We start from the raw sequence: 72,089 nt of genomic DNA, 5'->3' as shown, positions 1-72,089 counted from the left end.
GCCGCCACCTGTCATGCACAGAGCAGGGCGGATAGGGAGGTTGTGATTCCACCCTCAGTCATGCTCAGGGTAGGGCCGATTGGGGGGTTGGGGCACCATCCCCTGTCACACTCAAGGCAGGGTCGATGGGGAGGTTGCGGCGCCACCCCGTCATGCACAGAGCAGGGCCAATCAGGGGGTTGGGGCATTTCCCCCTGTCACGCACAGAGCAGGGCCCATCAGGGGGTTGGGGCGCAGCCCCCTGTCATGCACAGAGCAGGGCCCATCAGGGGGTTGGGGCGCCGCACTCTGTCACACGCAGAGCCTCAGAGCGATCAGGGGGTTTGGGCGCTGCCCCCTGTCACGCTGATCCCGGTGCCAGGAGGCCTCGCGGCTCCGATGATCCCGGTGCTGGGAGGCATATTACCCTTTTACTATATAGGATAGAGGCCTGGTGCATGGGTGGGTGCCAGCTGGTTTGCCCTGAAGGGTGTCCTGGATCAGGGTGGGGGTCCCCACTGGGGTGCCTGGCCAGCTTGGGTGAGGGGATGATGGCTGTTTGCAGCTGGTCACACACTCCTTCAGGGTGGGGGTCCCCACTGGGGTGCCTGGCCAGTCTGGGTGAGGAGCTGAGGGCTGTTTTCAGGCTGGGGGTGACTGAAGCTCCCAACCATTCCTTTTTTTCTTTCTTTTTTTTTTTTTTATTCTGGACCAGCTTTAGCTTTGAAGCTTGGCTCCAGCTCTTAGGCCTCCGCTGCTGAAAGTAGGTTTCTGGCCTTTGCTTACAATGTTGCAATCCTGCTGGCTGAAGCCCAGCAGGTTTCTGGGGTTTTGTTTAGCTTCTATGTTTTTTACATAGTTGCTTGCAGCTCAGAGGCCTGCAGTGGCAGGCGGGGAATGTTGGAGTCCTCCGTCACTGAAGCAAGCAAGCCTCATGTTAGTTTCAAGCTGCCTGGCTGCCGGCTGCCATCTTGGCTGAGAGTTAATTTGCATATCTCCCTGATTAGCCAATGGGAAGGGTAGCGGTCGTATGCCAATTACCATGTTTTTCTTTTATTAGATAGGATGTAGACAAATGAGCCTCAATTTATTCCCATACTTTGCTTTCATGCAGAGAGGAGATACAATTCTTTTCTCCTTGTAATTGGAGGAGAAAATGTGAGATAAATGCCAGAAATGCTTTTAAGATCTCATACTTTATGGTTGACCCTGTGATGGTGCTCAGAAGAGGCACATGGAGGAAAGAAGTGTTTTATTTAACTGAATCAGATAATCTGAAGAATGACTATTAGCCCAAGGTTCATTGTGGAATTTTGACTCAGAACTTTGTCCATTTCTTGAATAATTCATTTATTAACATTTAATCAAATAGTTCAAGCAGCAGTGCTAAAATGCTGAAATAAAAAAAGAGTTCTTATTCTTATGAAGGTTATAATTCATTAGGGAAGATGAAGTATCTTTATATAATCTCTTTGATACCTGATCAAAGTTTAGTAGGTACAAAAATTCCAAGTAGGCAACCACTGATAAAGAAGAGGTCAGAACATATTTCAGAAACCTTTTATTATTCTTCCATTATGTTTTCTTTGAGGGCAAATGAAATAAATCTCAGATGGGCTTCTGGAGAACCCCTTATATTCATGATCTATCCTCTCGTCTCTGCCTTCCTTCTCCCTGTCTCCACCATCATTCCCTCAATATTTTCTCTTCTCTTACCCTCCTCTCAAAGGTCCAGATCTCTTAGAGCAGTGGTTCTCAACCTTCAAATGCTGCGACCCTTTAATACAGTCCCTCATGTTGTGGTGACCCCCAACCATAAAATTATTTTCGTTGCTACTTCACAACTGTAATTTTGCTACTGTTATGAATCGTAATGTAAATATCTGATATGCAGGATGTATTTTCATTGTTACAAATTGAACATAATTAAAGCATAGTGATTAATCACAAAAACAATATGTAATTATATATGTGTTTTCTTTTTTTTTTTATTGCTTAAAGTATTACAAAGGGTATTACATATGTGTCCATTTTATCCCCCCGCCCTAGACAGTCCCCTAGCCTCCCCTATCCCCCAATGTCTTATGTCCACAGGTTATGCTTATATGCATGCATACAAGTCCTTTAGTTGATCTCTTACCCCCCTACCTCCTGCCCCCCAACCCTCCCCGGCCTTCCTGCTGCAGTTTGACAATCTGTTTGAGGCAGCTCTGTCTCTGTATCTATTATTGTTCAAAAGTTTTTATAATGATCTCTATTATCCATGAATGAGTGAGATCATGTGGTATTTTTCCTTCATTGACTGGCTTATTGCACTTAGCATAATGCTCTCCAGTTCCATCCATGACGTTGCAAATGGTAAGAGTTCCTTCCTTTTTAGAGCAGCATAGTATTCCATCGTGTAGATGTACCACGGTTTTCTAATCCATTCATCTACTGATGGGCACTTAGGCTGTTTCCAGATCTTAGCTATGGTGAATTGTGCTGCTATGAACATAGGGGTGCATATATCCTTTCTGATTGGTGTTTCTGGTTTCTTGGGATATATTCCTAGAAGTGGGATCACAGGGTCAAATGGGAGTTCCATTTTCAGTTTTGTAAGGAAACTCCATACTGTCTTCCATAGTGGCTGCACCAGTCTGCATTCCCACCAGCAGTGCACAAGTGTTCCTTTTTCTCCACATCCTCTCCAGCACTTGTCGTTTGTTGATTTGTTGATGATAGCCAGTCTGACAGGTGTGAGATGGTACCTCATTGTTGTTTTGATTTGCATCTCTCGGATGATTAGTGACTTTGAGCATGTTTTCATATGTCTCTTGGCTTTCTGAATGTCCTCTTTTGAAAGGTGTCTATTTAGGTCTTTGCCCATTTTTTGATTGGATTGTTTATCTTCCTTTTGTTAAGTTGTATGAGTTCCCTATAAATTTTGGAGATTAGGCCCTTATCAGATATGACATTGGCAAATATGTTTTCCCACACAGTGGGTTTTCTCATTGTTTTGTTGATGGTTTCTTTTGCTGTGCAGAAGCTTTTTATTTTGATGTAGTCCCATTTGTTCATTTTCTCTTTCGTTTCAAGTGCCCTAGGAGCTGTATCAGTGAAGAAATTGCTTCGGCATATGTCTGAGATTTTGTTGCCTTTGGATTCTTCTAGAATTTTTATGGTTTCCTGTCGTACATTTAAGTCCTTTATCCATTTTGAGTTTATTTTTGTGTATGGTGTAAGTTGGTGGTCTAGTTTCATTTTATTGCATATATCTGTACAATTTTCCCAACACCATTTATTGAAGAGACTATCTTGGCTCCATTGTATGTTCTTGCCTCCTTTGTCAAATATTAATTGAGCATATAGGTTCGGGCCGATTTCTGGGCTCTCTATTCTATTCCATTGATGTATATGCCTATTCTTGTGCCAGTACCAGGCAGTTTTGAGAACAGTGGTTTTGTAATACAACTTGATATCTGGTATTGAGATCCCACCTACTTTGGTCATTTTCAGGATTGCTGTAGCTATTCGGGGTCTTTTTTTATTCCAGATGAATTTTTGGAGAGTTCGTTCTAGATCTCTGAAGTATGCCGTTGGTATTTTAATGGGAAGTGCGTTGAATTTATAGATTGCTTTGGTAGTATGGACATTTTAATGATGTTGATTCTACCAATCCATGAACACGGTATGTTCTTCCATCTGTTTATGTCTTCCTCTATATCTTTTTTCAACGTCCTGTAGTTTTCTGAGTAGAGGTCTTTTACCTCTTTAGTTAAGTTTATTCCTAGGTAGCTTAATTTTTTTGGTGTGATGGTAAACGGGATTGTTTTTATAATCTCTCTTTCTGAAAGTTCACTATTGGTGTATAGAAATGCCTCGGATTTCTTGGGGTTAATTTTGTATCCTGCTACATTGCCAAATTCATGTATTAAGTCCAGTAGCTTTTTGATGGAGTCTCTAGGGTTTTGTATGTATAATATCATGTCGTCTGCAAATAAGGACAGTTTTACTTCCTCTTTTCCAATTTGGATGCCTTTTATTTCTTCTTCTTGCCGAATTGCAATGGCTAACACTTCCAGTACTATGTTGAACAGGAGTGGTGAGAGGGGGCATCCCTGTCTTGTTCCTGATCTTAGGGGAAATGGTGTTAGTTTTTGTCCATTGAGTATGATGTTGGCTGTGGGCCTGTCATATATGGCTTTTATTATGTTGAGGTATGATCCTTCTACTCCCACCTTGCTGAGAGTTTTTATCAAAAATGGGTGTTGAATTTTGTCAAATGCTTTTTCTGCATTAATTGATATGACCATGTGGTTTTTATCTCTCAGTTTGTTTATGTGATGTATCACGTTTATTGATTTGCGGATATTGTACCATCCTTGCATCCCTGGGATAAATCCTACTTGGTCATGGTGTATGATCTTTCTGATGTACTGCTGGATCCGATTTGCTAAGATTTTGTTAAGGATTTTGGCATCTATGTTCATGAGGGATATTGGCCTGTAATTCTCTTTCATTGTGTTGTCTTTACCTGGTTTTGGTATTAGGGTGATGCTGGCTTCATAGAATGAGCTTGGAAGTGTTCCTTCCTCTTGAATTTTTTGTAGTAGTCTGAGGAGGATAGGTTTTAGTTCTTCCTTGAATGTTTGGTAAAACTCCCCTGTGAAGCCGTCTGGTCCTGGGCTTTTGTTTGCTGGAAGCTTTTTGATGACTGCTTCCATTTCTTCCGTAGTTATTGGCCTGTTGAGATTTTTAGATTCTTCCTGATTGAGTTTTGGAATGTTGCATTTTTCTAGGAATTTGTCCATTTCCTCCAGGTTGTCTAGTTTGTTGGAGTAGAGCTGTCCATAGTATTTTTTAACAATCATTTGTATTTCTGTGGGGTCTGTTGTTATTTCGCCTCTATCGTTTCTGATTTTGTTTATTTGGGTCCTCTCTCTTTGCTTCTTGGTGAGTCTGGCTAGAGGTTTGTCAATCTTGTTTATCCTTTCAAAGAACCAGCTCTTGGTTTCATTGATTTTCTGTATTGTTTTTTTGGTCTCTATGTCATTTATTTCTGCTCTAATCTTTATTATCTCCTTCCTTCTGCTCACTCTCGGGTTTTCTTGTTGCCCTCTTTCTAATTCTTTGAGTTGTAGAGTTAGATGATTTACTACCATTTTTTCTTGTTTTTTGAGATAGGCCTGTAGAGCTATAAACTTCCCTCTCAGGACTGCTTTCATTGTGTCCCATAGGTTTTGGATTGTTGTGTTTTCATTGTCATTAGTTTCCAGGATGTTTCGAATTTCTTCTTTGATTTCATTGGTAACCCAATCAATATTTAATAGCATGCTATTCAGCTTCCAGGTGTTTGAGTATTTTGGGTTGTTTTTATTGTAGTTTATTTCTAATATTATGCCATCGTGGTCTGCGAAGACGCTTTTTATGATTTCAATTTTCTTGAATTTGGGGATACTTTGCTTGTGACCCAATATATGGTCTATTTTTGAATATGTCTTATGAGCATTTGAGTAGAATGTATATTCCCTGGCTTTGGGGTGAAGTGTTCTGAAGATGTCTATTAAGTCCATCTGATCTAGTGAGTCATTTAGGATTGCTGTATCTTTGCTGATTGTTTGTCTAGAGGATTTATCCAGTGCTGTCAGTGGTGTATTAAAGTCCCCTACTATGACTGTATTGTTGTCGATCTCTCCTTTGATATCGTCCAGGAGTTTTTTTATGAATTTGGGTGCTCCTGCATTGGGTGCATATATGTTTACCAGGGTTATATCTTCTTGTTGTATTGATCCCTTTAGTATTATGAAGTGGCCTTCCTTATCTCTTGTTATGGCCTTCACTTTGAGGTCTATTTTGTCCGATATAAGTATTGCTACCCCAGCTTTCTTTTCCTTTCCATTTGCCTGAAAGATATTTTTCCATCCTTTCACTTTCAGTCTGTGTGAGTCCCTTCTAATGAGGTGGGTTTCTTGTAGACAGCAGATGTATGGGTCATGTTTTTTTATCCATTCAGCCACTCGGTGTCTTTTGTTTGGAGCATTTAGTCCGTTTACGTTTAAAGTTATTATTGAAAGGTACTTGTTTGTAGGCATTTCTGTTTTTGTGTGGCTGTTTTCTTTCTGAGCTTTTTATTTCTTATTTTTATACCAGTCCCTTTAGCATTCCTTGCATTGCTGGCTTGGTGGTGATAAACTCCCTTAGCCTTTTTTTGTCTGTGAAGCTTCTTATTTCCCCTTCAAGTTTGAATGATAGCCTTGCTGGATAGAGTATTCTTGGATTCAGTCCTTTGCTTTGCATCACTTTGTAAATTTCCGTCCATTCTTTTCTGGCCTGATGTGTTTCTGTTGAGAAATCATTTGACAATCTAATGGGAGATCCCTTGTATGTAACTTTCCGTCTCTCTCTTGCAGCCTGTAAGATTCTCTCTTTGTCCTGAACATTTGCCATGGTAATTATGATGTGTCTTGGTGTGGGTCTTTTCGGGTTCACCTTGTTTGGGACTCTCTGGGCTTGTGTGACTTTTTTCTTCCCCACCTCAGGGAAGTTTTCTGATATTATTTCTTCTAATAGGTTTTCTAATACTTGTTCATCCTTCTGTTGTTCTGGTACCCCTATTATTCGTATGTTGTTTCGTTTCATGTTGTCCCAAAGCTCCCTTAGGCTCTCCTCCTGTCTTTTCATTTTTTTCTCCAATTGCAGTACATTTTGGGTGTGTTTTGCTTCCTTGTCTTCTAATTCACTAATTCGGTCCTCTGCTTCTCCTAGTCTACTGTTGGTACTTTCAATGGAGTTTTTCATTGCAGCTATATCACTCTTCATTTCTTCTTGGGTCTTACTTAGGTTGTTGATTTTTTCATCTGTTTCTTCTTGCTTCTTGCAGAGGTTTTCAATTTTTTCCTCCATCCAGTTTATGCACTCTAGGACCCTTATTCTGAATTCTTTTTCTGTCATGTTGCATGCCTCTGTATTACTTAGCTGCTTTTCTGGAGAGTCCTCCTTCTCTTTCCTTTGGGGGTTTCTTTGTCTACCCATGTTTGATCTCACTGACATATCTAGACGTTGAGTCGTTCAGTGGCTGCTCCCTTGGTGGCAGTGACTCCTCGGTCTGTGGTTGCTCTTCGGGCGGTTGCGGTAGCAGCTGCTCTTCAGTTGACAGCAGCTCCTCTGGTGGGTGCTGTTCACAGCTGTGGTGGCTCTTCTGGCTGGTGGGGCGAGATTTCACGTACAGCTGCTGTTCCTCAGCAGAGGGTGTGGTGCTCAGGAGGTTGCTGTTGCTTGGATCTGCTGCGTTGATTTAAAGGCACAAAATACAACACAACAAGGCACCACGTACCAGGCACTATACACAAATATATTCACGATATTAATAACCCCAAATAAAGGTGACCACCTGAATTAAGAGAATTAGGGGATAAGGAAGAAGGAAGAGAAAAAGATAAAAGAGAAAAAAGAAAAGAAAAGTAGGGACCAAAAAAAGGAGTGCAAAAATGAAATTGGGAAAAAGGAGGGGGGAAAATAAAAGCGAGAAAAGAAAAGAAAAGAAAGAGAAAAAAAAGAGCGAAAAGAGAGAATGAAGTGGAAGAGGGGAAGAGACTTTTTTATATGAGGAGAATACTCCTATAGAACAGCCATTAATCCCAACAAATTCCAGCAACAGCTCCCTGGAGATGAATGCAAACTAGAAACAACCAATAATATAACGAAGAAAATAGAATGGAGAACACTAATCCCAAAATAAAATAAAGAGAAAATAAAATGGCACTTTAAAAAAAATGGTAAAATGGTAGCAGTAATAATACTGGTTAAAAATAAGAAGGTAGTAATTAAAAGGGTAAAATCAGGTGATGGATAAAAGAAGAAAAAAAAGAAAAAAAAGAAAAAAAATTGGTTTCTTAGTTAAAAGGTGAAAAAAGAAAAAAAAATTGCAGTAGTGAAGGTCCTTCGGTTCTTCTATTCTTCAGTGTGGCTCGCCTTAGACCTGCCAGGTATTCAGGAGAGTGTTGGTTTTCCCTGCGATACACTGTTCCTCTGTGTTGTAAACCACAGTCCTTATTTTAAAGCAGGCTGCTTTTGTTTCCCAGACTGCCTTATTTTGTGTTTAGCAAAGAGTCAGTTTGTGGGTCAGCCTCTGGGTGGCAGTGTTCTGGGGTTGGCCTCTGAGGCTATAGGGCCTCTCTGTCCAGTGGAAGTTCACTGCCCAGAGCTGGCTGCGTAATAGTTACCAGCGCTGTGTTGTTGCTGGGATTCTATATGTGTTTTCTGATGGTCTCAGGCGACCCCTGTGAAAGGGTCGTTCGACCTCCAAAGGGGTTGTGCCCACAGGTTGAGAACCGCTGTCTTAGAGAAAGGTGCCAACGAATCCTGGTGTTCTGATGGTCACTTCTCCATTCCCTGGGCAAGTTATCACGATGGATTATGGGATTTATTATTCTAAGGGGAAGCTTTAAATCCTTAATTAGCTTTGCTATGAAGCATCTACAAAACAAAGCTTTTTCTTGTGAACATTGAATGTTTTGAGGTTTTTTTGTAGCAAAACTTCAATATATTCTTAAACTTGAGAATCTTCTTTTATTTACACTATCTTGCTAGCGTTAAACAGAAAAATCCCATTTTCTCACATAAATAAATTTAATAAAAGCTTTTAAGAGGAAACCCAAGAGAATGAATAAAATATTGGAGCAAACTATATATCTGATGCTTAAGAAATGCTACATAAGAGAAAGATGGATGGGTGGAATTGGGTGAAGAGTTCAGATGTGAATGATTTTATTATGAATCTTATAAATAAAACTAAAAACTAAATATTTGTATTTCTTGTAAAGAAAAAAAAAACCTTTTGCGGCAAAGGAAAAGTCGATAAGAATGAAGACTAGAAAGAGAGGTTGAGGAGAATATTAGATAGAAAAAATTAGAAATTCTGGATTATTGTATTGAAGAGACAAATGGATAAAAAAAAATAAGGGATGCATGTTTATTAGACAAAGTGATGTGAATTTATAATGGCTTTTAAATGCAATTTGTAATAAATGAAGGTAATGGAGTTTTAGCTGGATACAAAACTGCCCATCTACAGACTACCATTCTTAGTCAACTTTGCAAGAAAATGGGGGTATGCAATTACATTTTTCCCAGTAAAAGGTGAGTGAAATTAATATGGGAAATGTTTAGGTAACCAGCTATGACATTTTTTAAATGTAAACCTGCCTAAGCTACAGTTCTCAATTATTTAATCAAACACTAATCTAGGTAGTGCTGTAAAGGGATTTCTCAGATATAAGTAAATCCCTAACCAATTAACTTTAAGTAAGGAAGATTATCTTGGATAATTTGTGTGGTCTGACAATCACTTTGACGGCCTTAAAGCAGAGCTAGACTTTCTAGATGATATAGATAGATAGATGATAGATAGATAGATGATAGATAGATAGATAGATAGATAGATAGATAGATAGATAGATAGATATAGATACATAATAGATAGAAGAATAAATAGTCATGATAGCTTTTCAGATCTTTGAGACATCCTGAAGTCACAGTAACCAATTGAATTGGGTTAGGCACTCAAGTATTAAATTTCAGTCTTGTGTACTGTTCTGTCTTATAAGAAGCATATACCCTACTACAATGCATTGTCTATTGCCTACCTGCTAATGGATCATCCAGCCTGCTCTTTTGAAACTTCAATTAGAACCACTGACATGTTAAGAAATAAAATGTGGATGATGTGTAATATGGTAAAGCAATAATTTCCTTAGATAGACCTTTGGGTGTTAACTCTGTTCTTTTAGCCTAAAGTGGAATAAAGAACAGTGAGTCTCTAGGCTGCTCTGCCTAAAGGGTTTCTTACTCATTATTCCACACAGAACTTGGGGCTCACCTCCATAAGAAGCAGAGACATTGATGGTCACATTCTCTCATATACCCTTTATGACCTCTTGTATCTTCTGTGCTGGTTTAGTAATAAACAACAGTAAACATGAAACTAATCAAAAACACTTAAGAAAACTGAACTTGTTATTTTTACCAGGGACAGCTTGTGGATTTTGTACAGACTCATGCTGCTACATTTTGTCTCTAAAAAGAAAGATAGAGTAGATGTTTTTCATTGTTATAGCTCAGATCTTGGTTCAGTATCAGTCACATTGCATGCAACATTAAATATTTATTAAATAATTTATGAATTAATATGGGCATATTCTTCTTCTTTCCAATAGCTTATTGCCAATTCCCATAAGATGCCCTATTGGCATATCAAAATTAATGTTTCTAAATTTTTATTTTTTATTAATCCCTAAGCATCTATGTCTTCTTTATGATTTGTTATCCCATTAAATGGCAACAGAATTCCCAATAGCTCAACTGGAATCACAGGAGTCCTCCCTTCCCTCTGCTAAGCCACCTGTTTCATTTAGTCACTAATTTAATCAACTGAGGCTCATCTGAAGAGAAATCTCTCTGTCTAATCTTCCATCTATATAAATTTTATCCAGTTCATTCTGGAATTCATAATGGGTATATCAATGGTCTCTTGACAAGTAAGTAAATTAAATTCAGAATTGCTATCTTCCTAAAGAATGCTAAATGTTGCCGAAACCGGTTTGGCTCAGTGGATAGAGCGTCGGCTTGCGGACTGAAGGGTCCCAGGTTCGATTCTGGTCGAGGGCATGTACCTGGGTTGCGGGCACATCCCCAGTAGGAGATGTGCAGGAGGCAGCTGGTCGATGTTTCTCTCTCATCGATGTTTCTAACTCTCTATCTCTCTCCCTTCCTCTCTGTAAAAAATCAATAAAATATATTTTAAAAAAAAAGGAATGCTAAATGTTTTTCACTATAAATCACTAGTACCGTCTTCTATTGCTCTTGTTTTTTAGGAAAAAACAAACAAACCATCTTGAATCCCAAACCTTTACATAATAGACTATATCTTCTAAGAAACCTTAGTTAAAATTGCACCTAATTAGCAACACTTGTCACTGCCTTTTCCAAATTCCCATTAAAATCTCTATAACCATTTAATAATCCATAATCAAACCCAAAACTATATATGAGATCCAACCTATTAGTAACGTTTAGGAACATTTCTACTAATGACAACTATGATGAATCTGGATTTTAAAAAACAGTAAGTAACCAAAGAAAAATGCCAATCAGGTAAGCATACAACATTTACAAATGAAATGGAATTACTATTACTTGGAGGGCTATAATAAGTGGATGTACCTCTTCTTCATGTCTGGTCTTTGGCTAAAAAAGAAAAGAAAATGGTTAAATGTATATAAAAATAGATAACATTCTAATAGTGTATATATTGTACTTTGAGTGACCCAGGATCTTTTATCCTCATGCCATCATCACTAACCCCACTGATATCTCTAAATAACCATCAGGAAATGGTAAATATAAAATGCACCTAGAGAAGACATAGGGCAGTGAATGAAGGAGGGTTGGATGAGTTGACGTGGGAGTAAGTCACTTCTTCAAAGATTTGGTATACACAATTATTATTCTACTAGAGGCCCAGTGTACAAAATTCATGCATGGGCAGGGGGGTCCCTCAGCCCGGCCTGCACCCTCTCCAATCTGGGACCCCTTGCGGGATGTCTGACTACCCTCTCACAATCTGGGACTACTGGCTCCTAACTGCTCATCTGCCTGCCTGCCTGATTGCCCCTAACCGCTTCTGCCTGTCAGCCTGATTGCCCCCTAACCACTCCTCTGCTGGCCTGATTGATGCCTAACTGCTCCCCTGCTGGCCTGATTACCAACTGCCCTCCCCTGCCAGCCCGATCACCCCTAACTGCCCTCCCTTGCCAGCCTAAGTGCCCCCAACTGCCCTGCCCTGAAGGTCTGGTCACCCCCAACTGCCCTCCCCTACCAGCCATCTTGTGGTGATGTCATGTGAGGGTGTCACGTGATGCCACCTAGGCTTTTGTTTTGTTTTGTTTTTAACCTAAGCTTTTATTATATAGGATAGATTGGGGCAAAAGTCAGAGTAGTCCAAATAAAGTGGTATTATATAGTTTTCTTATTCTTTCTCTAAAGTTTCACAGTGTCAAGGGATAATGGTGAGAGTGAGGAAACAAATAATAGCCAACACTTTGGAAAACTATGTGACAAGTGTCATTCTAAACTGTTTATGCACATTAACTCAGTTAACTCTCACAACCAATAAAGTAGAAGTTATTATTAGTTTTATTTTGAAGTGAGAAGATTTGAGTCATTCAAGGAGGTGACATTACCAAGTTCAAATAGCTAATAAATAGTAGAGCCTGGGACTCAAGTCTGGTTTCAAAGCTATACTCTTTTTTTTTTAATTGATTTCAGAGAGGAAGGGAGAGGAAGAGAGAGATAGAAACATCAATGATGACATCACCATTGATTGGCTACCTCCTGCACACCTTCTACTGGGGATTGAGCACACAACCTGGGCATGTGCCCTTGACGGGAATCCAACCCAGAACCCTTCAGTTTGCAGGCCGACACTCTATCCACTGAGCCAAACCAGCTAGGGCTCAAAGCTATACTCTTAATTACAGTATACAATTAGGATAATCTTGGTCCAAGAGCATTCACTAGACACGAGAGATCAATCTGGGAATTGTGCATTTTGAATAATGACTGAGAGAAAGTGGAATATATATACAGTGACTGGAACACCAGAAAGACTGGACAACCAGAACGACCATTTGCTATGATACCCACTGCAGCCAGCCAAATGGCCTGATTGGGGGTGGGTCCAGCCAGCCAACCTCCCGTGGACCATCTCCCCAGCCATTCCTGACCACAATCAGCCCCTCCACTCCAATCAGGGGAGGGGCCAGCCAGCCAACCTCCTATGTCCCCTTCCCCCTGATGGCTCAGCCCCGATCGGCCTCCGGGATGGGCCGGCCAGATCCCACCTGTGCACAAATTCATGCACTAGGCCTCTAGTAGATATGCATTTTGCAATAAGCAAAGCAACCAGAAAACTATATTGATATCTGATAATGATATATAATATTGAAGACTTAGAGTAGGATCACATAGCTTTCTGAAGGTTATGTTTAAAGACTTAGGAATTATTCAGAAATCTATTAGCATCCTCAATAATATGACTGAAACCCACCATGAGAGAGAAACACCATTAAAATAGAATTTTAGGGGAAATAGGCAGGTTTAGGGAATGTTTAAAATTGGAAAAAACACAGAGCTACAGAGCAGAGGATACATTTCCATAAGACAGGGGAAAGGCAAGAGTTATATTTACACAAGATAAGGGAACTGGGAGTAACAAAAGGTCTATATAAAATAATGAAGCAGGAAAAAAGCGCATAGGGAATGGGAGAACAATGAAGGAGGAAGGCCTCACCTGTCCCATGTGATGTTTGACTTTTGAGCTTAGGAGTTTCTATAGTGACCAAATCAAAGGTAATATTGACCAGTCAGAAGGGATATCAGGATACAGGAACTGCAGTCTTTATAAACCATGGTAACAGGACTCAGTGGGACTCTTTCCCCCTCCCTACATGGGAGTCTGTGCTGTGAGATTCTTTCCCCTTCCCCACATGGGAGTCTGTACTTATTCGTCAATAAACCTCCACATTTTCTACACCATCTTCTGTCCATAGATTCATTCTACAAGTCTGACAGACAAAGAATCTGGGAACCATCCTGCCCAGGGGAACACTTCATGTGCCAGTCCAAAAATCCTGTATCACCATGAAGAGGTTATACACTGAAATGAAAAAATAACAGTATGATATTTGTGTGGGATGTATGATATTCTTACTTTCTGAAAAGAAAGTCACAAAAGAGTATAAATATCAGGCAGTATTAACATGATTAACATGAAAAATATTGAATGACTGGTTTGGAGGTAAAATGTATTTCTTACAGATTGTTTAAGAATGAATGAAAATAATCAGTGAGCAGCTGGTACATATGGAAGAAACAAATACCTAAGTTGAGAATTATATATGCTGCTATGGAAACAGAAAATTTGGTATAGAAGCCATAATCAAAAACATGATTTGCCCAGCCAGTGTGGCTCAGTGGTTGAGTGTCGACCTATGAACCAGGAGGTCATAGTTCAATTCCCAGTCAGGCCACATGCCCAGGTTGAGGGCTCAATCTCCAGTTGGAGGCATTCAGGAATCAGGCAATCAATGATTCTTCCTCACTTTTGATGTTTCCTATCTCTTTCTCCCTCTCCCTTCCTCCCCGAAATCAATAACAATATATTTTTAAAAACATGGTTAAAGAAAACTATAATGAAATGAATAGCATCAAAGTATGGAGAATGAAAAGACTCATTGCAGCTCACCTAAAAACCATTAAAAGATACCCTTTCCAAGCTATGCCCTAACGCAGAAAATTCGCTTAATGAACAGAAGCATTAAAAGATTCCTAACCAGTTTAGCTCAGTGGATAGAGCTTCAGCCTGTGTACAGAAGGATCCCAGGTTGGATTCCAGTCAAGGGCATGTACCTTGGTTGTGGGCACATCCCCAGTAGGGGGTGTGCAGGAGGCAGCTGATCGATGTTTCTCTCTCATCGATGTTTCTTACTCTCTATCCCTCTCCCTTCCTCTTTGTAAAATCAATAAAATATATTTTTTAAAGAAGCATTAAAAGAAACTATGAAACTGCCACTGAATGAAAGATGGTATTAACATGTTTTATATATTAAATATATATATATATGATTTTATCACTCCCTATTTAATATCTTACAGCCAAGATTTTTCACTTGAATTATCCTATATAATTAGGAGGTAATATGCAAATTGACAGTCACACCCTCACACAAGATGGCCACCCCCATGTGGTCACAAGATGGCCGCACCCGTGTCATCACAAAATGGCCAGCAGGGGAGGGCAGTTGGGGGTGACTGGGCCTGCAGGGGAGGGAGAGCAGTTGGGAGCGACCGGGCTGGCAGGGGAGGGCAGTTGGGGCCCATCAGGCCGGCAGGGGAGCAGTTAGGTGTCAATCAGGCTGGCAGGGGAGCTAACCGGTTAGGGGGTGATCAGGCTGGCAGGCAGAGTGGTTAGGCGCAATCAGGCAGGCAAGCAAGTGGTTAGGAGCCAGCAGTCACAGATTGTGAGAGGGATGTCCCAGATTGGAGAGAGTATAGGCTGGGCTGAGGGACACCCCCCCCCCCCATGTACAAATTTTGTGCACCGGGCCTCTAGTTTAAAATATTTTCTTATTTATTAAATTCACATTTACAAAAATAATTTCTAAAGCCTCAGGGTATTATTTATTTAGTGAATCATCAAATTTTCTTTAATATAAGCAAGGAAATAAGACATTCGTATAGTTACATTTTAGCATATATTCATTCGTCTATCTGTGGAATAAGTTGAAATTGATTGTTCATATGGTGTGTGCATTCTTTTTTTTTTTTTAAATATATTTTATTGATTTTTTTACAGAGAGGAAGGGAGAGGGATAGAGAGTTAGAAACATCGATCAGCTGCCTCCTGCACACCCCCTACTGGGGATGTGCCCGCAACCAAGGTACATGCCCTTGACTGGAATCGAACCTGGGACCTTTCAGTCCGCAGGCCGATGCTCTATCCACTGAGCCAAACCGATCAGGGCAGGTGTGTGCATTCTTATCAATTTTAACATTACTCCTGAATGTATTTAAAGTGAAAAAACTGTTTAACAAAGTGGTTGTATTATTATCCCATTTTCTTGTGAAAAATGAATATATAGTATATGGATAATGAAAGTCATAATATAATAGTATTTTTGATGTTGTTGTTTTGTTGCTTAAGGGCAAGTAGTTTCAGAACACAGGCTGAGGACAAATGTTTGTATTTATCTTGGTACTATGAGTTCTGTAATAATTGGTATAAAAGACATTTTTGCTACTCCCAGTTCCCTTATCTTTTGTAAATGTAACTGTTGCCTCTCCCTTATCTTATGTAAATGTAGCCTCTGCTCTGTAGCCCTGTGTTTTTCCATGGACCCTAAATTTTTAAAATTTCCTAAACCTGCCTATTTCACCCCTAAAAATTCCTATTTCATTACCATTGAACCTACTTGCCTCTCTATCTCCAGCTTCATCCATTTTCTCAAACTCTTCCAAAATTAATATCCTTGAAATTTTCGATGATTGTCATTTTTTATGCTCAAAAAGTTTCAATACATCCTCAATAACTAACAAAAACCGTCATCCCAAGTTCTCTAATCTGATGTTGCCCAGATTTCCTTCCTTATTCCCTCACAGTTGTCTTTCTCGAAACTGAAGCACTTTTGTTGTTCAGGAACTAAGATTTATTTTTGTCAGGTTTTGTCCTCTTTATTATCTCATCATGAGATATTTTATCCCATTCTACCTCTAATAGTCCTCTTTTTTCTTTAAGACTAGTAATTATCATAGTGTGGGAGGTTGGTGAGAAAGAAACTTTTATAAATTTCAGATCTATCTGTGTGGATTTCAGATAGCATTTGACTCACCCAGCTTTGATTTTCTCATGAGTAATATAAAAAGGATGTCTGTCTACCTCCCTGAGCACATATCTCTCTTACAAGGGTAGTGTCCAGCATAAAGCAATGACTCAGCGAATGTGAGGCCTTGTTACTTCATCTAAATGCTTTATTTTAAACTCATTAGTTTTAATTTGCATTATGCTTATGTGTATAGAAGTGCTGCTTTTGTCTACTGGCTGTCACCAATTGTTACTTACTGTTTATTGTCATAGTGCTTGCTCACATCATCTTTCTCATATGTCGAAAATAAATGAATAAAATAATGACCGAATCTGTTTGTCTGCTTACTAGTAAAGAAATGTTGCCTCACAAGGTTTTCTGCTTCTAAGGAGTGGTTAGCTAATTCACACAGTGGAATAATGCATAAGCTTAATAAAATACAAAGAAGGTAGTGCAAGGTGAATGCTCAGACACAGTCTATCTCTAAGATTCTTAGATAAGAAAAGAGATCTAGCTACAGTTAAACAAAATGAAGCACAGAACAATTATTGACTGGCTTTAGAAAACCACAGTATTATGAGTGCTCTGAGGTCATCTAAGTGAGGTAAATTGCATACCTTTAGGTGGGAGTTATGTTGACATTATCTTTTCAAACATGACACTTGCTTAATAATGCCTAATTTAAAAAAAAAAAAACCTCTTGTTTAGTGGTAATTAGAAAAAATTGGAAATTCTGAAATTTAATTTTGCAGTGAGCTAGCTGTGTGACTCTAATAATATTCCTTAAATTCTCTGTTTTTTGTTTTGTAGTGAAATTTCTGCTTGGACTAAACAACCTTAGAATCTGAAGTTTATGAGAGCCGTGAGGAAACTCTTCAATATATAAAATATTTAATAGACAAAAAAAAATCTGTATTACTTTAGAACTGTAGAAATTTAGAAGTACATAAATAGTCAGCAAAAGATGTAACCGAATTCCTGTCAAGCAAGCTCTGGTGTGTTTTCTCATCAGCCTAAATTAAACCACAATTGTACCCCAAACAGCCTTCTATGTCTGTGGTCTCCTGCCAATATGCAGCTGGATCTCTCTTCTGCAGCTGTCTGATGCTCCGAAGAGACAAGTGAATACTGTTGTCAAATTAAAAGTGTAGACAATGATATCATTAAAGCAGAATTGGACACATTGCAATGGCCCTAGAAGAGCATATTTAACAAATGAACCTAGACAACAGCTAAAAGATAAACTTCTGATTTTGCACAAGTACAATTTCCAAAATATAAAAAGTTGACATTTTCATTTAATAGTACATAATTCCATTTTAGTTCTGTACATTAGCTTTGCCATTATTAGACAGTTTTATTAGGAAACACTTTGCAAATTCAGTTTAATAAAAATATTTCTGACCGTGAAGTCACAAAATCTGGAATTTTAGTTCTTCCCTTAAGCTGCTGTGTTATATAACCTTATTTTGACTTGATTTCTTTAAGTGCAAATGAAGACCATTTTAACCAAGGCTTTTCTAAAGCCCTATGGATCTCTGCTTTTATAAATATTCCATATTCTCTTGACTATATGTCCAAAAATACTTTTTTCGCCTTGCATGCATTACAAAAAGGTGTATATTATTGTTTTGCATATATTGTGAATTAGTGGAGGTTAATTTGAGATTATCAATGGAAACAGCTTGGTAAGCACAGACAAGTTCAATATTTCAGGAAAGTGGAATTAGAAACTGAAACAGGTGAAAGATTGGAATGTTTCACTGCAGGTGTCAGGCAGGAGCAATGCAGATATTATTTACTTCCACGCTGGCGTCAGGGGAACAAATGAAGCATTTTTATGTTTGTCACAAGTGCATTTGAACTGTATACTCACCTCAGATATTTAAATGGAAACTTGGCAACACCAACAATTGTTAATAGCAAAAATATGGGAACTGGCAGCAACGATTTAGCAGGTGGGCACCAGTACAAAGAAGGGCATCACTGGCACTTAGCATTCGGATGAGTAGGCCTGTGAACTGTGGCTGTCTAAACAGCCTGTTAGGTTGTCTGTTGCACCTCAGACTAATCTGAAGGTTATATTTAGAGAAACAATGAAGCAAGAGGGTGGCAGGTGGTCAGAACGGGCAGCAGAAGTAGTTTGGTTTCTACTTGGAATGATGCATAAACAGGCACAAAATTGTAATTGGAGCCCGTGCTGCAGGTGCTAATTATTCTTTCAGTGGCACCAACAGAGGCCAGGGAAAGGAATCTGATTTATAGCCTTTCTCAGCTGGTACTGACCAGCATAAGTAACTCCGGATGCCAAGTGCAATGGGGGCACTCGGGGGCTCCGGAATAAATAACTGTGATACATTTTTAGATAAAAAGCGTTGCACCTCTGTCCTACGCTCTTTTTGCTAAGTAAGGATTATTCTGAGCTATAGAATGTGTATTTGTGCTGACATTGACTTTAAAACTTGTACTGAATTTCAGCATAGCTTGACCAAATTTATTTGTTCTTGCTCCACCTGCATCCCACCCAAGTGTCCCACAGTCAGGATAGATCACTTTGTTATAGGATCACAAGCATCTTATAACAAAATGAGTCTTCCAAGAAATGAAGTAATTATAATTTGTATCCTAAGAAAATAGAAATGACAAAGCAAAACAAAACTGAGTTTTAGAAATGTCTTCCCTGTTTGGCTCACTTGTTGAATTCATACTGGTAACTCAAGACTTGACTCTGACACTGTACACTCTCTGAGGTCACATGAGCCCTTTTCCTCAACCCTATACCCCAAAGTTAAACATTTGTATTGCACTGATTTTTTGTTCATTTGTTAGTCTTCCTCAATAGACCTTGAAACCTGATGGCAAGGAATTTATCGCAATTGTTAAGTGTTGAATTAATAAATGAATGAATATATGGATGACCAGATTGGTGGATGGATGATGTGCCTATGCTACTACCTTGACAACCAAAGATAGCTGATCCAGATTGTAGATTGAAAATAGTGGCACAACAATAAACGTTACAATCAATAACATTTAATATGTACTTGGTATGTATTAGAATTGTGTGAGAATTTTTAAAATAAAAATTCTGATATCTGAGTCTCTCTTTAGTGCAGAGGTTCTCAAAAGTGTTCCCTGGACCAGCAGCATTAGCTTTACTGAAATTTGTTAGGAAAGGAAATAGTTGAGCTCCACTATAGGCCAAATAAATCAAAAACTTTGGGGATGAGGTCCAGAAACCTGCACTTTATGAAGCCCTCCAGATGATTGTGATGCATGGGAGAATTTAAGAACTAGTGTGAGATTTCGATTCAATAGATCTAGAGTGTAACCTAGGCATTCACATTTTCTCTAGAGCTCTTCAGATGATGTTGACATGCAGCCTGTGTTGTGAACCATGGGAATAGTAGAAGAGAATAAGAAGAAATATAGTCACATATACTGTCAAACTTATAAGGAACAAGAACAGAATGGATAAAAATAAAATCAAAATAAGGTGTGTAAGATTGTAAAATATTGACTCAGCTATGTTTTGTTTGTTTTTTATTCTGGCTAGAGGAGTACATTAGAGAGGAAAATGTTGTCTAGATTCACCTAGTGATTTGATTATATTACACAATTTCATGTCAATTGTGGATGATGTATTAATTCAACTTCATGAAACAGCCAAACCATAAAACTATTTCCTTCAAGAATCATCACCTATACATGCACATATAACTGTGCATCAAATCAATCTTATTTAATGCTCAAACAGTCCTTTGGTTGGGTAATCATTATTACACTGATTTTCTAGATATGTAAATAGAAACTCAGAGAGTTTAATTAACTTGCCTATAGCATACAGTAATGGAGTGACACATCTGGGATTAGAACTCAGGTCTCTTTCACTGTACTGTGTTACTTCTCATAATCAAGACACTTGGGATGTTAACATAGGGAAGTATAAGTCATAAAAGAGCATTCATAACAAGGAAAGGAATGACTGTGCCAATAAAAGTTTTCTACTTTAATGTAAAAAAAAATATTAAGGCCCACTGTGGGAATTTGCTCTGCACAGTTTATAATTAAGAGTACCTATTTCTTTATTGTGCTGAGACATAAACAAGAAGAAGATGGAAGTAACATATCTTAATGCCTCTTACTGGCTGAACACTTAACCTACACTAATACATTGATCTTGTAAAAATCCTAAATAGTAAGTGTTATAAAGACTATTTATAAATGAGGGAATTCTGGCTGAAAATGACAAGAATAGTAACCAAGTCCACACAGCTAGGCATTACTGGACTCAAAATTCAAACCCAGGTCTCTCGGATCACAAGACAATTTACCATTCTCACTACAATGACACTTTCCTCCCTCAAACATTAGCAAAGAAAAAATTTACAAGTAAGTGAGTCCTGAATTGTTCTGGGACTGAAAGAAATAATAAAGAGCATGATGAAAACAGGTAAGTTTGGAGTAAATAAAGAGATAGAGAAATGCGAATGTTAATTTAATGGTACAATTATACATTCTTTTTTTCAAATGGCAGGCTTTTCATAAAGCAAGGGAAGGGAGGTTAAGCAAATTTAATATAAATGAAAGCAAGTAGAAAATTAAATATAGTGCTGTGGAGACTGAGAAAAGAGTAAATATTATGACCTAAGAAATCATGGGTAGATAATGGAAGTGGTCATGAAAGAAAAGTGAGGCGCATCAGATAGAGAGTAAAGATTGTGAATCTTAAGTACAAGCAAAGATATGAAAATGCATGGCGTCTTTTGAGAAGCAAGTTTTAGTTGTGCTTGGAAATGAAGGTTTAGGAACAGAAAAGGAGATAAGGTCTAATTATTTTAAGGTATGGAATATCCTCTGGAATTTGTTCTGTAATTCAAAGTGTTTTTATGCAGTCACTTGATGGCTAGAGTAGGGACAGGTGTAGACCTTCAGGTATCAGTGGAGGACTAGTGCATTATCTGGGTGAGAGGTAACGAATGCTTCTAATGGATAGTGGTTAGCAAAATAGGGTTTTGATTCACTTTTTCAAAAAGAAAATTGAGTGAATTTTTTTTGTTGTTGTTTCTTTGTATTTTATGTTTTATTTTGTTTTGGCACCACATATGGGAGAATGAGAACAGGAACAAAGACACAATCTTAAGAAGTATGCTAAAGACAACTGAAGGAAGGAAGCCACATCAAGAAAAGAGAAGAATGAGTATATAAGTAATGGAATGAACAAGAAGAGCAAACTTAGTTGAAAAAAATGCCCTATCACTTAACTAGAGGCACGATGCACAAAATTCATGCAAGAGTAGGCCTTCCTTCCCCCAGCTCCCAGCACCTGGAGCCTGGGCTTCCCTTGCAGTCCCAGCTTCGTCTAGAAGGTCACCTGGAAGGACATCCAGTCTAATTAGCATATTATGCTTTCATTATTATCGACTAGAGGTCCGGTGCACAAAATTTGTGCACTTGGGGGAGTTCCTCAGCCTGGCCTGTGCCCTCTTGCAGTCTGGGAGCCCCCATATCTATGCCCTGCAGAGGGAGGCCCTGCCAACCACGCCGAGGCTCTGCGATTGATGGCAGCCAGCACAGAGGGAGGCCCTACCCACCCTGCCCAGGCTCTGTGATCCATGCTGCGCAGAGGGAGGCCCTGCCCATCCTGCTGGGGCTTTGCGATCAATCGCAGAGCAGAGAGAGGCTCTGCCCACCTGGCCTGGACTCTACCATTGATCCCTGCCCACAGGGAGGCTCTGTCCACCCTGCTGGGGCTTTGCGATCAATCGCAGAGCAGAGAGAGGCTCTGCCCACCTGGCCTGGACTCTACCATTGATCCCTGCCCACAGGGAGGCTCTGTCCACCCTGATGGGGCTTTGTGATTAATCACAGAGCAGAGGGAGGCCCTTCCCACCTGGCCTGGGCTCTACCATTTATCGCTGCCCAGAGGGAGGCCTTGCCTGCCCTGCCACCCTGCCAGGGCTCTGTGATCAATGCTGCACAGAAGGAGGCCCTGCCCACCCTGCTGGGGCTCTGCAATGGGCCCTCCCAGCTGTGGTGGCTTGCCTGGGCCCTTGCAGCCAGGGCTTTGTCGGGAAGGACATCCAGAAGATGTCCAGTCTATCCGGTCTAATTAACATATTACCCTTTTATTAGTATAGATATGTTCAATGAAAGCAATCAAGTTTTTACCATATCTCTATGCCACCTACACTTTAGTTAACATTGTCTTTGTTACCTCTACTTTTATATATTTAAAATGACCTGTGTATATTATTACTATGAGTAGAATGTCCATTTTTTTATTCATTTTAATATAGATATGTAATGAGATTGTCACAAGGATAGCAAAGATTAAGAAAAATATTCCAAAATCCCCAGGAAGATGTTTCTGTTGCAAATATTTCAATTTCCCTGTATGCGTGTGGGAAAAGAACACATAGCAGAGCCCCAGGTGGAAGAACGCCTTGGCCTTCAGGTCCAACTACTGTTGATGTCACCTGATCAGGGTGAGGATCCCACCAAGCCTAAAATGTCCCCTTGTAATTCTCACACTAGGGTTCCTACCCTTTGAACTACTTGTCTTCCAATAGTGTTGGCGACTGTAGTTTTCCATTATTCTGCCATCTCTTGGGTAAGTCAGCACTGTGGGTGCAGGAGGGTTTTCCCTTAAAAGTGAAATATCCACTTTACCATTCTCCTAGGATTCTCTTCTTTTTCTTTTTCTTTTTAAGAAGTTTTTATTGATTTCTAAAGAGGAAAAGAAATAGAAACATCAATGATGAGAGAGAATCATTGATCAGCTGCCTCCTGCACACCCCTACTGGTGGTGGAGACTACAACCTGGGAATGTGCCCTAATCGGGAATCAAATCCTGATGTCCTTGTTCATGGGACAACACTCAACCATTGAGTCACACTGGTTGGGCTAATTATATTCTTAAAATAACTTAAATATTGTCCTGTATTACAAAGTCACACATACATGAAAACAATGGTTAAAAATGATAAAATGCCTAAACTCAGAAGGAAAGTGGTGCAAGGCTTTTAAAGGAGAAGTAATCATAGACAAAGCACTACTTTTGCTAATGCGCGTTCCCTATTAAGAACTTCATATTCTAATGGAACGTTTAAGAATAAGTTTACAATCTTGTATTGAGTAGCTTTTAAAATTCTTGTAGTTTCCTATGTATTCATCATTTACAAAACAATTGGAAGTTGTTTAAACAGTAACAGCTGTTTTACATTAAGAAGTTTAAATAAAAACATCAATTCTTGATTTAGGTATTGGTTGTTTTTATAATTATGAGTAGGACAATGATTATTTTCATTTCCTAGTTATCCAACTGGAAGAGAGACAAGCTTAAATAACAATTTTCTCTTGTTAACAAAAGGCCTTCCTCACTCCTGGGATAGCAATGGCTGGAATTAAAGGCCTTGTACTTAAGGCAACAACCCTCACTGTTTCACTAGAGAGGGCTTTAGGGGATTGGTGAACATCCTTAAATTGTATGTAAATTATTTGACACACATTTTTCTGAAATTAGAGTATATGCTTTCATCAGAATTGTAAATTGACCTATGTATAATATACACATATGCACATTTGGAGAGGAAATGAAAGAGAGGGAGAATAAAACTGCTCATTTCAGATTACATTCTACAAGCCTAATTCTCTTCTGAATATGATGGTGTATGAAGTCAGATTTTGAATGTTGTAGCTATGTGGTGCTTCATAACACAGCAGGTTGATTAATTTATTATTTTTATTGACTTCAGAGAGAAAGGAAGAGGGAGAGAGAGATAGAAACATCAATGATGAGAGAGAATCATTGAACAGCTGTCTCCTGCATGCCCCACACTAAGGATCAAGCCCACCCTGGCATGTGCCCTGACTGGGAATTGAACCTTGATCTCCTGGTTCATAGATCGATGCTCATCCCCTAGCCACACCATCCAGGTCATACAGTATGTTGATTTAGATTTTATTTTATTTTTATGTAAGTTTTAGAAGAGCATCTTTTCCATTAGAGAACTATATGTACACTTTGCCTAAGTAGTATATTCCAGGATATAGCCCTGTGAGAACTGTATTTAAGTTGATGTTGTCATGCTCATCCTGTTCTCTATAGTTAATAAAATAAAATGGAATACTCATTTTTCTTATTTTATTCACTCCTTTTCACAGTTTTCTCAAGGGCACTCAAAAGTCCTAAAAAATTATGTTGGAATACTGGTATTAGATCAGTGGAACATGGTCTTTAGAGACCCTCAACAGGCCATGAGTATTATCAAGTGTCCTTGAGTCAGTCATCACATTTAAATGAATGTGAGATTAATTTGCCACTGCTTTCCCAATTAGTATACATAATCAAGAATTGATTGCAAGATTAAGAGAATAGAAATTTAGTTTTTTTTGTAGCATAACTGCAAATTGTTTTTATACTAAGATTTCTTTCCCTGGAGAATTCTGCTCATGCTTTTCCTATCTTTTTTGCTATATGATGATTGAGTTCATCACCTCAAAAGCAACTTGATCTTTGCCACCTTCACCTGCAATTGCTATTGGCCCCAAACTCAAGCAAGAAACAGAAGCAAGGGAGGCACTATAGAAAAAGCAGTGAACTGTGATTTTTTCTTATCATTTGATGGAGACCTCTCTTGCTGTGCAACTGACCTTCTTTTCTTTTTTTTTTCATTATAAACTCTATTATAATGTTCCTTAAAAAACTGTCAAAGCATTTCATCTATGGTAGTTATGAGTTTCCTATAATGTAAAATAGAATAACCAATAATACATTGATTTTTATTATTTCTGACATGCCTAAAACACTCAATATTTGACTTTAAGAATTTTCTATAAAATATCCAATTCATATGAACCAGGATATTATCCTATCTAATAAAGAGAAACATGCAAATTGACCATAATCCTGATACCCTTCCCATTAGCTAATCAGCAGGATATGCAAATTAACTGCCAACCAAGATGGTGGCCAGCAGCCACGCAGCTGAAGCGAACAGGAGGCTTGCTTGCTCCAGTGACGAAGGAAGCCAAGGTTCCTCGCCTGCCGCAGCCCAGCTCTGAGCTGCACTCTAAGCAACTATGTTGCAATTATAGAAGCTAAACAAGCTTCAGAGACCTGCTTTCAGCCAGCTTTGGCCTCAGTGCTTAGAACTGCTGTGATGGCAACAGAGTTTCAATTATAGAAGCCAAACAGACCCAGAACCTGCTTTCAGCCCTCAGAGCTGGAGCCAGCTCTCAGCTCCAGTGACAGCTATAGAAGGTAAATAAATCCCAAAATAAAAAAAAAAATAAAAAAAGGAGAGGCTGGGAGCTTAAGTTGCCCTCCAGCCTGAAAACTGCTCTCAGGCCCTCACCCAGACTGGTCAGGCACCCCAGTGGGGACCCCCACCCTGAAGGGGGTGTGACAGGCTGCAAACAGCCTTCAGCCCATCATCCAGGCTGGCCAGGCACCCAAGAGGGACCCCCCACCCTGATCTGGGACACTTTCAGGGCAAACCAGCTGGCCCCCACCCGTGTACCAGGCCTCTATCCTATACTACAGGCAGGGCAGGACAGCGCAAGTTGCCATCTGGGCCCCATGTGCAGCCCTGGGTAGTGGGGCATAAGCCCCACCCCCAGCTGGGACCCCTGTGTGCCACCTGAGCCCCCAGCCGGGACCCCTGTGCCGCCTAAGCCCCGCACTGCTAAGCCCCACCCCCAGCTGGGACCCTATGACTATTGGAGAGCAGGAAAGTGCCACTGGGCCCTGGGTCGCTGTGGTGATCCAGCCATCGGTAAGTAGAAAAGTGAGGCCTGTAGGCAGCCCCCAGCTGCGCCTGATCCGGGAGCAGGAAAGCAAGCCCAGCCTGAGGGCAGCCCCCAGCTGGGCCTGATCCGAGAGCAGGAAAGCAAGCCTGGCCTGCGGGCAGCCCCGAACTTTCCCTGCTCCCTGGTTGCCATGGAGAGCTGGGAGCAGGAAAGCCCGGCCTGTGGGCAGCCCCCAGCTGGGCCTGCTCCCTGGTCGCCATGGCCATCCAGGAGCAGGAATTCCCGGCTTGCAAGCAGCACCCCCATCCTGGCCATAGCTCAAGGGAGAGTACAGCATGCAGTGGAGGCCAGGAGCCTGAGAGATCAACACAGAGGGGCTCCTACTCAAAGCCTTCATGGTGTGGCTGGGGGCCTTCAGAATTAGAATTTACGGAGAATTGGGAGTCATAGCCTCCTGACATAGGTAAAACCTGTTTTAACATGACCTTTGTTTCAATGAGCACACAGGTTTTGTTTGTTTCAGAAAACAAATACTTCAGCAGACACTGCGTTTGCTAATAGCAACAGAGCACCTGGTGTATGGTACATTCTTAACACATATTACTGAATCAGTGAAATTTGGTGTTTTGTGCGTTAAAGGACAGTGAGAACAAAGAGCACATGAGAGTGGGATTCTTTATGTGTGTGTTTATCTCAATGTGTGTGAGTGTTTGCATGTCTCCTTTAGCTGTAAGATTGTACTCAAATCTGCGGCCCTTCTGGAGTTTTGGCTTCCACTTTTATTGAAATATCGATGTCTATTCCTGGCTCTTGTAGTATGTATGCATTTCACCTATCTGGGCTTTTCTTATCTTCAAAATTAGGGACTTGATTTAAACAACCTCTAAATGCTCTTGTAGTTCTAAAATCTGACAATCCATGGGTTAGGTGTCCTTATCTTAGTCTATTCCTCTGTCATTGTTACTTTTGGATGCATTTTATGTTTCTTCTATCCACAGGATAGTGCAGTACTATATACAAGTACGTGTATATATATAGTAGAAAGCATAGACACTGATTTAAAAATATTCTGCTAAGTAAATGTAATGATTCATGAATAATATGATTTTTTTTACAATTTCTTATTTCAAAGTTTGCTTTGAAAGTAGATCATTAACATACTGTTCTTACCAGCTAGCTACTTGAATGAGGAAAGACAGACGCTAATGATAAAATGACCTCATTAAAGTGGGATTTGGCTTTACTCTGAATGTCAAGTGTATAGACTCAGGCTTAAAGTAAATCTGGGCCTTTGGCAGTTGCAATATCTATGGTTTTGCTCATCCCTCTGGATCTCTTTCCTTCTCTGTACTCTGTACTATTATTTATTTCCTCACAGCTTTGCATAGTCTAATTATGAGCTCCTCAAAGATATGAATCATGTGCATATTTTAATTAAAGCTTTCAATAAATTCAAGATGCTGCTATAGAATAGCAATTATTCAAAAATAATATGAACTGTATCAATTAACTTTAAACTTTTTAATACCTAAACTTTGCTGATTAGAAATCTCATTTGTAGGAGATCCATTGCTGGTAACCAAAATCCAGAAATCTTGTAAAGTTTTGCCCTTTAAAATGGGCCCCGATTATTTTGGCTCTTTTTCTTAGCAACAGGCCTGGAGACTTTGTCTTTTTTTTATATCTTTAGATATATTATCATTTTTCTTATGGCCATGATTCACAGCAATGATATTGAGTTACAAACCCCACCCCCACCTCCCACCAACTAAATTTCCTGAAAGGTCTTTCCTGATCCTGATAATCTCCCCCTCTCTCATATATATCTAAGGCAGGCAAAAAAGTGTTTCCTTTTAAAAGGTTGGCTTGTATTGTGAGACATTAATTGCTCTCAGGTAAGCTATATCAAGGAGGATAAGATTTCAGGGGAATCTCATTTCAATCCTCAAAATACACTTTTCAAACACTTAAAAGTACAATTTTCATAGAAGTATAGAATAAATGTGTCAAAATGTACTAAGCTTTTTAATAAGAAACAAGCATAATAGTGAGACTGCTTTTAAAAGTTTATGAAAAAACAAAACGTGTCTATTCAAAGTATTTCTTTTCTATTCAGGGATCAAGGAACAATTCATCTCCTTCCCTGGATGAAATTTCTTATTGTTGTTATTCTGGTTTATTCCATGTTGGGTATTAGGTATTTTGAAAATGGTTCAAATGATCATTATGGCCAGAAATTGTATGCTGAAATAAGATTCCTAAATTGCATACAGAACCAATTCATGTCATACTGGTAATAAAAAAATTAAGTAAAACATTGGGGTAAAATCATTGACATGTTTACCTCTCTATTTGCATCTCAAAGTTTATTTGCATTGCTATTTGATATGAAGCATTTACAGCACTATCAATGTTATACAAATAAAGCTGCCTTTACAGAATTGTTAAGTCTTTAATCAATATAAATAAAATGTATATAGAACTAGAAAATTACAGAACTCTTGGCTAGTCCCACTGGATAATGTTCTAGTGTGACATTGACTAGACATGCAATTATCTTTTGCTATTTCCATATTATGGATATTTTCAAACAATGAAGATTCTCTACATAGTGAGGGAGGATTAAATGAGAACATGTGTAGAAAATGCTTACTGTCTTTGTTGTAAATTTGTTGAAAAAAATGAATAAATCACAATGAAAAAAATAAACAAAAAAAACTTCAATTCCACTCTCAGTTGGTCCTGGTGGACTCTCTCTAAAGGAAAAGTCTTCCAGTGGGAATAATCTGCTGATAAAGGCAAGCTAACCAATGGACATTGGAGAGATTCATTGTTACTATTTCAGAGGCCATTTTTTATTCAGGGATCAAGGCACAATGCATCTCTTTCCCTGCATGAAATTTCTTACTATTATTATTCTGGTTTACTCCACAATTGTGTATCAGGTATTTTGAAAATGGTTAAAATTAACCTTATGGCCAGGAATTGCCAAAGTGTAGTCTGAGGTCTGAATCCTCCCCACTGCATGTTTTTTACATCTGGGAGCTAAGAATGGTTTTTACATTTTGATAGTTGAAAATAATATTTTTCAGCATGTGACTATTATATGTGACTATTCAATGTCCATAAATAAAGGTTTATTAGAACAGCCAGGCTTATTCATTTATATGGTGCCTATGACTGCTATTGTGTTACAATGGCAGAGTTGAGTAGTTCTAACAGAGACCATACTACCCTCGAGCCTAAAATATTTACTAACTGGTTTTGCTGAATAATATTTGCTGACCTGTCTTGGGCCATATGTTTCAAAATACAGCAAGATTAAGACAGACTAGAGGCAGTAGCTGTAATACACGAAGAATGTACACTAGGAGAACATTGTCCCTGTGACACTGTTTCTGGAGTTATAAACTAAACATGACATTAGGTGGCTACCTTTTCTGAGAGAGATGAACAAATTTGTTTTGGTTTTTGATAAACTGATTTTATGATAAACTGGGACATGTTGAGAATTTTTGTATGTAAAAATATCAGATAGTTTTTGTGCTGATAATGTGGAATATGATGACCACCAATGAGAATAAAAATTAGAGCAGTCCAGCACCAGCTTTACCATCAGTTTTCTTCATGGCTTCAGCAGAAAGCTAAATAGAGGTTTAAAATGTAAAATTCCAGAGCTTCCAAACGCACAGGGCAGATAAATGAAAATGGATGTGGGTGTAAAGAAAAGGTGATGGGAAAAATAAAGTAGTTACTCAGAAACAGTAAATAAGAAGACATTTGTAAATGTTCAGTTTATGGTTCTAGCTGCCATTAATGCCCAATTGCATTCCTGGCTTTAGGTTGTGTATAATTTTCAATAGTCGTTATTAATAACTAGAGGCCCAGTGCATGAAATTCCTGCACTGGAAGGGTCTCTAGTAGCTGCTGGCTACTGGCCAGGTACGCCTTCCCTTCCCCAGCTGCCTGCCGCCACTGCTGGCCAGGGCCTCCCCTCTACTCCCAGTTGGCCCTCCACCTGGTCGAACTCCGGGAAGAACTCTAGTTGAGGGGACAATTTGCATACTATGCTTTTATTATATAGGACTAGAGGCCTGGTGCACAGATTCGTGCACTGGTAGGGTCCCTCAGCCTGGCCTGTGCCCTCTCACAATCCGAGACCCCTCAGGGGATGTTCGACTGCCAGAACTGCCCCAAGGAATGTAGTAGTGTGCGAAGCAGCAGGTGGCCAGGGAGGAGCCTGAGCCAGAGCTGGGCACCACACCACTCCCACTCATCCAGGCCCCGCTATGCCTGCTGCCGCCCACTGCTTAGTAGTGCGCTGCCATGGCAGTGGGAGAGGCTCGTGCCACCGCAGCTGTGCTCACCAGCCATGAGCCCGGCATCTGGCGACTGTCAGTCAGCTGAGTGGTGCTCCAGCTGTGGGAGCGCACTGAATTGAGCGTCTTCCTCCTGGTGGTCAGTGCACGTCATAGCAACTGGTCAAATGGTCATTCAGTCACTTAGGCTTTGGGAGATAGATACCCCTTCTGATATAAATACTTTAGAAATATGAATTTGGAATGGGTATTATACAGCTTAAGATAGTAATAACTATAAATAATCACTATAGTTGAGTTGGTAAATTTGTTTTAGTCCAGGCTATTGGTTAGGAATGATAAAGTTATTTATTTGTATACTATAGCTTCGCCAATAAATAAATACATTGTAGATAATGAGAAACAGATTTGTCACTGTCCAAGAAAGCTGTTACAGATAACAAAAAAATTGAAAATGTTAAAATGAACTCTGTGGTGCTAGATTAAAATGGGAGTTATCAATATAAACTATTTTTACATAGGTAAGTCAATTCATCTATAGATATAAAGATACATAGATAGACACATAAATAAATTGACTGATAGATAAAAATAGATGTGTGGCCCTGGCTGGTGTAGTTCAGTGGTTAGAGTGTTGGCCTGTGCATCATAGGGTCACGGGTCCAATTCCCAGTAGGGGTATGTACTTTGGTTGCAGGTTCCTTCTCTGACCCTGATCAGGGCACATGTGGAAGGCAACCAGTCCTTGTGTCTCTCTCAGGTGGATATGTCTCTCTCTCTCTCTCTCTCTCTCTCTCTCTCCCTCCCCCCCTCCCTCCCTTCTACTCTCTGAAAAGCAATGAAAAAATATCCTCAGGAGAGGATTAACAAACAAAAAACAAAACAAAACAAAAAGAGAAATAGATGTGTGTATGCATGAGTCAATATAATGTTGGTGTAGACATTTTATATCTCTATTTATCTATCTAGCTATCCCCTTGCTCTATTCACTAAAGAGGGGCTAGAAACAGTGAGGCTCTGGTAACAATGAGCACAACTATAACCCAGTGTTTGGTTTCTAAATATAATTCTTCCTGAAAATAAATCAAAGCTCCTTGGTAAAATAGATGATCTTAGAAGTGATGACTGACCCTGAACATAAGGAAGTGCTAAAAATTATATATATAATTTCAATACATATCTATAGAGAGAAAGGGAACATCTTGAAAAAGAAGCTCCTAATAACCAAAGGTGGAATATCTTGGACAACAAAATAAATAACAATGGTATTAAATTCTAGGTCCAAGAATGAAATAAAAAATTATGAAACCATATGATATCATAAATAAAAATAAATTAGAGGAGAACAGACAAATATCCCCTACAGTAGAATTTCTGTTGTGGTGGAAGGAAAGCAGCAAGTGGAAAATCACCAATCCAGTCATGGATGCAGAAATTAGTGGAAAAAAGTTTAAGCAGAAAGAGATATTTGAATAGTCTCAAGGTACCACCTACAAAGTACTTGGTAATTAAGAAGGGGGCAAAAGGAGCTGTACAGAGCAACTTTACAGTATCCTAGCATGCACCACTTCACCAAGTGGTCAAGACAAACATCACCAATAATAAGACATATGAATATCACGTATTCCTGATATGATGCAATAAGGAAGGCATGTGATCTCTGAGATATTTTGACTAATAGAGCATAACCTCAGCATAATCAACAGAAAACAAGGCAAATCAAAATTGAGGGGAATTCTACAAACTGACCAGTACTTTTCAAAAATGTAAAGTTTTTGAAAGAAAGGGGAAGTCTAGGGCACTCTGCCACATTAAACTAGGGAGCCATGCCAACAAAATACAATGTGGGATCCTGGAAGAGAAAAAGCACAAAAGTAGAAAAATAATGCAATTCACATAAACTCAAGATTTTAGTTAATAGCATTGTATCATTGTTAATTTACTAGTTTTGATAATTATACTGTGGTTATATAAATTGTCCACATAAACATAAGCTAGCCTGACATGTATAGAGAAACTCTGTATATTATGTCTGTGATTCCGTGAATTTAAAATTATCTACACATATTTTTATTTTTTTAAAATATATTTTAGTGATTTTTTACAGAGAGGAAGGGAGAGGGTAGAGAGTTAGAAACATCAATGAGAGAGAAACATTGATTATCTACCTCCTGCATACCCCTTACTGGGGATGTGCCCGCAACCAAGGTACATGCCCTTGACCGGAATCGAACCTGGGACCCTTCAGTCTGCAGGCCGACGCTCTAGCTACTGAGCCAAACCGGTTAGGGCTACACATATTTTTGGTGTGTGGGACGATACTCCAACCACACTAGCCAGGGCTGAGGGCTACACATATTTTTAAATGCTCCCTTTTACCCTGTTATATTTTGTCCAAAGGGGCCCTAACTGCCTTGAGGTGGGTAAGAGTTATTCCTGGTTCTTTATTGAGCAAGCAGAGAATGGGGAAACCAACCCAGATAACACATGCACTGCTTCCTAAGCTTCCTGCCACTTCCTATTCCCTGCAGGAACAGACAGAGCCAGAAGGAAAAATAAGCAGAAGTACAAAGTCAGAGTGGCTTATCTTCTTTTCATGCCCAGAAGGAAGAAGAAAGGAAGCTCTTAAAAACCAGAGGAGAGAGAAGCTGAATACACCTTATTTCTCTTTAAAGAATAATAATTCTATTGCCAAAGGAATATTCTTTGAACAATAAAAGATAGGCATTGTATTAAATAGCAATTCAAACAAGACGTTTAGCATATTTATCATTTTATTCCTGTTCCTCATAGATGTTTAAATAGAATAAAAGCAAATAGCAATTGGATTCCCTCATGAAAGTGAAGATGATGAGAATAACATTGCCTGTAATATTAATTAATGAAAGTTAGGTTCCCAGAGAACAGAGATGATATGATTTTTAAATCATCTTAGAGCATAGGCAGAAAGGTTTTTAATTTACATGTACTTTTCAGACTACAAATTATCAATAGTTCCTTTCCTTCATGATTTTCATCTAAATTCAGAATGGAAATGAATATGCAGGAGAAGAGCAATGTGAGTATTTGCATTCTGACCTATGGCTATGATTATCAAGTACTTTAAGCAAAAGTAAAATTCACTACGTTGTAATTAATGACAAATCTCCAACTAAATCACTGGCAAGTTCTTGTCATCTGAAGTGAATTTCTCATTTCCATCTAAGTCCCACAGCAAGGATAACAAATTTTGAAACTTACCGGAGAGCCCTGTCTTTGCATGATGGCAGTCACTGAAAAGTAAGAGTTAACTGTTGCCTTGCAGGAAGGTAAGCACAGTCTTTTTCAATTTACTTTTTCCTAAGAGAAGGCAAAACCCAAGATTTTTATATAAAATCTCTCTAGCCTGTGATTTCTTTCCCACAAGATAGCTAGTGCTATTTGGCATGTGTAGTCCTTGTTTCTCTTCCAATAGCAGAATAGGCAGCGGGAACACTAAAGTCATAGAATAAGAGGATGAGTGTCTGTCTCTAGCAGCAGACTATGTACTTATTGGATACATTTTTAAAAACTCTTTGTTTAAATAAGAATGGATAGCCCTAGCTGGTTTGGCTCACTTCATAGAGCATGGGCCTGCGGACTGAAGGATCCCAAGTTCGATTCCTGTCAAGTGCACACGCCCGGGTTGCAGGCTCAATCCCCAGTAGGGGGCATGCAGGAGGCAGCGAATCAATGATTCTCTCTCATCATTGATGTTCTTCTCTGAAATCAATAAAAATATATTTTTAAAAGAATGGATAATGAAGGTTTATTTGCTTCTAGAGGCCCGGTGCATAGATTTGTGCACATTGAAAGGAAATTAATTACAAGGTGGCCTGTGGGGCAGGACTGGGTGAGACTGCTGGACACACCCTGGAGCCAACCTACTGCAGTCCCTCCCTGGCCGCCGCACTTGAAGAGGCCCCAGGGCTTGAAGGGCATCTGAGGAGTGAGTGGGGTCCCTCCGGCAGGTGGGGTCCCTTGGCCTGACCTGTGGGCATTGGGTCAAAACCAGCAGTCCAACTTCCCCTGAGGGGTTCTGGAATGCAAGAGGGCACTCTGCAAAGTTGCTGTCACTTGGCAGCTCCTGTGTTAAGTGTCTTCCCCTGGTGGTCAGTGTGTGTCATACCTACCAGCCATCAGACGGTTGGCAGGTCAGCCAGTCGCTTAGCCTTTTACATATATAGATAGGCACTTTAAGGATAATCTATACACTGAAGGATGTATAAAATACAAGACAGCAGAGTGGAAAGAGCCTGAGCTCACCTCCTCCGTGGACACACAAAATCTACAATGACATATAGAACAGCTAGAGCTGAGGATGAATGGCAGACTAGCGGAACAAGTTTTCTGCCACTAAAGATGTAACAAAGAAAGCTACTCTGAGATGGGCAGGAGGGGCAAAGACATGGTCCAGTCAGGACCCACACCCAGTGTATGGCAACCCACCGGTGGGAGAGATATCACAACTCTGGAGGTAACCGCTGAGAAGCGAGGGTTCTGAGACATATGATAGGCTCCTCAGCCGAGGGGGACCTGACCCAGGAAGACAAGCCCCCATATATTTGACTTTAAAAATCAGCAGTGCTCACATCCAGGAGAGCCAAGAGCTGTAGGAAAACAAGACTCCTCCCTTGGAGGGCCCTCACCCAACCTCACTATCTCCAAGCACTTACAACTTATGAAGTTTTATTTTCTGGGTATTTCTATGCATTTGAACATACACACACCCAGGCATTTTCTTTGCCTTCTCATGTTTCAGAATTGCTGTCTAAGTTAGATAAGTGTCACTAAAAGATTGTTTTACCATGGGAAAAACTGAATAGTAATCTTGAGTTGGGTTAAAGCAGATGCTTGCAAAGTCTTTGCTCGCATTTCCAATTTGGGTACTCCAGCCTGCTGTTTATGCTATGATTATGCCTCGGAGCTGTATAATCATGCCTCATCCATTCATGCTGGTTCAATGTGTCCTTAGGGTGTTTCTTTTGTGAGCCTCACTTGCTATTGCCCTACTCCACCTGGATTTGGTAGCCTGCTGAGGTTCAATTCTCTGCACACACCCTGCAAGAGCAATTGTCATTTTAGTATATTTGGATAAGTATTGGTTCTTTTGTTTGAAACAAAACTTTTATGCATTGACAGTCAAAATTTGGAATGCCTTACAAGTAAAAACTTCGCTGCGAGGCAATGGAACTGATAACCAGGATATCCTGACTTCAGTTTTTTTCTTTCCTAGTGGTTAATTTAAAAAACTCCAAAAGGTCAACCATACTGCCCCTCAGTTTCTTTATCTGTAAAAAAGAGGAAAGCATATTAAATGGAGCTAAAGCATCTTCTATCTTTCAAAGGCAGCGATTCTCAAATTGAGAATGCATTGGGATCACCTGTGGAGCTTCTAAAAACACAGATTGCTGAGCCCCTACCCCAGACATTTGACTTGGTAGTTCAGGAGTGGGAACCATAAATTTACATTTCTAACAAGTTTTCAGGCAATGATGATGGTTTTCTAGACCACGCTTTTTTGCATCACTAATCTATGAAACACTGGGCATCAGAGTTATGCTATGTTCAATTTTTCGTAATATACTAGCTAAGTAACACTTTCTGATCCGATAACTTTAATATTTTCACAGGATTGCAGTTGTTGGGCATTTAAGGCACAACAGGATAGTAGTAAGTGTAAGGACTTTGATGTACTTATACTTGAGGTTGCATCTCATTCATCTTTGTAAATTCCTCTAAACTCAATTTCTTCATTTCTATAATGAGAGGGTGGACACATGTTTCATAAAGATATCACACGTGTTAAATACATGTAAATATGTGCATTACATTTAGATTTAAATTCTTCCTGCATCACCTTCCTCCCTATCTATATTTATTTTACTACAAACATCATCTGTCCACAGTTCAGGTAGCTAATACAATAAGAAAGCTTAATTATTCCAATATTTAATAGATGCCTATTTGCCCAGGCACATACAAGTGTTAGGGGGACGAGCGGATAAGAAAATATAATGAAAGTGAATAATGCATACCATCTGTTCTCAGAAAGCTTCATTCTAATAGATTTCACAGAAGCACTAAAGAAGGATACAAAGTCCAGCCCTGCATTTTGGAAGCGGGTGAGATGGAGTGTCAAAGACTGTATCTTAGGGAAAATCCTGCTTTTGCTTATCTTTAAAACGAGTTTGAGTAGCAACTAAGAAAGATCTTTCAGAAAGTGATAATGACAGAAGTAAAATAATAAAGACATAAACTACTATGTGTCTTTGCAATTCAAATATATATAAATTTAAACATCCTTTCATTTCAACATTGATGATAAAAAAAAAATTGATTCCCAGCTGGAGTCATAGTCCGGGTGGAGTTTACATGTTCCCCCCATGTCTGTGCTTTTTTTTTTTTTATGGGGACTGTAGTTTCCTCCCACATCCCTAGAATCTACATGCTAGCTGAGCTGGGGTGTCTACATTGTCCCAGTCTGAGTGAGTGTAGGGGTGTTTGGCCCTGAAATGGAAGGGCGTTCTGTTCAGGAGGGTCCCCCCTTGCACCCTGAGCTACCAGGATAGGCTGCTGCCACCCAGGACCCTGAACTAAAATAAGAAGGTTGAAAAATAATCATCTTATTTGTTTTTATTAATTTTTCTTTAATGTATGTATAACTCACTTTTATTTCAATGTTTAATATTAAAAGTGTTTTGTAAGTTTGCTGATGTCTTTGTGACCAGAAATATGTCATAGGCACCTAACTCTTGTTTATACCAATTAGTCTATGGCAGAATTGGTTTCCTTATATATCATTTCGCTTAAGTTGCAGTTTACAAGAACCTATCCTGGAGGTTAAGTGATGACCTACTGTATGTGTATATATGTACATATACATTGTACATACAATATTGTTAAGCATGAGTATTTTAATTTCCTATCAATGGGTGACTTATAAAATAATCACTTGCTTATGATTATAGGTGGGACAGATTTTGGCAGGGATGGCTCTTGCTCTACAAGCATTACTCACATGATTGGCAGTTGAACATGGTCACTGGCTGGGAGCTCAGCTGGCGCTGTTAGCTAAGGGTTGTGGCTCTTCTTCATGGGGACTTCTTCACATGACCGTTTGGTTTTCCTCAAAACTGGATTCCAAGAATCAATGTTACCAACAAAGGTGAAAGCAGCAGCAGATCCTTTTAAGCCTGATTTTGAGGTTTGAAACCTAGTCATCTCTATAAAGTCTTTGAGCCTCAATTTTCTTATCTATAGAATGGGACTAGTACACTTACTTCATAGAGATGATTTAGGGTTAATCTATGTAAGCGAGTGGACTGCATTTAGATGTTAGCTAAACAGAATCACTTCTACCATATTCTGTTCAAAGATTTCATGGTCATCTATCACTACCACAATGTGATGGACAACAGCAGGTCTAGGTAAGGTGACTCAGATCTGAAGATGAAGAAATACATAACAATGCTGAATACCTAACTTTCATCCTGGAGCTGAAAAGAAGTAACTTAAACCCTAGACTGTCTCAAACATAATGGGTTTGTAATTAGCAGATTATTTTGACAGCATTGTGAGCATGGGATTGAGAAGGGCACAACTGAAGTTATAGAGACCAGTTTTAAGCTGTTGCAATTTTTAGATGCCAGGACATAAGAAATAAACTGTGAGAGAAGTTGCTTGCAGTGAAGAAAGTGACAGAATGGAGAGAGAGATTTAGAAACTAGAGAAAGAGGTGGAAGAAAAAAGTGGTTTGTTTTAGCAGAACTCTCAGGAGGGCAGCCAGGTGGCGAAAGAAGAGGAGGAGCTGTGAGAAGATGATGTATTTAATTTTAGACATTTGAGTTTAAAGGTGAATGGGAGACTTCAGAGATGTTGGTACTATTTTAAGCTCAAACTTATTGTTGAATTTCTGCTTCATGGGCATATGGGCCAGAAAGAAAATATAACTACCTGAAATAGTCTATTCTTTGTGGCTAGCTATAAGGTATATTCTTAAGAAAAGCTCATAAAGTATGGAGCTAACTTTCTAAAAGTGATAAAATAGTTAAACTACACCTTTAGAGTATCATATTTTTAGGAAAAACTCATAAATCTCTCACATGTCAAAATGGGTTGAAAGCTGCTGTCTTTTAAGTGCATACATTCATTTATTGGAAAGTACTTATTTAGTACCTACTGCAAGCCAGACATTATTCCATCATAATGCAGATATGGCAATCAATGTAACAGACAAAAATCCATGCTTTCTTGAGTTGATAGTCTAGGGCAGAGGATTCACAATGGTAAATCAGATGATGACAGGTGCTATGGAAAGGAGTTTGATTCATGATTAGAGGACTCAATTTTAAATAAATGGCCTGAGAGAACAAAACTAAGAAAATGACACAAGACAATACTTGAATGAGGCAGCGAGCTAAACTTACGGCAGATGAAAGTTTCAAAACCAAAAAAATAAAAATAAAAAAATAAAAAAACTTACAGCAAATTAAGGAGAGTGTACAGGTGATGGGACATCAATAGGATAACCCTGACAAAAGAGCATGCTACCATATTTGAATAACAGCAAGGCCAGTGTGACTGGTGGGAAGTGAGAGAGGGACATAATGAGGTACATGATGTCAGACAGGTAGTGAGGACACTTGGGTCTATCCAGTAGAGCCTGTACGTCAGTGCTAGTAAGATGGGAAGGTGGAATAGTGTGACTTCCATGATATGGTGTGACTTCCATGAAGAACTGAAGGTTAAAGAAACGAATGCCTAATAAGCACTAGCTAGGCAAAAGAGGGAATAAGCGCATCCATGTAGAAGGAAAAGCATGCATGGAAATAGTGAATCTTTCCCTTTAAAGGAATAATCATCACTGGTGACTTCTTACCACTTCTTTTTTATTTTTAAGTAAATTTATTGGGGTGACATTGGTTAATAAAATTATATAGGTTTTAAATCTACCCAGTGACCCCTCTTCTGGCTGTATATCTATCCCAAAATTTTAAAAACATGTATTCACAAAGATATATGTACCCCTATGTTCATTGTAGCATTACTCATGATGGCGAAGACATGGAAACAACCAAATGTTCTTTGACAGATGATTGGGTAAAGAAGATGTGATACATTACTACGCAGCAATAAGAAAAGATAAAGTACTGCCATTTGTGACAGCATGGATGGCTCTTGAGAATATTACGCTAAGTGAAATAAGTCTGACAGAAAAAAAAAAATCAAGAACCAGGTGATTTCACTCTTGTAGAATATAAAACTGAAAGCAACAAGTGGAAAAAAAAACAAACAAAAATTCAAATATACAGACAATAGTATGATGCTTATCAGAGGGAGAAGGATGGGGGCAAACTAAAGGGTAAAGTGGGTGAAATGCATCATGTTGGAAGAAGATTTGACTGGGTGGTGGGCCCAAATATACAGATGCTATATCTCCTTTTCTGTTCAGTGGGGTCAGCTATGAAATCTCTAATCTAATAAAAGAGAAACATGGTAATTGGCGTACGACCGCTACCCTTCCCATTGGCTAATCAGGGAGATATGCAAATTAACTGTCAGCCAAGATGGCGGCCGGCAGCCAGGCAGCTTGAAACTAACATGAGGCTTGCTTGCTTCAGTGACGGAGGAAACCAACGTTCCCCGCCTGCCTTGCAGGCCTCTGAGCCTGCAGTTTGAAACATTTTAACAAATATAGATGCTAAACTAAACCCCAGAAACCAGCTTTCAGTGAGCTGGGATCTCAGAGCTGGAGTCAGAGCTGGAGTTATACATTGTTTCGATTACCTACTTTCAGCAGCGGAGGCCTAATAGCTGGAGCCTCAGAGCTAAAGCTGGCCCAGAATTAAAAAAGAAAAAAAGAAAAAAAGGAGCGGTTGGGAGCTTCCGTCACCCGCCAGCCTGAAAACAGCCCTCAGCCCCTCACCCAGACTGGCCAGGCACCCCACTGGGGACCTCCACACTGAAGGGTGTGTGACCAGCTGCAAACAGCCATCATCCCCTCACCCAGGCTGGCCAGGCACCCCAGTGGGGACCCCCACCCTGATCCAGGACACCCTTCAGGGAAAACCAGCTGGCCCCCACCCGTGCAGCAGGCCTCCATCCTATATAGTAAAAGGGTAATATGCCTCCCAGCACCGGGATCAGCGTGACAGGGGGCAGTGCCCAAACCCCCTGATCGCCCTGCGGCTCTGTGTGTAACAGGGGGCAGGGCCACAACCTCCCTATCCGCCCTGCTCTGTTTGTGACAGGGGAAGGCGCCCCAACCTCCTGATCAGCCCTGCTCTGTGCCTGATACAGAGGAGCTCCCCAACCTCTGATCGCCCTGCAGCTCTGTGTGTGACAGGGTGCAGCCCCCCAACCCCCTGATCGGCCCTGCTCTGTGTGTGACAGGGTGTGGCGCCCCAACCCCCCTGCCCCCACGGGCCCTGCTCTGTGTGTGATGGGGTAGAGCCATAACCTCCCCATCGGCCCTGCCCTGAGTGTGAGAGTGGTGGCGTCCCAACCCCCTGATCGGCCCTGCTCTGTGGGTGATAGAGGGCGGTGCCCCAACCCCCGGATTGGCCCTGCTCTGTGCGTGACAGGGGGTGGCACCGCAACCTCCCCATCGACCCTGCCTTGAGTGTGACAGGGGGCTGTGCCCCAACCCCCCAATCGTCCCTACCCTGAGTGTGACTGGGGGTGGCATCGCAACCTCCCGATCCGCCCTGCTCTGTGCATGACAGGGGGTGGCGCCCCAACTCCCCAATCAGCCCTGCTCTGAGCCCGACCAGGGGCTGCCCCTAGGGATTGGGCCTGCCCTCTGCCAGCCGGGAGCAGGCCTAAGCCAGCAGGTCGTTATCTCCCAAGGGGTCCCAGACTGTGAGAGGGCACAGGCCAGGCTGAGGAACCCCCCTTCCCCCCGAGTACACAAATTTTTGTGCACCGGGCCTCTAGTAAGATATAAAGGTCTTTCAGTGTATTTTTCCTGTTGATCATGGATTACTTTTCTAATGAATGTATAAGGACAAGCTCCTAATTAAGTGATAGATCCTTTAAAAAACAGAACCAGCAGGGCTGTTGTGGCACAGTGGTTGAGCGCCAACCCATGAAGCAGGAGGCCACCAGTTCAATTCCAGGTCAGGGCACATGTCTGGGTTGCTGGCTACATCCCCTATGCAATGATCAATGTTTCTCTCTCATCTATGTTTCTATCTCTCTACCCCTCCCCCTTCCTCACTGTAAAGTAAATAAAGATATATTAATAAATAAATAAAACAGAACCAGCCTGGCTGGTTGGGCTCAGTTGTTAGAGCGTCATATCACAGACTGAAGGATCTTGGGTTCAATTCCTGGTCAAATGCCAGTACCTCAGTTGCAGGCTCAATCCCCAGCCATGGTCAAAGTCTCTCTCTCTCTCTCTCTCTCTCTCTCTCTCTCTCTCTCTCTCTCTCTCTCCACCCCCCTTCCTCTTTCTCCCTCCTCCCTTCCCCTTCCATCCTCTCTAAAAATCATTTGGAAAAAACAACAACACAGAACCAGCTGAATTTCTCAAAACCTATGCTTTATTATTTAACATAAAACTGAGATTTTTTTTAGAGATGTTGCTACATATATGCAAAAATATGACTAATTCCAAATTTCTAACAGTTAGAGCAGCACGAGATTTCTAATGCCCATGTTGTAAACAGCTTATAGAATGTCCACACATAGATCAATGCCCAGAGCTGATTTTTTTTTTTAATTTTTAGAAGCTTTAATTTGAAATCTTAGTGGCTTCAAACTGAAAATTAAAATTAATAATGGAATGATTTTTTTAAAATAATCCACTTAACTTCTTAACTGTACTTATAAATAAATGAACAAAAATTTTTCAGTGGCTACTTTTTAAAAATAAAGCTCTAGGAAAACTTTTATAATTACATGCTAATATTTTAATACCAATAGAAATGTTTTTTGTTGTTGTTATTTCTGGTGTATTAATACTATACATCTTAGAAAGATACCTATACTCTGTGGCAGAGCATCAACATCATGTCATGGAAGCTCTCTTTAAGTCAGTGTAAAATCACAGAGATGAAACAAATCCAAAATGAATATGCCAAAGAGATTAAATTTCAGGAAGGATGAAAAATACTGTAAGAACATATTGAATATTGACTTGTATATTACTCCTTGACTTTTATTTTTGATTGAAAACTCTGTGGCATTGATATACATAAATATTTTCTTTTATACTTATAAGATAGCAATTCAGAATTCCCAATTATACTTATGGTGAGGCAGAGTTTTCAATTTCCTTTTTTCATTAAAAAATTTTTGCTAGGTTTCTTGTAGCTATATTTTTAATCTTATGTTTCATTTAGGTATATTTGAAGTCACAAATATTTTTGAGGCAAAGCCTAATAATGCTAAGCTTAAACTTAAAGAGAATTTGTGTTATTTGGTAATTATTTTAGTAATCACTAAATTTATATTTTATGTACATATATACATACAGAAACACATGATATATATATATATATTTTATATAGAAATATGCATATGTATGTCTATAGGACTACATATATATAGAAGATCATACAAACAACTATTAAGCCTGCTTACCCCTCGGTGGAGGGTAGATTCCATAGATTGGAACATAGAATCTTAACTGTATGCATTTTTTAGTATTTGAAACTTTTGCGTTTTACATGGTACTGAAAGGAATTTTAGAGACAGGATGAGCAGTTTTAGGGAAAAGGAGGTCCGTGGGAGAAGAATGCATAGGTGAAGGGCACAGATAGCCCCAAGAAGCCAGAATTCCTATCTTACTTTCACAGGATAGAGAAATGTCACAAGATATGGGAGAGGGAGGGGGTGGTACCAGGTGGGCTTTAGACTTTGAAACTGATACCCTGCAAAAGAATGACTGATTAGGAAGGCACAGGGGTCATAAATTAAGGAAGGGTCCAATTAGAAAGGCTCATGTTCAGACAAAGAACTACCAGCATATATAAACCAGAGACAAAAAGACTTAGAAAAAATTTAGACTTTTCCCATTTCTAGAGAGAGCAGATTTTTCCCATTTGGGGACCCCTTATCAGGGAGAGTTTGTATATGCTTGTAATAAACTGCCATATTTTTATTTAAAATCATTTAGTCTGCAAATTTATTCTTCAAACTTCATAGGACAAGAACCTTTATTAGTGAACATGTTGTGTGTGTTTTTTTAATTAGAGTGATAGCTCTTTTTTAAATTTTTTAAAATATATTATATTGATTTTTTACAGAGAGGAAGGGAGAGGGATAGAGAGTTAGAAACATCAATGAGAGAGAAACATTGATTAGCTGCCTCCTGCATACCCCCTACTGAGGATGTGCCCACAACCAAGGTACATGCCCTTGACCAGAATTGAACCTGGGACCCTTCAGTCTGCAGGCCGACGCTCTATCCACTGAGCCAAACCAGTTAGGGCTAGAGAACGTTTTTAAATTATTTTTTATTGTTTAAAGTATTACATATGTCTCCTTTCCCCCCCCATTGACCCCTCCCAGCCACTCCCACCCCCCAGGACAAGCCTCCACTGCCCCAGGGTCCATGTCCATTGGTTATGCTAATATGCATGCATATAAGTCCTTCGGTTCATCTCTTAACCCATCCCTCACCCCCCCAACCCCCCCACCCCCGTCCGCCTGCCTTCCTGCTGAGGTTGGATGGTCCCTTCAGTGTTTCTCTGTCTCTGGATCTATTTTTGTTCCTCAATTTATGTTGTTCATTGTATTCCACAAATGAGTGAGATCATGTGATATTTATCTTTCCCCAACTGGCTTATTTCACTTAGCATAATGAATTTTTTGAAACATAAATATCTGTATCAATTAGTTTTTATTTCATATCAATCACTTCAAAAGTTAGTGATGCAAAACAGCTTATTTAGATCATAATTCTGTTAGGCATTTCTTTTGTTCTGAGCCATGCTCAGGTAATCTGGCTGGCCCTGCTCACCTGGCTAGTGTTAGATAGCCTTATTCACATGACTAGCAGTTGGTTGGCCATTGACTGTGGCCAGTGGGTGACAGGGACCACTTGGCTCTCATATCCAACAAGCTAACCCATATTTTTCACAGAACAGCTAGGTTCCAAGAATGAATAAACCCCCAAGCACAATCACTTTTCAAGTACCTGAATGATGTCTCAGTAGAAAACCAATCACAGAACAACAGCACAGAGTCAGATTTAGCGGGTTCTCAAAGTTGTAGAACAAGGGTAGTGTTACAGGGATAGAAATAATTGCTGGCATTTTTGTACTTACTCTGCACAAGAGCTTATAGATTATGTTACTTCATTTTATGCTCTAGAACTTTTATAGATTAAAATATGTTTATCAGTTTTTTCTTCTTTATTTTTTAAAAATTTTGTCTTGATGTTATGTATTCACTCCATCTTGCATCTATATATATAAAACTCTAATATGCAAATAGACCAAACTGCAGAACAACCAGACAACTGAACAACCGGTCTCTATGACATGCGCTGACCACCAGGGGGCACGCACGGAACATGGTGGGCATTGGCCGCAGCAGGATGGTGGAGCAGGTGAGCGGGGCCCGGGGGCGGGGTATAGACCAAGGAAGGGTGCCGGTCACTGTCATCGGGATGAGCCTCTGGTGGTTACTGAAAATTCTTTGCTCCCATGTGCCATGGTCCTGCCCAGCACTTGCACCTGCTGCCGGCACTGGCCCTGCTTGCACCCACAGCCAATGCTAGAGCCACCGCTTTCACCCGCTGTCGGTGTCCGGTGCTGGTCCCAATCGTTCGGTGCCATCAGTGTGTGGGAGCAGTGGCTGCAGGCCCTGATCACCCCTGAGGACTTCTCCACCTCCCCCTACTCCTGAGGGGTGATCAGGGCAGCAGCCGCCACTTGCACCCACTGCTGGCTCTGGCCCCAGTCGCTCTGCACTGTCAGTGGGTGTGAGCAGGGCCGGCACTCTCAGTGGATGGGAGTGGTGGCAGTGAGAGCGGGGCCGCTGGCAGACAGGGGACTGGGGGCTGTGGCAGGAGGGGCTGGGCTAGGGCACAGAGGATGTGCCGAGACACACCCCTGTGTTCACCACAGCCTCACAGCCCACAGTTCCTTTCAAGGTGCCTGAATTTGTGCACTGGGCCCCTGGTATATTAATAATTTCTGATAGTATGTTCTTGTTGACATTTCCTCACTGTTTACCTACTTGTTGCATTAGTACCCTCCTCTGATCTTAAGCTGGAGGGCTTGTTGATATAAATTTACATTTCCTGTACAGCAATTTAACAGAATGACTCTAATAGCAAGGGAACCATAGCTCTGGGCAGTTCCAGCAGAGGAACTTCATTTCTGGGTAGTTTATTCTCTGTGTTAATGAGATGGTTGCCCTGGGAGCAAGGTTTCTACATTTAGCTTTATGATTGACCTGGCTTTCTTGCTAGCTACCATTATAGTTTTAGCTTCATAGCTAAACTCAACTTACTTTCTGGTGTATCAGGGAAAACCCCAACCACTGGGTAATCCTGGTTATTCCTTATTCCATTAATGCTTTTGATTCTCTGCAGGTAGGATAATTTTAATTGTGGTATTCTTTGTCTGGCCTGTGCTCCCCACTATGTTACAGACAGCTGTTCTCTAAATTAGAAAAAGTTAATGTAATTCTCCTAGGATGCCCTGTTTCCCTGGATGAAACACTGCCTTCACAGCAAATACAATGACAAGTTGATTCTCTGTATGACTCCAACCTAGCCCTATCTGTACCATGCCAGTAAATATTGGAATGCCTCCTTTGATCAGGTTAATTTGTTTTATATTTTCTCTTTAGGTGATCTCATCTATACCCATGACTTCATCACATATGGTCAAATCAATCATAAATCATTATATCCATTCAATACCCTATTAGAGTTGCCAATGGAGGTAAGCATGAGGCCAAAAGTGGTAAGGAATTATAAATTTATTAGGTCATCTGGATACTAGATGGACTAAGCCCCCAAATGGTGCAAAGGGCGAGGAGTCAGAGGTTTTAAAGGACTGTAGGTGGGAGAACCAAGATGGTGGCATAGGTAAACACGTATACTTGCTGCCTCTCACAACCACATCAAAATTACAACTAAAAGACAGAAAAACTATCATCCAAATCCATGGAAAGCTGGCTGAGTAGAAGTACTACAACCAGAGAGGTGAAGAAAGTGCATTGAGACTGGTAGGAGGTGCAGAGGAGCGGAACGGGCTGGCACCTGGGTGAGCTGCTGTTTTAATCGGGAGGGAGATACAAGCTCCAGCTTGCTCTGAACTCCAGTTCCAGGTGAGATTCTGGGAGATCCAGACACATATGGGGAGAACTGGACTGTTTGGCATCAGGGCAGGAACTCAAGGGTGGCTTTCTTTCAGACGAAGTGCTCCTAGCAGTCATTGTTCCTGCGCTGGGACCTTTCCAGTGCAGGACTGACTGGTAGCCATTGCTGTTTGCTCCACCCTGGTGATTCCCTGAGACCCCTCCCCACCCAATTTACACCCCTACCCAAGCTGTGTGCAGCAGCTTCTGCATATGAATGGCCTGTCCTTTCTCGGCCTAAAACCTGTCAAACAGGCAGCAGCTGGTTCAGGGAGCCCCAAAGCTCTTAAAAGAAGGCCCAAGGCTGGCAGCAGCAGCCTGCCTTGCTCCACAGCTAGGCCTCGTCTGGGCATTTCCAAACCCAATACAAAGAGGAGGAATCTGTAGATCTCTCTGTAGGTCCTGCTGGGTGGCCCCAGGCAGTGGCTGACTTTGCACCTCCTTGGAGATCCAAGAGCCAGTGGTCAGTGTGAGACCATACCAGATTACAACTCTTCACATCCATAAGAGACACACTCAAGGGGCAGACACAGTGAGCACCAAAGCCCCATTGAAGCAAGTCCTGCCCCATAAGGGTGTCTCCTACACAGCAGCTCTTCCATTGTAGACACAGCTGGTTTTCACAGCCAATTGGCCTGGAGGTCAATTCCTCCCAGTGATACCAATATCAATCAAGGCTTAACTACAAGGCTGTGCACACGGCCCACAAAGGGGTGCAGCAAGAGTGTCCACCTCAGGTGATTGGGGAGACCAAGCCAGTGGTCCCTATAGGACACCTTCCACACAAGGCCACTCTATCAACTCAAGGAGACCTAAGCAGCTCCCAGTACAGAGAAAAAAACACAGGGAAGCAGCCATAATGTGGAGACAAAGAAACATGTAACAAGTGAAAGAAATGGAAGAAAGCAAACTACTAAATATAGAGTTCAAAATCACAGTTATAAGGTTACTCAAGAATCTTCTAGAAACCTCTGAGGAACTTAGTGAGACCTTTAAGGATCTTAGTGAGAATGCCAAAAAAAAAAAAAAAATGGAAAAGGACCAGTCAGAAATTAAGCATACACTGACTGAAATAAAAAATAATATACAGAGATTCAACAGTAGACTAGAGGATCCCAAGAATCAAGACAAAGATTTGAAATACGAGGAAACAAAAAACACCCAACCAGAAGAGCAAAAAGAAAAAAATAATCCAAAAATATGAAGATAGTGTAAGGAGCCTCTGGGACAACTTCAAGTATACCAACATCCAAATTATGGGGGTGCCAGAAGAAGAGAGAGCAAGATATTGAAAACCTATTTGAAGAAACAACGACAGAAACTTCCCCTACCTGGTGAAAGAAATAGACTTACAAGTCCATGAAGTGCAGAGAACCCCAAACAAGAGGCATCCAAAGATGACCAGACCGAGATACATCATAATTAAAATGCCAAGAGCAAAAGACAAAGAGAATCTTAAAAACAGCAAGAGAAAAACAGTTAGTTACCTACAAGGGAGTACCCATAAGACTGTCAGCTGATTTCTCAACAGAAACTATGCAGGCCAGAAGGGAATGGCAAGAAATATTCAAAGTGATGAATAGCAAGAACCTACAACCAAGATTACTCTACCCAGCAAAGCTAACATTTAGAATTGAAGGTAAGATAAAGAGCTTCTCAGACAAGAAAAAGCTAAAGGAGTTCATCACCACCAAACCAGTATTTTATGAAATGCTGAAGGGTATTTTTTAAGAAGAGGAAGAAGAAAAAGGTAAAGATAAAAAATTATGAACAACAAAGTGACAACAAATACATATCTATTAACAAGCGAATCTAAAAATCAAACGAACAAAAAATATGATGAACAGAATAAACTGGTGAATGTAACAGAATCAGGGGCACGGGAAGGGAGCAGACTTGGGGGGAAGAGGGTGTGGGGGGTGTGGGAAGAGATTGGACAAAGAGCTTACACCTATGGAGGAAGGCAATGGGGGGCAAGGGCCTGGGGTTGGGTAGGAACTGGGTGGAGGGAAACTATGGGGGAAAAAAAGAGGAACATATGTAATAATCTGAATAATAATTATTAAAAAAAAGAAGAAGAAAAAAATCAACTTAAGAAAAGGGGGGGGGGGACTCTAGGTGGGCTTTTCCCACAGGGAACTGTTTGGCAAATCTGGATCCTGGGAAAGTCCAGAGGGGAAATATAATGGTTTTAGCAAGTGGAATGTGGTCTAAGTGAAAAAGAATGTTGGTTGTGAAGTGACCTAAAAATCAGTTCCCAGGGAATGGGGAATTGGTTCAATTATTTGATGAGACCTAACATTCTAGCCTTTTTGTCTTATGGAACAGGGACAGAGGTCATATCTTCCATAGTTGCTTTCTGCTGAGGGAAGGAGTCAAGATTATAGGGGGATGGACTTTGACTGTAGTCAGCTGGAACACTATATAGATTCTTCATGGTTGGAGCATGGGTTTGCAGAAGCATGATTTCCCCAAAAGACTGGTTGGTAAAGGCTCAAAAGTGGTCCTGAAGGAAAGATGAAAAATGGTGCAGAATACATGGACCAAAAACAAGGATGAGGAATAGAAATGTTAATGGTCCTATGAAGGGAAGTAGCCAGGTATACCAATTTATATTCTTTAGCCAGTAGTCCCATGAATTTGATTGATATTCTCTAATCTTTGCAGTCCTCTATGTTAATTTTTGGGCAGCATCCCTGACTAGGCCAGACTGACATAAAAACAACATTCTCTCTCCAGAAAGAGGCATAGACCCTCTTTCTCCTCAGTTGGGAGGTCTAGTCCTCTCTAATTTTGGAGGGTGACAGCCGCTTGTGAGTGTATCTGACCCCTAATTTGAACTGAACTTTTGGCAATGTCATCTAGGTTTTCTTTTAGGTCCTGAGACAGGATTTCAAAATATGATAGAGCAGTGGTTAAGCCCCCTATGCCAGTTCCAATCCCGCCGTGATGCAGAGGGTCATGAGGACATGGATTATCTGGACTGCCCTTCTGTGTCAGATATGATGGTTACGGGGACTGGTAAAGACTGATTATTGGGGGCTACATGTACATTGGGTAAGCAATAGATGAGAGTACAGGTTCCTGCACAGCTGGTTGGGAGGAAGATGTGTTTTCCTCACAGAGGAAGAAAAATCTCTGATCATGGAGACAATTTGAAAGATGTAGAGAGAAGTAGACTAAAGGGTATGAGGCTCCTTTTCCAGGTTCTGCACTCCAAACCAAGAAGTAGTCATCATGGATCTATGGATAAGAAGTGACAGATGAGTCACCTATTGCAGAGTAAGTGGGAAGGAATGCTAGAATGGGCTGTTATCCAAGGGAAAAGCAAAAGGGAAAGAAAGGAGTTGAAGCCTCAGGCCTGGATGGTTGGGTAAGAAGTAAAATGGACAGGCTATAGGAAATAACCACTGGCTTCCAGGGATACCTGGTAGTCAACCTGTTGGGACCAATGGCCATTCTATAGTTCTAGGTTAACTGTGTTGCTGCAAGCTGATGATGGGAGGTGGCTTATTGTTATATTACCCTGTGACCTTGTAAAGCATAAAGGGGATTGGGCTACTAGGGGGGTGGGTAGAGTGATAGAACCTGTGACCAGGATGGAGGAAGGAGCTACCTTAGAAAGAGATAAAATATAAGTACAGAAAAGAAGGGAGGCTTGATTTGCCTGGGCTATAGAATGTCTGTCTTTTTGAGAAGTATGGTCCCCCCACCTTTTTAAAAAAAAAAAGCTAGAGTGATTTTTGCCTGACTCCATGTCTTAATTGGTATAGGGATGGTGGCATACATTGAAGAGGGGAGGGAAAGGCAGAGCCAGCAATTCCTATCTAAGGTTGGACTGGTCTGGTTTAGGAGGGAATGGGTAAGGTTAAGTGTTCGTTTGAGATGAGTGGAGGTGAGGAAATTTCTTACAGAACTAGGAGAAGAGGGTTGGAATAAGATGAGAAGTCTGACTTCTTCCAAGTCTGAATTGTCCCAAACAAATAACCTATTGCTCCTCTCCTGTACCCTCTGCTCTGACCAACTTCTCTGCTGTTCATTTAACACAGGCAAGTTTCTGCCTCAAAGCTTTTTATCCAATCATCCCTCCTGGTTGGAACTCTTTTCCCAAAAATATCCGCATGGCTTCCTCCCAGATCATATTCAGGCTTTACGAGGCTATATATTTTTCACTTAGGTCTTGACTGCTAGCCAATCTCCTAAAACCATAAATACTCCAATTCCTCTTCTCCTTCACTACTTTAGTTTTGTCTTAGCTTTTTCTGACAGGTTTTACTGGTAAAGCAGGGTTTTTTTTGTATGTGTGTTTGTTTGTTTTTCTGCTTTGTTCACTGTTCTGTCACCTTGAACTGTGCCTCAAACGTAGCAGTGGCTCAGGAAATATTTATTTGAGTTTACCTCAGTGGAATGACAAAGTGTACATGAATAAATGGTAAAGTACAATAAGTAGGAATTTAGACCTGAATAGATGTAGGTTTAAATTCCAGGCCTGTCACCTTGAAATTTTAGGTAAATGATGATCTAAGCTTCAGTTTCCTTTGGAAAATAATTATAATACATTTTAATAGGATCATTAAAATGATTAAGTAATGTTATACTATTCTTGCCATAGCTCTCAGGATTTAGAAAGTGTTCAAAATTTTGGGCAATTTTAAGTTATCTTATAGACAATGTAAATATGCTTAAGCTGATTTTTTTGTCTATTAATATATATTTCTAAGGTTAATAAATTAAGAAATTTGATCATTTGCTAAATCATATCAGCTTTTGAATATTACATAATACCAAACAATGTTTCTCAAATTTTGAAATATCCAGAGTTTTTCTATAAACATTTTAAAAATATCGATATATTTTGTTATAATGAAGCTTTTAGTCTATAAAATATTAGAAATATATGTATTTTTCTATATAATCCTATCAAATTTTCTTAAGGTCAACCTTTACCTTCCCTTGAGCTTACTTTAATAAAATTTTATTATATAAACCCCATGCCCTTTTGCACAAAATATTATTTTACTAGAAATAAAAATACTAGATTTTAAAAAATGGTTCACTTTGTTGTAGTCTAACAAAATTGAAATGCACTTTATTTGAAAAAGATGTTATGATTACTTGGTGCATATTTAATTTACAAATTTAAACTTGCTATATATATATATATATATATATATATATATATATATATCAGTTAAGAAATAAAATGTTAACATAAACTAATGAACAAAAACAGATCCAGAGACAGAGAAGCATCGATCAGACCTTCAAACCTCAGAGGCAAGGCAGGGGAGGGTGGGGGGGAAGCAGGAGAGATCAACCAAAGGACTTTTATGCATGCATATAAGCCTAACCAATGGACACAGACACTACGGGGGGTTGGGGCGCAATGGGGGGATAAGGACACATATGTAATACCTTAATCAATAAAGAAAAAAAATTAAAAAGCTTGTTCTAATAGAAGGAATAGTTATATAATTAGTATTAGTTATATTCTTCACTGAGACAGATATATCTCTTTTACAACACTAGAAAAAAAAGTAATTAATGCATTTACATTCACAGAGTTTCATTAAAAACATTATATGACCAATATATAATATTCATTTTCTGAAAAAGAATACTAGTCTACTATTATTGTCATAGCCACAAGAAATCTGCAAGATTTATTAAATATATCACTCTTAACAGATTATAGTTAACTAATTTTTCTATACTCTCAGTCTTTAACAGATATTAAAACTAATTGTTCTGAATAATGACCATTAATACAAATATAAGTAAATATACAATGACAGACATTGATAGGAAATTAAAAGAGGTATTTTTCTAGTGTGTAATAGTTTGCATTTTATAGTTTTGATCTTTAAAATAAAATCTCAAAAATGGGTTATGTTTTTTTCTCTTAGCTTTGGGCAAGACTGCACACAGAGGTGACCTTCTCTTTTATTCTATTTCCTGCTTCATTGGTAGAGTTTTGAAGATGTCTGCTTTGATATATTTTCCTTTACATCTTCGCTTTTTTTTTTTGTAAACGTAGATTTGTCAGTATCTTTTCTTACTTTATGTATCTTTCTTCTAATTATTTTTCATTTTCTTTTATATTTTTTCTTCACAAGAAAAATAGGAAAATAGTTTCTTATCTGATTATCAATACTATTTCCTGAGCTTGCATTTTATTTTTCAGTTAGAAAATGTTCCAGTTAGCTCAATTCAAGACCGTCAGCCTCTTGGTTCTGGGGCACAAATTAAGTGTACAAAATACAAAAGCTAGAAGAGGGCATGATCCTCAGTTGGAAAAACACATATTAATAAAAGTACAACTTCCAGAAATTTTGAACAAATTAGGGCACTCTTTACTGACTGATATGTATTATATGTATTTGAAAGAACAAAGTAGAACATAGAATTATATGTTAGAAACATACTGTCAGGGGCCCTCCCTGAATGTCAGGTTATAGTTTGTAGCAAAAAACAAAATTATTTTCTTAGATGCTGGGTTAGGAAAAAGTATGCATAGGCTACGTAAAATATTCTAAAAGGTATGAATGTAACACTACAAACACAGATATGCTAATTTTCAGTGTACAATGGCAAAAGTAGCAGAATAATGCATGCACTCTACTCAGCAAACAATTTTCTATCTAGTTTCTTCCACAAAAACCTAACTCATACTTTTACAATGAGAAAAAAACAAACAATAAAACCATCCATTGTGATTTACTAAGGTGTATATACACACACCTTAGAATTAAGAAATAAATATCTTTTGCTATTAAATTTTTAGAATTATTATTACTTTTTGAATCATGAGGGCATTTGAAAATAAATTATGTAGATGGTCATCTAGCCAACATATTTGTGTGTCAATCCTTCTGATGTTCCTGTGTTAATGGTTTCCAAAGAGTGGTAAGTAAACAAAAAGAATTCCTTTAAATATCTTTATAGATATTTTAAGTGGAAATTTTGGCCATTTTCAATTTATGTATGCCTCATCATTTTTAAAAATGATTTATTAGAATTTCAAAAATTTGAGATTCCAGAGAAGTACAACCTCAGAAATAAAAGAACCATTGTCTGGAGCCATTTTTATACTTAAATATATTAGAATTATTCTTCAAATCAAAATTATAATTAAATTATAGAACAATCACCCTTGAGAAGCACCTAAAGATTAGCTGAGCAGAATTCCTTTAACTACAATTTCTTATAGATAAACTCCAGCAATCCTGGCATTCTAATAGTTTCCCCTAAATAGGTGAAAACAAATCAGCTCTGAGAGTGTGCCACACCAGCATGGCCAAGGGTGAACCTGAGGGGGGCCGGTGAAGGATTTAGAAAAGACAGAGAAGAGAATGAAAGCTGGGTCTCCGTGGGATGCTGCTTCTCTGATGGAGACACAGGACAGCGCCTGCAAGCCATGTCTTTATTTTATAGCCAGATTCCATGAGGTTAAGTGAGGGCGTGGTTAAGATGTTAACAATGTTCTAATCTACTCAATTACATGCACCTGAACTTTATCAAACCCATGTCACTCAGACACATGGGACCACATGTCTGGACCCTAGGTGCAAGCTTACAACTATAGCCTCTGGCTGCAATTGTGCTGGGAGGGCTTTGCCCTCCAAGCTGGGACTTGCACGTGGCTTTGCCAGGAGAGGACTGTGCCTTCTCATTAGTCTGAGGCTTGAACCTGTCCAAACACTGTAGCTGCTCTCCACATATCGCGCCCCCCCCCCTTTTTTTAAACACTTCTATTTACATCATCAAATTATTCAGCATCTGGCTATTAATAAAACAACCAACACATTAATGTTAATGTAATACAGTAACAAGAGAAAACAAAACCCTGGCTATGAATAAAACAAAGCAATGCCAATGCAACACAGCAATAAGAAAGAAACCAAACTTTAGACATGTTGACATTTTCAGAACTATTTCTACAAAATGAAAGTTTCTTTTGCTACTGGTTTATATCCTCAGATTTGGCTGCACAAGACTACAGAAAACTGGCAGCTGACCAACGCTAGCATAGCCAGAAACATAGTTGAGGGAGTACCTTCCACTACTTGCTTTTTTACCATCTGCTGGGCCTCAGTTGTTAGCTTCATCAGCTGACCCCATGTTGGCACCTCGGTTGCCTGTGTAGCCTTTGTCATCTTCCTCTTCCTCGATGCAAATCTGTCTTTTGAATGGAGGGACAAGGAGCTTCTCTGGGTCCCCTGTACCTCCTCCAGCTGCTGGTGCTGCTTCTCCATCTCCTCGTTGAGGAGGCCCTAAGGCTGCCGCAGGTTGGCGAGCCTCTGGGGATGGCCTTGGCATTCAGGCTGCTGCTGCCGGTGACGATGCTCTGGTGAAGATGTGATGTCATCGATGCGAAGATGTTGTGGATGTGAGGCTGGTGCCTCTCGATCAGGCTGCTTGGGCAGTTGGCTTTGGGACTGAGCCGGCACCAGTCCCAGTCAAATCAGCCCTGTCCGCTCCGGTGGAAGTCTGGTCCCTTCCTCAGCTTCTTCAGCCTTTGCTGCATGGAAAAGAGCAGCCTTTGGTCCTGTAGAGCTGGAGACCTCCACTCTGAGTCTGGACCTAAAGTTCCAGGGAGCTATCAGGACGCACAAGAAAGAAATAACCAAAGCCCAGAAACAATGCGACTGCTGCAAGAGTTTACAATCTAGGTCAGAAATAAAAGTGACTTCCTCAAAACAGCATCAACCACAGCCATTTTTTGCTTTACAGTGGCTTAAACAAAACCTAAGAGATTTCTATCTTATTTTCTACCTCTTATTTTCTATTTCCTACTTCTTATCTTCTACCTCATAATTTCTATCTTATTTTCTATCTTATCTACCTTATTTTCAATCTCTTATTTTCTATATTTCTTATTTTCTACCTCCTATTTCTTATCTTCCATCTTATAATTTCTATCTTATTTCCTATCTTTTCTATATTTCTTATTCTACCACCTATTTCCTAACACCTATTTCCTAACGCTTATTTCCTACCGCTTACTTTCTACTGCTTACTTTCTCTACCACTTATTTTCTCCTTAAAAAATTTAAAAATGCTTCACTAAGCATTGTTTTTAGGGATCCCCTTCCAGAGACCCTGAATTTCCCATGTTTTATACCGAGCTACTACCAACCCTCGGCTCCTTACCTTACTTTTGCTTTCTGCACTTACTTTCCTACTTTTGCTTTCTGCATGTGCCTCACTGGAGCCTCCTTTCACCTCCCAATTGTAGTTCCCCCGTACTCCGGCCCCACGTTGGGTGCCACATGTGCCATGCCAACATGGCCAAGGGTGAACCTGATCGGGGGGCAGTGAAGGATTTAGAAAAGACAGAGAAGAGAATGAAAGCTGGGTCTCAGTGAGATGCTGCTTCTCTGATGGAGACACAGGACAGCAAGCCGTGTCTTTATTTTATAGCCAGATTCCATGAGGTAAAGTGAGGGCATGGTCAAGATGTTAACAATGTTCTAATCTACTCAATTACATGCACCTGAACTTTATCAAGCCCATGTCACTCAGACACATGGGACCACATGTCTGGACCCTAGGTGCAAGCTTACAACTATAGCCTCTGGCTGCAATTGTGCTGGGAGGGCTTTGCCCTCCAAGCTGGGACTTGCACGTGTCTTTGCCAGGAGAGGACCGTGCCTTCTCATTAGTCTAAGGCTTGAACCTGTCCAAACACTGTAGCTGCTCTCCACAGAGAGTTTATAAGGTTCATAGCATACATTAGCTCAAATAAGAAAAATAAAAATGCTCAAATTGGCACCAATATTAGTGATCATAAAGAGGCCACAGTCTATTGTTTTATCGTCTAATACTGGGTTTGCCTGGAAATCACTTCAAAGCAAAAAGTTAACAAATATGAAATAATAGTGAAAATGTCCTTATTTAAGACATTTTCCTCCCAAACTTGCATGGTAATTATTTTAAAAAACTATTTATTCATTCTTAAATTATCATATAACCTGATGATTTCTGTTGCATGAAGGGTACTAATATTTTAATAAATTTAATAAAGACAAAAGTTAAATATAAATGATATTAATCATAATTATTCATATACGTATATTTATTATATTTATGAGAGGCTCATAAGCTAGTGGGAATATCTTCTATTAAGCTACTTTAATTTTAATTTGACACACTTAGTTGTAATAATTCACATTACTCATTTTAATTTATTTGTGGCTTCACTAACAAGAGTTTTAGAAGACAAGTAACTTTTAGAAAACTGCATAATTTTAGAAAAGTTTACAAATTTGAATAAAATATTAAGAAATTTGAAAGTAGTAACATCTATTTTTTAATAAATTAAACTAAGAGTTTAAAGTATGACTGATCACACCCTTGCCAGTTTTGATCAGTTGTTAGAGTGTCAGCCCTCAGATTAAAGGGTCTTGGGTTTGATTCCTGGCCAAGGGCATATACTTATCGGTTGCAGGCTTGATTCCCGGCTTGCGGTTGGGGAGCATGTGGGAGGCAATCAATCAAGATGTCGCTCTCACATTGATGTTTTTCTCTCTTTCTGTCTCTCCCCATCCCTTTCACTCTGTCTAAAAATCAATGGAAAAAATATTCTCAGATGAGGATTAACAACAACAAGTATGACTGAGTGTGACTAATACTTATTTTGTTTAATAAAAGAGAGGAGTCAATTAAACTCTCAAGTTAGATATATTTATTTTTATTATAGAGTATATATCTTGCTATCACTATTCAAATTCATAACATGCATTTGAAAACAGCATTATTTTTTCTGCCAGCTTTATTTATTTTTGTCTACTACCAAAAAGAACTTGTATATTTTACATTAGAGATAAAAACAAAGTTTGATAATTCTGAAACTTTCTTACACATTCTGAAATGATGTGATTAAAAACTTTTAAGAGGTTTAAATTAGAATATAGGAAAGCAAAATTGAATCTCTAAATTGAAGTTTTCTGTTTTAAATTTAGGGATGTCTCTGCATAAAAAAATCCAATTGGACAAATATTTACCATGCTCCTTTTATATACTAAATATTTGAGGAGTTCACAGTGAAGGGATAATTGTACCTTATCCTATTTGCAATTGGTCCCTTAATGTCAGGGTTTAAACATCAATATCTAGTGATTTATTGCCGTCCCTTAGTACTTGAAATTCCTACTGATGAGTCTCTTATGTTGGGCCCATCTAATGTCCAATTCAAGTGGCTGGCCAGGAAAAGTTAATGATTTGCTATTACTTTAAACTACATTTGTTAAATGTACACATAGAAGAAAGATGTTAAGGAGCAACTTGCAATCCATTTTGTTCTCATTCCTAAGGTTGGGGGCACATTCAATATAGAAAGACAGCAGGTGATCCTGATATACTTTCCTTATAGCTGATCTTCAGGCAAACAAAGTAATGGTGTATGTCAGCAAAAGAGTTTTTCTATGAGCATAAAATGTATACTTCTATAAATATATTGAATGCCAGATGTCCATAACCTAAGATATGCATATAGTAAACAAACCTGGAATCTGTGGATAAATGAAGCATGGCTCCCAGAAAATGTCACATAAGCTGTATATCTACCTGAATATAAGATGGAGATATTTTATAACTGAATTGAATGCTGACTATGTAAATGAGGATACTACATGCTTCCCTAAACTGAGACTCTAACTTCAGCAAAAAGTGTATCCAGTGTGGAAACACCTGGACCTCTTTCTGTATCACGTATGCCTCTTATTAACTTGAAATTATTAATAAAGCTTGAAAATAAAAACAATCTCTGATTCATGTGAGTCTGATTTAACAATCTGACTCCGTATTAATTCATGCTTAACAAGTTCCATGGTATTGACATGACATTTATGTTTTAACTAGAGGCCCCGTGCACAAATTCGTACGTGGATGGGGTCCCTCAGCCTGAACGGCAATCAGGGTTGATTGGAGCTGTCTCACCCAGTCCCAGTTGGGGCTCATCAGGGCTGGCCAGCCAGGCTGGCCCGGGGGAGGGACTGAGGGAGGTTGGATGGCCACGGGAGGTTGGCTGTGGGAGCGCACTGACCACAAGGGGGAAGCTCCTCCATTGAGCATCTGCCCCCTGATGGTCAGTGTGCATCGTAGCAAACAGTCGACCAGTCGTTCCGTCGTTCAGTCACTTACACTTTTATATATAGAGATAGTGAAAAGTGGACACAAAAAGAGATTTCCTTTCCCAATTCTTTTGGCTAAAACAAAGAAGACTTTTTTAAAAGAAAATCTGTAAAACATTTCTGACTCTTTGATAGTTTTGCTTCTCTTTAAATTCCTTTAAAAATTTCCAATTTAGTTAACATTTTAGAAGCATAGAGATGTATAAGATTTAGGTAATAAAGTCAATCATTTTGACATTGGTTTAAAATTCACTTGTAAATTTGCATGTTCATTGCAAAATCAGCAAACAGAGATGAGTTTTCTTTAGAATGATTTGCTCTTGCTTGTTTTCTGGTGTTTATTTTTACTTCAGTCTAAGAACAGTATCTCTGTTGTTGAAAATGTGAATAACTATAAGGCATGGTACATATATTCCCAGGTTTATGTCCTGCTCAGGATTGCAGGGCAGCTGCCTTTCCTTCATTGGTTCTGCAACTGCTCATGGCTTCCCTCCTTCCAGATGAACTTTCATTGAATATCTATTTATATAATTATTCCCATGTGAAAAAAGGACAGGCTCCCTTTATTCTATTCTTGGATATCATACCTATATTCCCAAATGAGAAATCTAAATGTTAATTTTTAAGCATCCTATTTAATAAAGAGGTAATATGCAAATTGATCATCACTCCAACACACAAGATGGCCTCCCCATGTGGTCAAAGATGGCCGCCCCCATGTGGACACAAGATGGCTGCCACAAGATGGCCAGCAGGGGAGGGCAGTTGGGGGCAATCAGGCCAGCAAGGGAGGGCAGTTGGGAGGGACCAGGCCTGAAAGGGAGGGCAGTTGGGGGTGACCGGGCCAGCAGGGGAGCAGTTAGGCATCGATCAGGCTGGCAGGGGAGTGGTTAGGGGGTGATCAGGCTGGAAGGCAGAAGCAGTTAGGGGCAATTAGGCAGGCAGGCAGGTGAGCAGTTGGGAGCCAGCAGTCCTGGATTGTGAGACGGATGTCTGTCTGCCCCTAAACGGGCAGTTTGACATCCCCCAAGGGGTCCCAGATTGGAGAGGGTGCAGGCTGGGCTGAGGGACATCCCCTTCCCCCGTGCATGAACTTCGACCATTTGCTTAGTATATTGAGATATTCCATCAACAAAAGATGTCATGGAAATTTACCAGCTAGTTGCTCAAGTTTTCCAATACCACCTTGAAATTATGAGCAACATTTAAAGGAGATGTGACTGGTAAAGTTTTTATTTTTATTTTTTTTTATTTCTCTCAGTTACCAAATACATTTGACTTTGTAATCAATAGTCTGAGAGACTATTTTGTAATTCTTTTTCTTTGAGATGAGCCAGGTGGTGGCATCATTTTCATTCAGAATGTAACTTTAAACTTTATTATCTAAATATTTAGGTTATTTTCATCACAGTGGATTCAGAGTGGTGCTTTCATGCAGATTTCAATTTTCACAGATTTATTAAATGTCTCTTCTAGTTCAGTCTTGCTGATAAGAGCTAGGGATAAAAAGATGAATGTTGACTGCCCTTGAAAAACATCTTTTGCATGAGGAGGCAAAACTTGAAAACAAATACACAATTAAAAAATATGATATTTATATTCTTTTCTGGAAATATATAGGGACTACAAAATTGTTACAAAGTACAGTAACTATCTCCATCTATTTCTGTCATGCAAATCAGGTAAAGCATAAAGGGAAAGTAACACCTGACTTGGGTTCTAAAGAATGGGTATTTACTAAGCAAAAGGAAACGATATGTCGCACAGAAGTGAAGGTTTGTGTAAGGCATGGAGGAAAGCTATAATGCTGGGTTGTGAGTTTATATATAGAAAAACATTATAAAAGAATGAAAAAAAAAAACACACCACAACTGTGAATATGGTATTAACCTAACAAGGTAAAAAATGGTCAGAAAACATACAAATTAGAGCTGATGAAAGAACAATTATTGGGGGGAACTGAGACTGAATCAGGGGGAAGAGTATGGACCTCCTGTCATCCCCTACATTCTGGCTTGGAGCCCAGGGATAGAGCAGGACCCGTTGCCAGCCTCTGGGTGAAGAACCTAACCTTGGCTGTGGGCAATTTAAAATCCATGATTAAGAAGGCGGCATTCCCTCCCTGGGCTGATTAAGAGCTGGGACTGAACAGCACTCTGATGGGCAGGACCTTGGTTCCAGTCAAGGTCTCCCAGATCAGCATCCAGAGTTGGAGGAAGATAAGCGACATGAGAGCCTTCATTGATGGGATCAGAGGGTGGATTCCAAGCTTTGTGCTTGCATCTGTATAACATGCCAGGTTAGTTTCATCATCCTTCATCTCAACCTCACCCAGGGTTGGTTACCTAAGAACTCACCATCGAGTTGGATTCCATGGAAATTTGTAGTCAAACCTGCAGAAAAATCCATCTAGGACTAGTTAACCCTTGGTTCTTATAAAATCAGAGTGTTTAGACTACATTCTGGCATAGAAGAACTTCTGAATACTTTTTCAATGATTTCATAAGGATACCCAGAGGAGATGGCATTTAAAAGCAAGTCTGCTTGACTTTTCAGCATTTATCTTTAAGTACTATGTTGTGATGACTCTAGCATCCGCCATAACTCCTGTTTTTCCTTGGCTTAGATATGTTAAACTGAAGAAGAAATTACCTAAAACATAAATATGAAAATGTAGTTGTTAAATCGAAGTTGTTAATAATGTTTCATTCCTTAGGAGGGGAGTTAACATTTGGTAGGAGAAATGCAGAGAGTCCTGCACGGATTAACTGAACACCACTGCCGCATTTAGCTGAAATTGTTATGGGAGAACAAATATAATCAACAGGCAAGCATGGAGACAGACACACCTATAAGTAAAATATATTTTGGGTGTTTAAAAAACAGAGATTCTAATTGTGTCATAACAGAAAAACCATAACAAAGCAATGAATTCAAAGGCAACTGAAACGGTGTTTAAATCACAGGAACTCTGGTAAATCATCTGAATCTTTCTCAGGATCATCTTTCCATATTTTGCTTTGTTTTATATCTCTTTCTTTTCCTTGGGACTTTATACTCTATTCCTTTTCACTCTTGAATATTTATATCCTTTCTCTTTCAACAGGATAATTCTCCTTTAAGTTACATTCATTTCATTCTTTTAAAAGTTTAAAAAATATATAAATAATACATAGATAATAGATGATAGATGGATAGATAGGTCTCCCACTTGACCACTTGTGGTTTTAGAAATACTGTATTCTCTCTTTTTCCTTTCACTACCAAGCATATCCATAATGTTGTGCTCATTCTCCTATGTCCCATTGGTTCTTCCAACCATTCCTTTCTGGTTTTCACCTTCACACTCTTCTGAAAGTGGGAAATCTCTTTCTAATGTGTTCAAAGGCTTCTGTTACTAAACTCAGTGAATATTTTGATTCTGTCACCTTAATTATCTTCTCAACAGCACTCAAACCTATTCACAGCTTACTATATTTTGAAGTTTTCTTTTTCTTTGAATTTAATGAAGCAAACTTTTCCTGGCATTCCTGATTATATGTCTACTTATAATTGTCCTCCTATTAAAGGATGGCACTCTGCAAGTTACCACTTACCTATAACTCTTCATCTGATAACTTTCACCTGTCTACAGAGAAATCACAAACAGGATTTTTATCTACACCGGTTCAGCCTCACAGCATGTTCCACTATCATGAAATTGTCCTATATCTATAATGACCAAAACAATAACCACTAGCTACACGTGGCTACTTAGCACTTAAAATATGGTTAGTGAGACTGAATTTTATATTTTATTTAAATACCTACAACTTGGCTTGTGGCAACTGATTGTACCTCAAGGTGATCTACTTAACCTTACCTCTTGGATTCTCTGAAAACTACCTCTGACTAAAGAAGCAAGATTGTCAATGAAGGAAAAATACCACATGATCTCACTCATTCATGGATAATAGAGACCATTATAAACTTTTGAACAATAATAGATACAGAGGCAGAGCTGCCTCAAACAGATTGTCAAACTGCAGCGGGAAGGCCGGGGAGGGTTGGGGGGCAGGAGGTAGGGGGGTAAGAGATCAACCAAAGGACTTGTATGCATGCATATAAGCATAACCCATGGACGTAAGACACTGGGGGATAGGGGAGGCTAGGGGACTGTCTAGGGCGGGGGGGGAAAAAATGGACACATATGTAATACCCTTTGTAATACTTTAAGCAATAAAATAAAAAAATAAATAAAAAATAAAAAAATAAAGTTGACATGAAGATGTCAGTTTACAGTTGACATGAAGATGATGTGAGAAGAATATTATATAATATTGTGTTGAAGGTATAATTTAAAAAAAAAGAAGCAAGATTGAATTCATCTTCCTTTTATCCAAATCTGCATTTATTCCAGATTTCATCATTTGTTTAGTGATGTAAATTAAAATCCAGAGTCGTCATAACACTAACCTCTTGAATTTCTGACAGATTTTGCTTTCTCTCAAATCAGTTCACTCCCACCATTATCTATCAGTAACAACCCAGTCAAAAACACCACCATTTCTGCCTGTTTGCGAGAATAGCCTAAGTCTTCTCTAAAATAATCTCTAGTCTCTAGACATTCCCACAGTAATCTTGATGAAACACAAATCTGCTTGTATTCATTTGCCCCACCCTAGCTCTACCTGCCCAATTTGAAGCTTTATAAAAATATACGTTTGCATTAAGGTAAAGACAGAACTCCTTGAAATGGTCTATATAGTCCTACATTTCCTGAACCATATCTACCCCACTGGCATTTTCTCTAACTACACTTCCCCTTGCTCAATATCTAGGCAATAGTAAATATATTTTTTCAATATTTGAATACCCTTTGCCAGCTTATAAAACATTGTTATAAACCTTATCTAATTTAATGCTCACATTCTCTGAAGCTTCTCTTACTCCAGCCACAGAGGTATATTTCAGTTCCTTAAACACACAACACTGTCTTCCGCACAGGGCCCTAGCACACATTTTCATGTTTCCCACTGTATTCATCTTTATCTAATTGAGTCTTTCTCATCTACCTTCACATTCCCCATTAATTTTCAAGAAGCTAAGAGGTTTAAGTTTAAAGGACTCTCAATTGCATGGACTGTATCTAAGATGCCCTGTGCCTAATTTAAATTATTTTCCTTAAAGTAGAATTAAAAATAGTGCAAGATTTGGATCATAATAAACCTGGATCCACCAATAGCCACAATATACAATACTTTCCTAAATTTAAAAAGACATCCTGATGATGAGCGCTCATTTGGGTGAATCCAGATAATAAATTGGAGGGTGTGTGTGTGTACAATATATCAATTATATTTCAAGTTTTAAAAAAAGACATTTTCCCAAGCTAGTCAACTGGAGATTTCTTAACTAGAGTCCTATTCTTCTCTGGCCTAGTAGAGGGCTCTTTTCATGCTTGTACCTCAGAGCAAGAGAATTTTGGTAAGTATTAGTACATTATTTTGTTACAAAATGCTATTACTAAAACATTTCTGTTGTTAAAACTTTTATTGTTTTATAAAATAATTTCTAAAAAATTAATAAACATAATGTAATATGCATTCAATTTGCTGGTAGAATGTAATAGTGTGTATATTTCCATAATAACATTTATATGCAGGGTGTCCCAAAAAATGTCTACACAGTTTAACAAGCTGATAGCTCTATTTTGGAAATGAAATGCATCTTAATAAACCTTGCCTTTATAATTATTCAAAGTGTGTGTATATATTTTTGGGAATATATATATATAATATATATGTAAGATATGTATTACATATACATATGTTAAAAAGGGAAAATATGACCACTAATGATCATTAAGTTATATAATAATTTTACTCAGAATATGAATTCAAATGTTGAGAGGCAAAAGATCAAATATATTTCTTCTATCTTGTTTTAAGAATCTTAAAAGCAGTTTGAAAATTCAAAGCAATAAATTATTTTAATAGATTATATTGCATATCCTTAACAATATTTAATTTATAATGTTTCCAGTATAAAAGATGAGAACTATTTTCTTTTTTACATTTTGAGGAATGTAGGGCATTTAACTTCAAATGCATGTACTCTATTGACAATAAGGGCAGTTTGAAGAAGTGATTATTGAGGAACAAAGACATGGACTAATTTCTAGATCATGAGAGAAAGTGAGCTACATATTAACAATCTGCTTAATTTTTTTTCCATTGTGCACCGTGCAATTCTTTATAGGCAGAATTCGTTGAAAGTATAAATTTAACATGCAAAATATGGGATGAAATCTCTCCAAAGATTGCAATTTTATTGTGCGGGGAAGCCTTCAATCTTTGTTTTATTTTTTAAAATGGCAATATTCCTGAAAGCTTATTTATCTGATATTTAAGCAAAAAGGGGGAATTAATTTATAACATGCTAGAAAAAAAAAACTTTGGAATTGAATTTAACGCTTTTCTTAACAAAATTTATCATTCAATGTATTTTTAGTTTATTTGTATGATAGTTATAAAAGTCTGTTCTGTTGAAAGTTATGTCCTATGTGAAACTTGACCAATTATAAGTTGTCTATAATGAAATCTAAATGGTAACATATAAAAAATAATAAATATAATGATGATTTAAGGGGAAAATATAACACAAGACACAATGTGTCATTCTTGTTACGGAGTTATCTCTAAGTTTACTCATGAAAAACAATTCAAGTTTTCACTCACAACAATTTCTTAAAAACTAAAAATTGCTGAAGAAGACAGATTGATCTATATTACTGAACCTATGCTTTTTATTCCTTAAGAAACAGTGCAAGAATAAGTTATTTGGTGCTAAGGAAATTACTCACACTTCCAGCACTAGAGAGAGAGAGAGAGCCAGAATAAAATATTTTTCATTGAACATTCACCTTGAATGACGCCCTCATTACCCAGGTGATGCCTAAGCACAAAGTGTTAAATGACTTGCCTGAGGACTGAAATCTTCTAGTTGCTACTCCAGGGGTCTTTTACAATACATGTTGCCAAGGACAGTTCTAGGATTATTTTAGGTAATACAGAGAGTTATTTGGTTGGCCATCAGTATCTATCAAGATAGATTAATCATTTTGTATATTTAACTCAGATATCAAAATATCAGGTTGAACATCTGTTGTGATAGAGGAGACTGATGATGTTATCTATATATATAAAAGCCTAAGAGACCAGCCAACTGGCCGACTGTTCGACCATCCAAATGGTAGCTATGATGCACACTGACCACCAGGGGGCAGATGCTCCACACAGGACCTGCTGAGCAACAGCAACTTTGCAGAGTGCCCTCACTCTCTGGACCCTTCGGGGGATGTTGGACTGCTGGTTTCGGCCCAATTTCTGCAGGCCAGGCCAAGGGACCCCATCTGCTGAAGCAACAGTTCTCAACCAGTGGGTCGAGACCCCTTTGGCAGTCGAACAACCCTTTCACAGGGCTCGCCTAAGACCATCCGGCATATCAGATATTTGCATTACGACTCATAACAGTAGCAACATTACAGCTATGAAGTAGCAATGAAAATAATTTTATGGTTGGGTCACAACATAAGGAACTGTATTTAAAGGGCCAGAAGGTTGAGAACCACTGTGCAGCTGAAGGGACCATGCTCACTCTGCAGACACCCTTCTAGCCCCGACACCGCCCCAGGTGTGGCTGGCTGGGGAGGAACAGTGGGAGGTAGGCTCCAGGGCATGTCCGGTTCATCTTGCCCAGCCCCGCCCCACCAGCCACCTTCTATTAATTTACTTTCAATGTGCATAGATCCGTTTACTGGTCCTCTAGTCACAATATAAGCTTCTCTGTATATTTGGTAACTAGCACAGTGCCAGACACACAGTTGGTTCTCACTATTTGTTGAATTAGATTGCATCTATTTCCTAGAAATCTGAAGTTTAAAGATCTACTTTAATGTGGTTATTATGGACCAAAAAAAAGTGTGTGGGTTGTGTGAGGGGATGGATTCTGCGATAAACATAACCAAAAGGAACCTCAAAGGGTGATCTCATCAGAAAGCTGTAAGTTCCCTAGTAAGAGGTTTATATTTGCCTTAAGCAAGCCCTGACCATTGCTTTTGTGCATTTGGGCTAACACAATTTCGAATGCCTCTTTTCCAGACCTCTTCAAAGTCAGAACCACCTTCAAGAGAGCACATGAGCCCTAACCAGTCTGGCTCAGTGGATAGAGCGTTGGTCTGTGGACTAAAGGGTCCCAGGTTCAATTCCGGCCAAGGGCATGTACCTTGGTTATAGGCACATCCCCAGTAGGAGGTGTGCAGGAGGCAGCTGATCAATGTTCCTCTCTCATCGATGTTTCTAACTCTCTATTCCTCTCCCTTCCTCTTTGTGAAAAATTAATAAATAAATAAATAAATATATATATATATATATATATATATCCTATCTAATAATAGAGAAACATGGTAATTAACCATAACTTCGCTACTCTTTCCATTGGGAAATATGCAAATTAACTGCCAACGAAGATGGCGGCCAGCAGCCAGGCAGCTGAAGCGAAAAGGAGGCTTGCTTGCTCCAGTGATGGAGGAAGCCAACATTTCCCGCCTGCTGCTGCCGGCCTCTGAGCTGCAGTCTAAGAAACAATGTTGCAATTATAGAAGCTAAACGATCCCCATGCTTTCAGCCAGCCAGCCAAGCTGGAGTTGCAACAGTGTTTCAATTATAGAAGGTAAATAAATCCCAGAGACCTGCTTTCAGCAGCCGAGGTCTCAGAGCTGGAGCCGAGCCTCAGAGCTAAAGCTGGCTCTCAGTTCCAGTGACAGCCATAGAAGGTAAATAAATCCCAGAATAAAAAGAAAAAGAAAAAAAGGAGAGGTTGGGAGCTTCAGTCACCCGCCAGCCTGAAAACGGCTCTCAGCCCATCACCCAGACTGGCCAGGCACTCCAGTGGGGACCCCCACCCTGAAGGGGGTGCGACCAGCTGCAAACAGCCATCATCCCCTCATCCAGTCTGGCCAGGCACCTTAGCGGGACCCCCACCCTGATCCAGGACACCCTTCAGGGCAAACCAGCCAGCCCCCACCCGTGCACCAGGCCTCTATCCTATATAGTAAAAGGGTAATATGAAAACTGACCCTAACAGCAGAAGGACTGAGAAAGACTGGTCACTATGACACACACCTACTACCAGTGGGCAGACCCTCAATGCAGGAGCTGCCCCCTGGTGGTCAGGGCGCTCTCACATGGAAGGAGGTCTGTTCAGCTACAAGCCAGGCTAATGGCTGCCAGTACAGTGGTTGTGGTGGGAGCCTCTCCTGCTTCCTCAGCAGCGCTAAGGATGTCTGCCTGCAGCTTAGGTCTGCTCCCCGCTGGCAAGTGGACATCCCCTTAGGGCTGCCGGGCTGCCAGAGGGATGTCTGATTGCCAGCTTAGGCCCAAACCCCCGGGGAGTGGGCCTAAGCCAGCAGGTGGTCATCCCCTGAGGGGTCCCAGACTCTGCAAGTGGGCACAGGCTGGTCTGAGGGCCCCCCCTCCTCCCCGAGTGCACAAATTTTTGTGCACCGGGCCTCTAGTGTGTATATATATATATATAAAAGAGAGCACATGAACTTCTTAACTCTCCTGTAATCCAATCATAGAGCTCATAGAGCTTCCCTTGCCTGCTTTTTCCCACATTCCTGCAATCTTCCTTTGCTCTCCTTAACTCCAAATGTATTAGAGAAACTACAGTCATTCTGGGAAACATTGCTCATGGTCTGTTGAGATCTTGTTTCCAAGTGTGTCCTTTGTTTGGCTCTAATAAACTCTTAGAAAATTTTTCTACATGTTTGGAGTTTCTTACATCCTCATTATAAATACTGTTATAAAGTTAAACCTGCACTTATTATCATTACAGGAAGGAGAATTTAAACAATTAGCAGATATGAGTTTTCTTATGACACAGTGTATATGTACTTAAAAATGTTATGATGGCTCAGTGGTTGAGCATTAACCTATGAACCAGGAGGTCACAGTTTGATTCCTGGTCAAGGCACATGCTGGGTTGTGGGCTCAATCCCCAGTGTGGGGCATGCAGGAGGCAGCTGATCAATGATTCTCTTCATCATTGATGTCTTTCTCTCTATATCCCTCCCGTCCTCTCTGCAATCAATAAAAATATATTTAAAATAAAATAAAATAAAAATGCCATGACCCCTTAAATTTCTAATTACATATTTTAGAGTGCAAACTTACATTCTGTTTAAGCAATTTAAGAAACACAATGAGCAATAATGCTTTGCAAAGTATACACATTTAAATAGGTCTAATTATAAGAAATAAAACAAGTTCACAGGTAATATCAGGAACAAATTTAGATGACACATATAAACATTGTAGTTACTGTTTTTCATGTCATCTAGGCACTGGGAATGTACCAATACTTCCCTGCCCACCCCTTAATTAAGGACACAAATAGTATCTGAGAATTCCCTTAAGGTCAATATGTAAGAGAAGTAAAGTGTTTGAGAATCATGTTAAATTTGTATTGTAAAAAATAGACAAGATAGTTTCTACACCTGTTCAGATTTTCAAATGGTTGTAAGTAACTGTTTTGCCTTTTGTTACTGCAGTTAGCTAAGTATTGATGGGGAAGAAAGTATGGATGAAAGGGGCCACGGGCTAGCCTGACAAGCTCAGGGAAGGCCAGCATGGCAGTCTTGCAAACTCAAAGACCTCCAGTAACCACAAAGGATGGTCTGAGATTAAACTTTAACTTAAAGCAGTTATGGTGGGTAGTTATGTCCCAGGCCATTATCTTCACTGACAAGGTCAATCTATACCTTAACTGAGCCTATTGTCTTTTTACATCTAAGATAACATACCCTTGAAATGTCTTTTAGCTTCCCTTTTTTCAGACCCTTTGGGGCACAACCTCATGTCCCGGGTGCCAGGACAGATAACACAAATGAAAGGGTCAGACAAACATGTTCCCACCCAAATACAGAGAAGTCTGGGGAATACAAATTTAACTTTAACTTTGAGCATGCTTGCACACGCTCATGGGTGCACACACACAGACACACACACACACACACACACACACACAGACACACACACACACACACACACACAGACACACACACACAGACACACACACACACACACACACAGACACACACACACACACACACACACAGACACACACACACACACACACAGACACACACACACACACACACACACACACAGACACACACACACACACACACACACAGACACACACACACACACACACAGACACACACACACACACACACACACACACAGACACACACACACACACACACACACACACACAGACACACACACACACACACACACACACACAGACACACACACACACACACACACAGACACACACACACACACACACACAGACACACACACACACACACACACACACACACACAGACACACACACACACACACACACACACACAGACACACACACACACACACACACACACACACACAGACACACACACACAGACACACACACACACACAGACACACACACACACAGACACACACACACACACACACACACACACAGAAAAGGGGGTTTAGCAACCCCACTTAGGGTTTTCTCTGTTTTGTTCACCTTTCATCACCAAAGGTGTTAGTAGGGTTAGATGAGAAAAGATGAACCACTAAGGGGGGGGGGAGGGGATAATATATTATAGGATTTAAATATCACACAGTTCTTAGAGTAGTTAGGAAAATAATATCCTGGAAAGAAATATATAGTGAATATGGGAAAAGACATGAATCAAGGACTGTAAGGAGTAGATGGTGAAGAAGTCTACAGAAGGCTGTTGTATCTGCATCTGGAGGTTGGCCTGAAGTTGTTGTAGGTCAGCACAACAGTTAAACAAGAGTAAAGCTCCATCCAAAACAAGGAAAAGTAGGACAGACTGGAACCCACGAGAACGAACTAGAATCCACAAAGGCAAAGTGAGACCTGTGAGGATGAACTAGAATCCACTTTTTTAAAAAATATGTATTTCTTTATTGATTTCAGAGAGGAAGGGAGAGGGAGAGATAGAAACATCAATGATGAAAGAATCATTGATCGGCTGCCTCCTGCATGCGCCCTACTGGGGATCGAGCCCGCAACCCAGGCATGTGCCCTTGGATGGAATAGAACCTGAGACCCTTCAGTCCACAGGCTTATGCTCTATCCATTGAGCCAAACCAGCTAGGCTAGAATCCACTTTTATCTCTCACCACATTGAACCCTGATGGCATGATCTGCAAAAATAATAAAATAAAATAAAATAAAATAAAATAAAATAAAATAAAATAAAATAAAATAAAATAAAAACTATTGCCCTTTCACAGGCTTACACATGTGTATGGGCCAGAATTTAAATGAAAGAGGGGGATTCTGCAGAGTGGAAAGACATACATAGATGTCTACCCCATGATCTAGGGCATCGGAACATGTGTGAGTTGCAGTAATGCCTGTAGCTCTGTGCTGATCATCAGGGAAACTGGCACCTGCATTATCTGCACCTTCCAATTTAGAGAAAGTTATTTGGTAGCCAAGCCTAACACAGAAGCATACAGGGAGTGTAAAACCAACCAATATGTTTCCAAATTCGCTTCAACTTATTATAAAACCAATGCCTTCCCAAACCCCACTTTACTATATAACTATACTATTCTGATTGTGTGCTTACAAAATTTATTGACAAAAAATAAATGTTCCCTGAGGTTCTTCTAATTAATGCATTCTTATGTTACAGACTCAGTAGTTCACATCAGGTATATAGCTACATGCTAAGCCCATTTAAATTGTCACAGTATTATTCATTTGCTTTAGAAGCATGGAGAAGAAGTATCATTGACACAGGTAAAAAACACACATAACAATGTCTTATTTTATTAAAATTTTTAACTATTTTCTTTAATATTAATTTTACAATTTAAATAATGCAAGGCTCTTACATGTAATATAAAAATAAACTCTTTAAGCTTTAAGGCTCTTTAGTTCAACAAACTTTTGCTAAGAAAGTTTGCTTGCCAAGCAGTTTTCACCAGTTCTCAGAGCTATCTAAGCATAGTTCCTTTTTCAGTGTCTGACCTAAATATATTTTCTTTAAACAAAAAGAACCTAAAGAACAAGGCCTCAAGGAT

This window comes from Myotis myotis, unplaced genomic scaffold (assembly GCF_014108235.1).
Source record: "Myotis myotis isolate mMyoMyo1 unplaced genomic scaffold, mMyoMyo1.p scaffold_m19_p_7, whole genome shotgun sequence".
NCBI classification, from domain to species: Eukaryota; Metazoa; Chordata; class Mammalia; order Chiroptera; family Vespertilionidae; genus Myotis; species Myotis myotis.
Note: the sequence above shows the minus strand (reverse complement) of the source record.